This window comes from Lampris incognitus, chromosome 1 (genome assembly GCF_029633865.1).
Source record: "Lampris incognitus isolate fLamInc1 chromosome 1, fLamInc1.hap2, whole genome shotgun sequence".
Taxonomy (NCBI): Eukaryota; Metazoa; Chordata; class Actinopteri; order Lampriformes; family Lampridae; genus Lampris; species Lampris incognitus.
Genome location: NC_079211.1, coordinates 39,911,221 through 39,983,309, shown reverse-complemented (window position 1 = coordinate 39,983,309; position 72,089 = coordinate 39,911,221). Strand labels below are relative to the sequence as shown.

General features: G+C 43.5%; 2 protein-coding genes across 2 annotated transcripts; both read left to right on the top strand.

The window, feature by feature from the left end:
• Positions 1-24,213: 24,213 nt before the first annotated feature.
• On the top strand, positions 24,214-39,679 carry LOC130116801 (WD40 repeat-containing protein SMU1). The gene is made up of 12 exons (XM_056284863.1): positions 24,214-24,309; positions 25,208-25,418; positions 28,504-28,656; positions 29,128-29,238; positions 30,775-30,903; positions 32,100-32,219; positions 32,687-32,803; positions 33,415-33,542; positions 34,088-34,214; positions 34,915-35,082; positions 36,746-36,898; positions 38,160-39,679. Exons 1-12 carry the CDS (start codon positions 24,284-24,286, stop codon positions 38,256-38,258), a joined length of 1,542 nt encoding a protein of 513 aa, XP_056140838.1. The 5' UTR covers positions 24,214-24,283; the 3' UTR covers positions 38,259-39,679.
• A 499-nt stretch (positions 39,680-40,178) lies between these two features.
• Positions 40,179-71,653, top strand: LOC130110517 (probable carboxypeptidase X1). Its single transcript, XM_056277643.1, has 15 exons — positions 40,179-40,341; positions 40,615-40,722; positions 47,587-47,696; positions 47,954-48,093; positions 49,198-49,282; positions 53,708-53,867; positions 54,987-55,078; positions 58,203-58,326; positions 65,574-65,770; positions 66,409-66,588; positions 67,367-67,564; positions 69,396-69,492; positions 69,638-69,777; positions 70,125-70,227; positions 71,358-71,653. The coding sequence occupies exons 1-15, from the start codon at positions 40,179-40,181 to the stop codon at positions 71,651-71,653; spliced, it is 2,193 nt and encodes a 730-aa protein (XP_056133618.1).
• The last annotated feature ends 436 nt before the right edge of the window (positions 71,654-72,089 follow it).

Genomic DNA, 72,089 nt, shown 5'->3' with positions numbered 1-72,089 from the left:
TTGCACGGTGCGGGATTCGATACGGGGTGTATTGCACCACAAGGCGACATCACTAACCGCTCGGCTAAAGGGTCAGACTTGTTGGCTAGGGACTACCGTGTCTTATTGGTAGTTTACAGTCGTCACCCTCCCCGGAAGTGCGCCCTCGCGCTTTGTTCTTCCCGCGCTCCGAAGAGACTTCTGAGGATCTGCGCACTTCCGGATCCCACCGCTGCCACCAATGTAACCGGTTATTCTCTTGCCCGGTGCGGGATTCGATACGACGTGTACTGCACCACAAGGCGACGTCACTAACCGCTCGGCTAAAGGGTCAGACTCGTTAGCTAGGGGCTAACGTGTCTTATTAGTAGCTTACAATATCTATGTGCAATCAATCAACCAACCAACCAATCAATCAATGGCCCATGTTCTCCAGGATTGTTCTGAGAACATAGGGATGTTGCTGAATACAAATGCCATATTCGGAATAATCCGTGCTCTCCAAATGTTTTCTCCTCGGGAATTTGGTCAATATTATTTTTATTTCTTTTTACCTGAGTCACTCAGAAGTCCTGCACAACCATGCTAGAATGACTGCTTCAGCTTCCAATTATCACTGATCTATGGCAGCAGCAGCGGCAGCAGCAGCAGGTTACTGGTATTAGCAGTGGTTTCATTTCCGCTGTGCAGACGTGCAGAAAGAGAGCTCGGTCACGCGTTTTACTCATGTTCACTCGGCTTGTTCACTTTTGCTGCACGGGCAGTGTTCTGATTAAAAATCTAGCACCGGCAAGTCTCTGCTAACAAACTGTTAATGGTTAACTGGCCCGTCCACCAACCAGGGTTTCCTCCATGCAGCTGTGCAGTACGGCTCCAGACTGCCCCCAGCTCATGTGCAGGAGCTTCACAAAACTTTGGGACGTTTGAGTCAGAACATAATAGCTGAACATAAAAAAGTGTGTGTGTGTGTGCGTGTGTGTGCGTGTGTTTGTTTGTTTTGGTGGGGTTTAAATAAACTTAGCACAAAAAGTAAGGAAATGTGTGTTTGGTAGATTATTTATTTGTTGTAGCAATGCTTCTTGGCAATAAATCTGATATCAGGCACCTGATTGTCAGCCCCTGGGGTACCAGAAGCTCAAAACAAGAGTCAACAGCAACAGCAAAATAAGCTGTTTGGCATTGGCAGAGAAGATTTGGCAAATTTTTCATGGGCACAACCCACATACTCAGCTCTGCTGCTCATCCCACAAATGCATGTTCCTTACAAATGTGGCGCCATTTAAAAGGGAAATAAACAGGCTTTCCAACGGTATAAGATTTATTGCCAAGATGCATTGTTACAACAAAGAAATAATCTACCAAACACACATTTCCTTACTTTGTGTGCTAAGTACAGTTCATAGCATGCATTCAGAGTGAGGATGACGGATGTTCTGATTCATAAAAACGTTTTTCCACTTTAGAAACGCACTAAAAATTAAACTGAAATTGAATAAAAAATGATTTTGCCCAGAGTAGTATTGCTTTTTTATATATACTTTGTTTATAACCTTGTTTGCTTATGTCTGTGTTATAAAAGCCTGGCATGGCTATATATAACATAGTATATTGCTGTTTGCAATCTCAAAAAAGGAACAAAAAAGCTTTAAAAAAACAACTTACTAGGAATGCACGATATTGGACTCTTGCCGAAATCCTATATTCCAATATTTTGGCCGATTGCTGATGCTGATATATGTACATATATTTTTCCCCCACCTAACTGTAGAGAACATCAAGTCTCCTGTGCTAATGGACTGAACTGGAGCTGCTACACTGACCACGGAAGCCGTGTGCACCCGCGCTGCTGAGCGCTACTTTTATGCGGCTGGTCAATTTAACTTATTTATGTGGGTCTACGCACGGCTACACGGCCCTCCAACAGGGTTTAAATGACATAGAACTGTGTAAAACATCCCAGCAAACAAATAAAGTCCCCAGCATGTCCCCTAAAGGTCCTCTCCGAACGTCCACTAAATGTCGTTGTGTAGGGTTTTCATTACGTCACAGGGACGTTAATGCGAGACGTTCAAACAACGTCATGCAATAACGTCCCCGAGACGTCCCGGGGACGTCTAGAGACTTTTCCCCTAACGTATTTGTAATGTCCTCGGGACGTTACAGGGACGTCCCCCCGACGTCACAGGGACGTCAACAGGACTTTCCCCTAACGTTACAGGGACGCCTCACGATAACGTCCCTGTGACGTAATGAAGACCCTACACAGTGACATTTATCGGACGTTCGGAGAGGACCTTTAGGGGACATGCTGGGGACGTTTTTTGTTTGCTGGGATGACGGCAACCTGTTTCAAAATGATTAGAATAAACATCTCATTGTGCCAGAGGCAATGCAACACAGCAATGCAACTTTGTGGGTTTTTCTTCAATGCAAATTAAAATAAATCAGTCAAATCGATACATAACATAGTTACATTAAATTACATTACAGTCATATAGCCGACGCTTTTATGCAAAGCGACTTACAATAAGTGCATTTAACGTAGGAAATCAGGAGAACTACTAGTCATCAGAGGCCATAAGTGCATCTAAACAAGTATCTAAGAGCAAAACCAGTGCTAAAGTAAAAGCGCAAGAAAGAGATTTTTTTAAATTTTTTTTAGTTAAAACAATCTAGTAAATTAATTCAGTACCACTTAAAGCATTTTACACTTACCCATTTTCCAAAGTAGCCTGTTGAAATCTCATCAGAAAACACGGCTGGCACGCAACCACACGCAACACAGACGCAGTTGGTGTGGCAGGTAAAAAAAAAAACTGGGCCTGGGCAACATTTGGCGTCTTGTGTGCATAATTAAAGTGTCATTTTATCAGCCTGTTATATCGGCATTTCGAGCCGATATTTCATTTTAAAGCCTTTATCTGCCGATACCGATGACAGGCTGATATCGTCGTGCATCTCTCTACAAATTACCTGCAGATAAACTTCATTAGTATTGATGTCACTGTAAAACTATGACCCGTCAGCGAAGGGCTAGCAAGTCCAGTCATGCGCGGTAGTAACACTACCCCCCTCCTTCAGGAATGGACGTGCGTGCCCCAGGGCCCCTTGGTGCGTTAATCCGGCCATGTCTGTAGTAGACTGCAACAACGCCTGCACTTCTTCAGAGTTCATGGTGTTGGGCATCCAGGTGGCATGGCAGTCTATTCCATTGCCCACCAAGGGGTCCTCCCTATAGTCCCCGGGTCCTATAATCCCCGGGTCCTATGTTCCCCGCTTTGTATGAGACCGGGGAATATCGGACCTTTTTGTATACAGAGGCCCCTATATTCCCCACTTTTCCCCAAAAGGGTCCTATGTTCCCCGTTTTGTATGTGCAGGGGAACATAGGACCTTTCTTTATAAAAAGGGTCCTATGTTCCCCTAGGGCACCCGGGGAACATAGGACCCTTTTTATAAAGAAAGGTCCTATGTTCCCCGGTCAGCAGGTTTGACGCTGTTTGGCGCAAAAAGTGCATTTTCAATAATGCATTATTTAGGGCAGATTATTAAGAAGACAATGAATCATACGATTTCTATTTTTATATCACAAAAACGAATTCACAAAGTCCAGGTTGGCTAAAGTATGTGGAAACTTTCGACACTAAACCAATTTCAACTTATTAGGCTATAGCCTATATTTGGGCGCATAACCCACCCCGGTAGTTCTCTGATATTTATGCGTGAAATGTGTCACTTATCGAGGAAATTGCGCCTCGCCGAGTAGGTGAGCTGGCTCGTCTGTGTCTGAATGTAATATAGTAAGCCTATGTTCCTTGGGCGATTGTACCCGGGCGTAGCTCAGTCGGTAGAGCTCTCGCCTATGGATCGCAAGGTTGTGAGTTCGATCCCGGATGCCGCCAACTCAGCGTATGAGTAGCACATTGTGCGAGAAGTGCTGGGAGCTGAGGATAGGTGTTGTGTTCCGTCCTCAGCAGTCCATCTCCCAGAGGTCTAGTGCATTGTACCAGGGATAGACTCCTGCGATGGCTAGCTGATATCGACAAGAGGCCAATTCCGACCCACTTCTTCTATGTTCCCTAGAAAGCCGTCGTTCCCATCATAACCACACCAGCTTATTGGGAAAAGCATCTGACAGATATTAGATAGAAACCATCTGCTCAGTAAGGCCCTTTAAGCATCATAATTGTAATGATAATAATAATAATAATAATAATAATAACATGATAATAATGACAATAATAATAATAATAATAGCCTAATAATAATAATAATGATGATGATGATGATGATGATGATGATGATGATAATAATAATAACAATGTAGCCTTATATTAGAAATGCTAAAAATTGGATAATTGAAATATTTATAATTATAAAGTAGGCCAATATAGCATGGTAATAACAAAATAATAACAATATCTGCCTGGTCTCTTAAGATTCTAAGATGCTGTATGCTACAGAAATAACGGGACATAGGCCTAGGCTAATGAATACGCCTTTTTGACAAAATATGAATGAAAGGCTAATCAACAACGCTAAAGCTGAATCACAAAACACATGTTGCTCGAAAAATAATGTATAAATAGCCAAATGCACACATGATTTCGAGTTTGGAAATATTTAAAACTTGTCGTGGATGTGTGGTCATCTGCACGCAAGTTTCCTGGCGTTCTAAACCACATGATCAAAATTCACCAATGTCTAAACCGCCCGCCAACTTGCAACAGTTTGCAACAATCGGTTGTTATCGGTGATAACTCGTGGACTCACTGTCATGTGCTTACTAGCCTACAAGAAGACAAACTATGGCGATAGTTATGGATGGTGATCGAGGGGGCAAAGTGTTGGTACATGAGAACTTCAGATATCAGAAGCAACGCACCAATCAAGACACCATTAGATGGAGGTGCTGGAGGTGGAACTGTAGAGTGCCACTGATCACAAATAGATTTGAAGTGGAGGACGTGGATGCTAACATTATTGTGCACGATGTTGGGGAACACGTGCATCCCCCTGACGGAGAAATGGTGCACCGTGCAGAATTCCGACAGGGGGTGATTGCAGAAGTTGCGAGGGAGGCAACAGTCCCAATCAGAAGGATCTATAATGCGCAAAGGGTCCTGCAGCATCGGCAACGTCAAATCCAAGGTGGCGGCGACAGACCACCACCACAAGGATTCCAGTCTGTAAGGACTGTTATGGCTAGAGCACGCGCAGCAGTCACGCCCCCGATTCCAGCTACACTTGAGGATGTCGTCATCGAAGGTGCATGGGCTGAAACATGGGACAGGGAAAAGTTCCTCCTGCACCAAGACAACGAGTGGGCTATCGCTGTGTTTGCCACAGAGGGAAACATCAGCAAGCTGCGAGGCTGTGGAACCATATATATGGATGCAACGTTCAGAACGTGCCCCCGCCCCTTCAGCCAAGTTTTTACAGTACTTGGAAACATGCATGGCTTCGTTATCCCTCTTGTGCATGCGCTGATGGGCCAGCGCACAATTGGGCACTACCGGCAGGTGCTCGATTGCATCAAACGGGAAACCAGGAGGATTACGCAGCACCACTGGGCACCTCAAAAGGTCATATGCGACTTTGAACAGGCGCTTATCAATGCGCTGGAAACAGAACTTCCAAGGGCACAAGTGAGTGGATGCTACTTCCATTTCAGTCAAGCCCTGTGGAAGAGGGTGCAAAGACTTTGACTGACTACTGCATTCCGGGATGACCTTCAGTTGGCAGCAGTCATCCGCAAGGTGATGGCACTCGGCCACCTACCACTGGACACAGTTCAAGGCAACTTCGCCCTGCTCGTTCACCACCCAGACACGAGGCGCGTCCAGCGGGACCATCCAGAGCTGCATGACTTCCTGCAGTATGTCGGGAACACATACGTCCATGATGGAGCCCTCTTCCCACATCCAATGTGGAACGTCTATGCACGCAACATGGAGCAAAGGACCAACAACCACGTTGAGTGTAAGTGACTAAGACTTATTTTCTGATTTATTGAATAATCAGCGAACAGACTTTATTTTTGATGTGTGGCCCATAACACGCTTAACATTTTCATGCGACACCACAGAAGCGTGCAGGCTATGATAACGAAGGCCAATTGTATGATTATGGTTGTGTAAATTAGGCTATCCTGTTTTTAGTCGATTATTTGTATCATTATTTAAAAAAATAATATAGCATCGGTGTAGGACTCACAGTCAACCATTGCTTTGGATACTCTTAAAGCTTGATGAGTCTACATTGTTTCCATCAATTAGCTGTGGAATTCTCCATAGGCTGTGTTTAACTTTCATTTTAAAAATCAGTTTAACACAATCCAGCATAATTTTTGGAGGTCTACATCACACAAAGGCCTACACTCCTAAAGCTGTATTATGCATTCATGTTTATCAAGCCACTGTCAACATGTTCAGCATATTCACATTTCTTTAACAGTTTACATGATTAACCTCTTGTTTTTGTTTTTGTAGCTTATCATCGCACTCTAAATGATGCGGTCCAAGTGCGCCATCCATCCCTTTGGATGTTTCTGCGCCACATTAAGGACCAGCAAACCCTGGCAGAGGAAAGGCTGGAGATGGCGGAGCGAGGAGATGCTCTCCCAAGGCGGAAGCCCAAGTGGAGGAGGTTGGAGGCCCGTCTCCTGCGGCTCAAGGGTCAACTGGATGCTGGTCACAGAGATTTGGAATCACATTGGAGGGCTGTAAGCCATCACATTTTCAGATAGGCTGAGTAGAGGTTTTAGCCCCTCTTTGTTGAGTTGCCAAATGGGCTAGGACTACTCATTTTGCTTTTTTGAAGAAGAAAAAAGCCTTAACGTTAGGCTAGTTAGGCCTTGGAGATTTTTGTTTTAGACCATGCCTTTTCTGGGGGGCTTCTGCCATAGACCAACCCTTTTTCAGCCAAGCTTTTACTAGAAGCATTTTGTTATTAATAGCCTATTATCAGTGTTACTATTGATAGTATTATGCCTGTAATTGTTATTTGTTATTAGGCCTCTTTTATAATTAGGCTATTATTATTATTATTATTATTATTAAAGAAGAACATCAAAGGATGTAAGGTAGAACTCATCAAATGAAAAAAAAGACACAATTCTCTATTTTACCATTTCATTGTTTGGCATCAGTCAATAACTTGGCCGGGTGGTCTTCTTCAGAAACCTTAATGACTGATGCCAAACAATAAAATGGTGAAATAGAGGACTGCCTCTGTTATTTTTTTACCATTTGGTGAGTGTTACCTTACATCCTTTGATGTTCGTCTTTGATTCATGTTTTTGGTTCAGCACCTCCACAAGCCTTTAGTTTTTGAGAAGCACATATTATTATTATTAGGCAATTAGCCTATTGTGTAAGGTAGGCGGCCCCCGTTGATGGATACTTTGTGCTGGTCCTAAATTCCCAAGTCCTGGTCTTAGTTCTCTGCCTAAAAAGTTCATCATTAAAGTCTTTTTGAAAGAAAGTCTGCCAAGTGATTTAATATGGAAAACGAACTGCAAAGTAACAAGAAAGTGGCTGAAGTGTCCAGTGCTGTGCAAATTGAACTCTGAGCGAAGGTGGAAGTGGCTACTGGTTACACTGGTAGGCGGGCCTACTGCAAGACAAACTTGCGTTGATTGCCGACTGTCCATGCTGAGCCGGAGAGCCAACTAACTAGGCCTACTGCAGTAAATATTGGTAAGAAATAACAATAAAGCAAATTACAGCCTCCTCTATAGGCCGAATTTGGATACGCACTCAAGGTGGCCTGCGATATACAACAGCCAACAATGGTAATACGGCCTAATTTAATCAGCGGAGGAATAGATTGTCGTAGCCTACATCTCAGCCATGACCCCAGTTTTTATTATTTTGGACCCGTTAAGGAAATAATTTGCAAAAAGGGTTCTAAGTTCCCCGGTTTGTTCCTCGATTGGCAATAGCGGGGAATATAGGACCCTTTATTTGGAAAAAGGTCCTATGTTCCCCTGGAAACAGCGGGGAATATAGGACCCTTTTTCCAAAAGAGGGTTCTATGCAACGGGGATTATAGGACCTTTTTAGGGGAAAACGGGGAATATGGGACCCTTTTTTTTCGAAAGGGTCCTATGTTCCCCGATCGGGGAACGGCGGGAAGCCGGATGTGGGTATGTGTCCTGGTCGCTGCACGAGCGCCTCCTCTGGTCAGTTGGGGCTCCTGTTCTGGGGGAGGGGGAACTGCGGGGAATAGTGTGATCCTCCCACGCGCAACGTTGTACCACAGCTTGGTTTGGTAACCTCTCTGTGCAACTAAAGTCCAAACTAGTCCGACTCATGCAGACCGCATGGAAGATAATAGGCGTAGGACAGCATCCATCGCTGCAGTCTTCCTAGGAACAGGCTGTTCTAAGGCATGCCAACACGGTAATAACCGACCCACCCCATGTGTCACACACACAGTACCAGCTACCGCCATCAGGGACGAGGATTAGAGTACCACGCTGTTCAATGAATAGATTTAAAATAGATGATTGACTATTTCCAGTTGTAGCCCCTCTCTGTATTTTTTTCTGTACTATAGGTTTTTATCTGTTCAAAGTTGGTGTCTTTTTTTCTGTAGGTTTTATTATTATATTCTTGGATATGTTTCTTGTTCCCTGTGGCTGTCTTTTGTGTGTGTGGGATGGTTTGTTATGGATGCAGCATGGGTGGAAGCCCGAGCCAAATGTCCTACAATGTGGGACAATAAAGTGAATCTTGAACCAATTCCCTATTCTATAGCGTAAAGCGTAGAGTTTTCTTTTGATGTTGTGGCTTATCTTAACACCTCTCTCGGCAAACGTCTTTCTCGCTGGATGATGTTATGTAAAGATTGATAATGCACATAAATCATAGATAAATGCATGTATATATATAAAAACTCAATGCAGCAAGTACTTGACATTGAACTTTACACTCAGAAAAACATCCGGTTTGATCATTTCTACCGCTGCCATATTTAATGGCAATCGCTGCAGTTACTCTTAATGGTTAGGGTTGGGTAGGACTTGCTGGAAAAAAAAGATAAAAATAATACATCTTCAGCATAGCAGCCAAACGTGGGAGAATATGGCAACTTGTTTCAAAGTTTGAAAAAGAAGCTTAATTGTTATGGGTAACAAGCAGATATAGACCTTTACCAGCAGAAACTAAAACATCCATTGCTAAAACACGGGTTCAACCATGTTTTTTTGTCGGGGACGGGGCTCACACAACAGCAGTAGTAGCAACTATGTTCCACCTTCATCGTTGTGGGAAGCACCACTGTAATTATCCACCATAGCAGATGTCTAAGTTAAACAGAAACAACAGTCTCAGAACTGTAGCTTTAAAAGCCGGAGTCAAAAATTACCGTTCCCTCTCAGCTGTGGAGACAATTATTGAGTTTGCTGTAATGTGGAGGAGTGATGCGGGATCCCATTCAGCCGATCAATGATGGCATTCTCACAGCATCAGGAGGGCTGTGGAAGATAATGCAACATGATGCAGCCGCTGGTGCCTTCTCTTTCTCCTCACGTCCCACTGATCTGGCATGCGTTTGAAGCCCAGCGGTGATGTGAGGGGGTGGGGGTGGTAAGTGGGGGTTGAGATTGATGGATGCGTACGCTGCCTCTCCCTCTCCTCCTTTCTCCGTCGTGCTTCAGTCCGTCCGAGTATGGCTTTGGTCTCTGAGTGTGTGTGTGTGTGTGTGTGTGTGTGTAGACCAGCTTATGTGTTCATGCATCAATATTTGAGCGTTTGTTTTTCCTGGGATGTGTGTGTGTGTGTGTGTGTGTGTTCATATTGGATGCTTGTGTACCTGTCAGGGTCTGTGAGCAGTCACTAATGACAATATGGGCAAGGAAAAAGGCTCCATAATGTTATATGTTACCTGAACTAAATAGCATTTCTCCATTGATGTTTAATCTACAAATTAAGATACACAGCAATAGTGGCTTACACAGCTCATGAACTTTGGTTTCCTGATTCTTTTAAATTGATCAAGTCAAAATTTATTTGTAGAGCATATTTAAATATCTCCAGTTGACCAAAGTGCTAAACAGGCCTAAAATACCATCCATCTATCTATTATCCAAACTCTTTATAATGCTCTCAGGGTCACGGGGATGCTGGAGCCTAACCCAGCAGTCATTGGGTGGGGGAACACCCTGGACAGGCCGCCAGACCATCACAGGGCCGACACACACACACCTAGGGAAAATTTAGTACGACCGATTAACCTGACCTACATGTCTTTGGACTGTGGGAGGAAACCAGAGCTCCTGGAGGAAACCCATGCAGACACAGGGAGAACATGCAAACTCCACACAGGGGACGACCCGGGATGACCCCCCAAGGTTGAACTACCCCGGGGCTCGAATCCAGAACCTTCTTGCTATGAGGCAACCTCACTAACCACTGCGCCACCATGCCACCCCCTAAAATACCGTCCATCCATGCATTATCCAAACCGCTTATCCTGCTCTCAGGGTCGCGGGGCCCTAAAATACCAAATAATTGAAAATAATTGTCAATAAAAAATAAGAATGAAAGAAAACAATAAAGATCATAATAATAAAATAACATGCGGCACAATAGAAGGTGAAGTTAAGGTGTCAAGCTCAACTCGAGTTGAAAGCCAGTGAGAGGAGGTGGGTCTCCAGCAGCGACTTAACACTTTCTCGGGTTTGAGCAGTTCCCATGTGAACAGCCGAACTGTTCCACAGATCAGGGACAGCCACCACAACGGCTCTCTCACCTCTATTTTTATGTCTGGATCTCAGAACATCCAAGAATATCTGCTTGGTCGACCTCGGTGTTCTGACTGGAGTATAATGATGCAGGAGTTCAGCCAGATAATGCAGAGCCAGCCCATTGAAAACCTTAAAAACAAACAATGAAACCTTAAAATCCATCCTGATATGGAGAGGAAGCCAGTGGCGGGAGGCCAATACTGGCATTATATGATCACACGTTCTTTTTCCAGGTAGACGATGAGCGGCTGCATTAAATTATACCAACTGCAGACGGTGAAGAGACAACTGTTTTACAAAGAAATAGTCTAACAGAGGAAACAAAACCATGAAAAACTCTCTCGAAATCTCTGGGAGACAGACAGGGCTTTGCCTTGGTTTTAACAACTGAACTAATCTTGTTTATCAAATTTGAAGGAACTGTAAAAAATCATGAAAATCAAGAAAAAGCAAACAAAACATTGATCTTTCTCATCAAAGAAAGAACTTCACACTCACTCAGTTGCATCCATTCATAATAATAATAATAATAATAATAATAATAAATCAATCTTATGTAGCGCTTTTCTAATACTCAAAGTCGCTTTACAATAAACGGGGTGAAACAAGACGACAGATAAACATAACACAGACATACAGGGGTGGATGGGATGGGGGGCTATGAGAGGGAGACGTGGCAGCCACAGACTACGCCAGCAGTACTCTCCCCCTTGGACAGATACAAAAGGGGAAGAAAAACAAACATCATAAATCACAGATGAAGTCTGAAGAGGTGAGTCCCGACTAATGACCTGAATGTGGGCAGCCCGCAGCAGAGTCCAATGCGCTTGGGGAGGGAGTTTGGGAGGGAGTTGAGGGAGGGGGCAGGTCGAGCGCTCAGTCCCAGGCCTGCCCCAGACCAGGGGTGGATGAGCGGACAGGGGGGCACGAGAAGGCAATGGAGAAAAGGTGTGTCTTGAGATGGGTTTGGAAGAGAGGGAGGGATTCCGAGTCTCTAATGATTTGCAGAAGTGAGTTCCAGAGCCTGGGAGCTGCTCTGGAGAAGGCTCAGTCACCAAAGCCGCGGAGGTTGGACTTGGGGGTAGAGAGAAGGGAGGCTGAGGTGGATCTGAGGGACCAAGAGGGTTAGTAGGAGGAGAGGAGATCGATGAGGTATGGGGGAGCCAGTTTGTGAAGGGCTTTATAAGTAAGAACCAGGATTTTGTAATTGATCCGGTGGGAGATGGGTAGCCAGTGGAGGTCTTTTAGGACTGGGGTGATGTGGTGCCAGGATTTGGTGAAGTTAAAAGTCGGGCGGATGCGTTCTGGACCAATTCATACTCTCAGTCTCCTCACCGTAGCTGCGGTTAACTAATGGACAGGAGGAATTCAACCCCCACTTTGACTGTTTCACTTGCCAGCTTGGTTCTTGCACACTGGTAGATACCCCTTCATAGGTAATCAGCCATCATTCAGACCTCTAAACATGCTTGTTACAGCAAAAATTGGCCAATACTTGGCTGGTGATTGGTGCTAAATTGAAGAGCACACGTTGTAATACGGGGTTGTTCTTTCAGTGGAGAGGCTGTCTGTCTGGTTAATTCCCTGCTGACAAGCTCTTCTGCTACCCATCAGCGCAAGGCGGTGTGTGAATCAAGGTCTGTGTTGCTCCAAATATTTCCTTTTCCTATTGGGGTCAAAACTACTGCAAACAACTGTTGGTGCAAAAATTGGACAGTCCACCTTTTCATTCACTATTTATTTACAAGTTATGGCAGGGGCGTCCGAGTGGCATGGCGGTCTATTCCCTTGCCTATCAACACGGGGCTCGCCGGTTCGAATCCCCGTGTTACCTCAGGCGTCCCTACAGACACAATTGGCCATGTCTGCGGGTGGGAAGCCGAATGTGGGTATGTGTCCTGGTCGCTGCGCTAGCGCCTCCTCTGGTCGGTTAGGACGCCTGTTCGGGGAGGGGAACTGGGGGGAATAGTGTGATCCTCCCACACGCTATGTCCCCCTGGTGAAACTCCTCACTGTCAGGTGAAAAGAAGTGGCTGGCAACTGCACATGTATCGGAGGAGGCATGTGGTAGTCTGCAGCCCTTCCCAGATCAGCAGAGGCGGTGGGGCAGCGACCGGGGAGGCTCAGAAGAGTGGGGTAATTGGCCGGGTGCAACAGGGGGAAAAAAAGGGGAAAATAAACAACAACAACAACAAAAAAAGTGATGGCAATTGTTTATGACTATCCTAAATACTAATGCACAGTGTGAGAGTGATGTTTATATCAGCAGTCACCTTCCTTTGGACTGTACTGGACGTGATGTTTTCTCCTCGGTTCCTGTGTAGGTTAGTGGTTGGATTGTACTGCTAACATGTTAGGAGTCCATTCCTAATAGGGGCCACCCATCTTTGGCATGGATAAAGTCCTGGTCTTGGAATATGCTTTGGATAAAAGTACCAGACATATGGTGACAAAAAAGAAAAAAAAGTTATGTGAATGAAACTTTCCACATCAAAAGTAAAAGAAAGAGCCAGCATTGTTGTTTGACAGGATGTAATTATACTATTCAACCCTGAGATAATTCATGTAATTAATACTGACAGTGAAATTTGAAAGCAGAAATGAAAATATGTCATTCTGTGCTCTTTAGCAGGCTTTGTGTGACCTTTGCAAAAGCGCTTCTTCCCCGCGTTCGTTCAACTCTGACATTCAGGCCTATTCCTATGGTGACAATGCGTTTAGAAAAAGTATTATTGCACCATGCGGTGCAGTAGGACAGCATGAGAGAGGCAGTGACATTTCAGATTTTGGTTCCCTCTCTGCAATCACCCCGCCAGCATCTCCGGGTCGTTTATTGCCCATTCTGATGTTCGAAAAAGAAGCACCAGCCCGGTACATATTTTTTGCATGACATCTGCCAGAGAGACAGTCCATGGCCCATCATTTTACCAGAAAAATAGCTCTGTGCTGGGACATGGTACTGCAGAACATTGAACATAGCCTGAATCAGCTATAAATGAAATGGTGGTGACGTGCATTAGCAAACCTATGTGACTGTCTGCATGTATGCCATCACCTTGGTAAAAAGCTCAGCATGAATTTCAGGGAGAAAGCTCGGACTTGGAAATATCTATTGGGAGTATATTGGGCTTGCTTTTAAGAATATAGGTCTCTCTCTCTCTCTCTCTCTCTCTCTCTCTCTCTCTCTCTCTCTCTCTCTCTCTCTCTCTCTCTCTCTCTCTCTCTCTCTCTGCATAAACATGTTTGTGTTTATGACTCCCGTATCAATTCATCTCGATTTCTCTATTTTTTTCTCTGCATTCTAAATAGACGGGGAAAGAGACAGCTCCATCGCTCTATTTCTGTTACCATGGAGCAATATAGAGAGATCTTGCCTTTGGAAATTGGACAGTGCAGAAAGTGTCTATCTGTGTGGGTACATCTTTATTTCTTGAGACTTTACATCCCATCAACCGGATTTGTTCCACTCGAACAGGGTATATTAATTAAACCACTGTGGATGAATTTATCCTGTAATGGTTTCTCTCAGCGTGCAAGTGGTCCCAGATGTAGCCAGTCACAGTGAGTGAGTCCCTTCGCGCTTCGCTTGTTGGTTCAGCCCAGTCTGGTGGTGTTCTGGCGTATGGGGGTGTGTGTTCTTTACAAAAGACAAGAAAATGAGTTCAGAATGCATTTCGCTGCACCCATTAAGGACCGCATTCATTTCAGTGGAGGCCGACGGAAGATGGATTTACTTATTATCGTGACTCTGCATTGCAATGAGCGAGACATGGGGATCAATAGCTCCCCAGGATGGATGTGAGCTCCATACAAATGAGCGGTCGAGGGAGATTACAAATGAGGAGGCAATTGCTTTGGCAACAGTGTGCAAAGGCCTGACTACGGGTTTTTTTTTTCTTTTCTGTTGCACAAATATATATCATACATATTGGTCAGTTACCAAGCAAATTACCTCGCTAATTAACAGCAGATAGCCTTTTTGTCTGTTATTTTTCGCATAATTACTTCATTTCAACAGCAATGAGCTTCTGAGAGCAATCAAGTTTTATTTGTGAACCTCAGCATGACGACCCCGCCCTCGTTAATACCTCAGACACCCGGCCGTGTTTAATATTGAAATGTTTTTGGGTATCCAAATCCTTGGACAAAACTGATTAATTAACATTCTCCCTTACTCAGCCAGTACAGGTGGGGTACCCTTGAGCAAGGCACTTAGTCCCCAACTTCTCTGGTAGAATTGTCCAACAGCCAACAGTATGTTTGCTGTATTCGTCTGCATCCAGCTGTGAGTATGGATAACTCTATAAAGCACACTGCTGATACATACATGCTCAACAAAACCTTTCCTGAATGAGTGAAGGTTTAAAATGACTGTATATTCACCTGGTAAAATATCCTCTCGGCCTACTGTTCAGGCTATAAAATTGTATGCTAATATTGATAAATCTTTTTTATGACAACCAAACATTTGGCAAAAATAAGTCTGCGCTATATATTGTAGTGCCACGGTGGCCCAGTGGTGCCTCACAGCAAGAAGGTCCTGGGTTTGAACCCCAGGCCATCCCAGGTCCTTTCTCTGTGGAGTTTGCATGTTCTCCCTGTGTCTGTGTGGGTTTCCTCTGGGTGCTCCGGTTTCCTCCCACCATCAAAAAGACATGTATGATAGGGTTAATACTGCTGTCTGTGCCCCTGACCAAGGCAATGGAAAGAAGAACCCGAGTTGGTCCCCGGGCGCTGCAGCTGCCCACTGCTCCTATACAAAAAGATGGGTTACATGCAGAGGATACATTTTGTTGTATGTGTGTACAAATGACAAATAAAGTGTATTCTATAATGCTGGAAATGACATGCATTTTCACATAGGTGTTATGGAATAGTGTATCCGCTGAAAAAGTTGAGTTCTCAGAGGGAAAAGTTCAGTGAATCTAGTGATGGGATGGGTTTAGTTTTGTAGCATACAAAATAATGGACTGGAACAGAGTCCCAAAGCTTACATATTCTATACAAAGTCACATAGAGACTTTTTATCTCATTGCTGCTTCAGGAGTTTGTAGATATGCTGCGCTACACAAGTGCGGTGTGAACTGAACATCAGTCCGTATGAAGGTTTCAAAGCTCGGTGTGGCAAATACATCCCACTGCAAATGTACGCCTTGATCCTATCCTCAACCAAAAAGCTCCTGCCATACCCCTGTGATGTCCACACCACCAGCGAATCACCCAGAAAGCTTTAGGATGTCTTCATCAGAAGAAAGAGACCAATACTTGTAAAATATTTCAGATTTCCATAGAAGCAGGCATCGGGCAGAGTTGCACGTGAAAAGCGAGAGCTTATGCTAAGTGTAAAACCTCTGCTTGTGTCAGCACATTGTGGGTGTAAATACAGTGGCAGACAGCCGCGGGAGCTTTTCAAGTGCAGGGGAAGCGGTGGCGTTTGCCTTGTAAGCAGATAGCCTCTGTTTCCATTGTTACGAGAAGAGGCAAGCTCCCCCTCTCCTTCTATCCGTCTTGCCCTGGCTGCTGTGGGACAAACACACATATGTCTTTAGGTGCTCTGACTGGTATTCAGGCCCTACAGGCATCATGCATTTCTCGCTCAGCACTTTGTCACCCAGATAGTGCAAAATTCATTGCACACCAATGCAAGCTGTGATGGTGAGAATAGGGTAAATTCTTGTGCCTTTCGTGTGCTTTGTGTGTGCCTCTCTCCGGTAATCTGAGTGCAGCCCTGCTGCCCCATTTTCCTGCTCTTGTGACTAGGAGGCTACGAATATCAATAAAGGTTTATCAATTTATGCCCCCGCCATTCCAGTGAGTCTATGGAGAGTAATGGAGATGCCGATAGGAAAGGTCTTGAGATCGAGGGGCTAAGAGCCCACAGGGGCAGATCCATCATGATCTGTAGGCCGGTTGATGAAACCACCCCCACCTGCCGCTCTTCCTGACACACACCCTGCTTTTCATTTGTTATTTCATTTCCCCTCGTTAACCTCCCCCCAGCCCTTGGTAATAATACGTAACGGCATACGTCACATAGAGGCCCTAGGAATAATGGGCGGGGGAGGAGCGGAGGAGATAAATGGAAGGCACTTGCCCCCGTACACTTTCAGCCCAAACTATCATGGATCGACCGCCAGTTGTAGGCTCAGCGCTGTACCGCTTTTTACAAATCATCAGAAATACCTGCAGACTTGTGTCAATGGGGCGAAGGCGTCGTCTGTGGGTAATTGCGATACGTCAGCGTTTGGTGATTAGCCGCATCAGTTCTGATTTAGAAATTTCTGTTTGGGATCTCTATCATGGTTATCATAACTATTATTGCTATGAGTTTATGATAACTTGCAAAATTTTTCCATGCGTTAATAAAGAGTAAATATCAACTGGAGTTTGTTATATATTTTTCAGTAAAATATCAAGCTATCAATGAGGTTTTCTTAAGAAACTATGCTAACTAGGCGAGTGAACCTATACACATGTAAACCTACCTATACACACCCATAAGATATATTAGAAAAACTGAAAAGGGCTATCCGGGTAGAATAGCAATCTATTCCGTCACATACCAACACAGGGGTCACCGGTTCAAATCCCTGTGTTACCTCCGGCTTGGTCGGGTGTCCCTACAGACACAGTTGGCCGTGTCTGCGGGTGGGAAGCCGGATGTGGCTATGTGCCCTGGTCGCTGCACTAGCGCCTTCTCTGGGCGGTCTGAGAAAGTGTTTTCAACTGTAAAATTATGAACATCTTTCCACAGCACGTATGTAAAATTGCAAGAACAAAAAAAAAATGGGAGCAAGTTTCCGGATATAATTCACAGAAAGAGCAACTTAGGTCTGAGTCACTCACACTTTTGTAAGAAATATTTCACTGGATAAAATCTATGAGTCAATTTAAATGAAACTTTTTTTTTACCTTACTTGTCAGAAGAGACTTTTGTGGTAAAGACCGCATTTTTTTCCAGTCAATATTACAAACAAAATTGCTCCAAAAAAAATAAATATATATATATACGAATATATATATATATATATATATATATATATATATATATATATATATATATACACATGGAGCTTCTCTGTTGCTGAAATGTGCATCTTGCAAGAGAGACCGTGTGGCAAGTAAGGTTTTTAACAATGTGCTTCTTAGCAAATCAACTTCACCCCAAGTCACTCGAGAATCTCAAACTGCACACAACTTTTTTTCATATTCCTGTCTGTGTAAACCATAGGCCAACTGAATCTGTTGATAATGATAATGATTTCATTCTCCCTGCTGCTCAGAAATCCGGTCAATAATTTTTTTTATATCCAGATGGGTTAGGAAAATTACTGCGGTGGTAAACCTACCCCTTACTATACAATTTGATTACCGTAAACTATAACACACATAAGTCATCAATCACAGTGACACCGTTGATACAAATTTTACCTTATTGAATATACAATCTTTAAATAACAAATAACCTTTTATAAATGATGTGATTTCTGAGCATAGCATTGACTTCTTGTGTGTGACTGAAACTTGGCAGCTACCTATTGACTACTTAACAGTGAACCAAGCTACCCCAGCCCCCCGGGTTTGCATATATTGACAGGCCACGTACATGTGGGTGGGGTGGTGGTCTTGCAGTGCTCCATTGCTCAGCATATAAAGTCTTAACTGTGCCTGTACAACAAGCTATATCATTTGAATGTCTTGCTCTGAAATTTATTGGTTCACAGCCTCTGTTAGTTTTGCTTATTTACCGTCCTCCCAGAAATCCTGTTTTTATTAGTGAATTGTCTGAGCTTATCACATCTGCCTATTCAATGTATCCTTCTATTTTGTAAGTCGGTGATCTGAACATTAATGTGGACTCCAAACAATGTGCATTTGCAGCTGAGATCATAAACCTTCCCTATTCACTTGAATTTTCTCAGCATGTTAACTTCCCCACACATGCTAAAGTTCTTAAGCTTGACCTTGTCTGCTCCTCTGTTATTTCTCCCTCCAACCTACATGGTATGGATTTAACACTATCGGATCATAAGGCTGTCCTTTTCAATGCTAGAATCCCCGCCTCCTCACATCGAATTCGTGCCTCTTGCTCTATTACATAAAGGAACCTCAAGAACATTAGTATACAGTGTAACGTGCATGGATAAGTAGACACGTTGGTCCTTTACTAACGGGTCGGACCCTTTAGTCGACTGGTTAACATTGTCGCTTGCGGAGTGGGAGACAGGTTCGCGTCCCGGCTGTGGTGACGGTCTCCCAGACTGCCCCCCGAATTTGCTACAATATCTTCTCTAATGAACATGTAAGAGAATGAGCTCACTTATGATTCCATTAACTCATCAACTGATGATCTGGTCTTTATGTATAACGTGCTCCTCTCTGATACATTGAATCATATTGCCCCACTCAAATCATGAAGTGTGTCCTTCTATCATTCTGCTCCATCGTTTACACCAGTGCTACGCAAAATGAAGGCCGCTGGTTGCCAACTAGTGCATCTCAGCAGGAAAACTGGCTTAACTGTCTATGAATTAGCCTAAAAAGGATCATGTCAGCACCTATAAGGATGCTCTGAACAAGGCCAAGACTATCTACTACTCTACTATCATTGCAAAAGGACAAGGTAACCCCAGAGCCACTTTTCTCACTGTCAGTAAGTTACTTTAACCAGCTAAACAATTTCCTCGGACTGCCTCTATGAGTCTGTGCTGTGGTTTTATGGATTTTTTTTTCCCAGAGCAAAATTATTTCCATCTACCAGCAGCTACATCATATGTCCACTCAACTTAATGTTATCACCACCCCCCCACCGTTCCCTGTTAGTTATTTTTCAGCTTTCTCCCCTGTCAATGAGTTAGTTGTTTGTAACTGAACTTGCCATAAATTCAAGGACTACCATGTGCCTTCTTTACCCCATGTCCACTCCTCTGATTAAATCATATCTACCTGTCCACTGTCCCTTGCTGACAAAAATCATTAATGCATCTCCTCTGTTTGGCTCTGTTCCCTCCTTTTTGGAAATGGCTGCTATTACCCCAGTTCTAAAAAGAAAAAGAAAAAAAGTGGAACTGACCTGGAGGATTGTAAGAACCACAGACCAATTTCCAATCTCCCATTTTTTGCCAAACTCCTTGTGCAAACTATAGCCAGTCACCTCCAGGAGCATATGTCCAACAATAACTTATGGGAAGAGTTTTTGTCTGGGTTCAAGGCAAAACACAGTACTGAGACTGCCCTTACCAAGGTTAACAATGACCTGCTTGTAGCTTCTGACTCTGGTTACCTCAACATTCTTATCCTGTTAAAGCTCATTGCTGCTTATGATACAGACTGTCACAATCCTCTCCTGAACTGATTATAAACACTACTTGGTTCACTGGGACTCCATTATCATGGTTCAAGTCCTACTTCACAGCTAGACAACAGTTTGTGTCCATTAGCAGCTTTAGCACCCCCCCCCCCTTACTCATTGTATCCCCCAGGGCTCAGTTCTTGAACTATTACTGTTCATTATTTTCATTCTCCCTCTTGGACATATAATTCATCAATGTGGCCTCAATTTTTACTTCTGTGCTGATGACACACAACTCTACGTACACACCAAGCTCTCTGACACTCAAACACCATCCAACCTGACAGACTGCTTAAAAGATATTAATGCTTGGATGGCCTGACATTAGCTTAAACTTAATCAAGATAAATCTGAAGCTATCCTCATTGCCTCCCTAGCCACGCTTTGCAAAGTTGCCCATCTAAATTTGTCCATCCCTGTTTTCTTTTTTTACATCCTCTGTTGCTGAGGTCAAAAATCTTGGTGTAACTTTAGACTCCACCCTCTGTTTTGACCCATATGTCAATAAATATCACCCAAAACAGCCTTTTTCCATCTGAAGAACATTGACAGACTATGGCCCTCTCTTTCCCACTCTTGCAGAAACTCTCATTCACACCTTTGTTACATTTCTGCTAGATTACTGTAGTGCCCTTCCCCTTGGTGCACCCACTCGGAGGTTAAAAGGACTACAGTATGTGCAGAATTCAGCTGCAATAGCTCTCTGCTACATGCGGTCCTGGGAGTACATCACCCCTAGCCTTCAACAGCTGCATTGGCTCCCAGTTTAACACCGCATTTGTTTTAATGTATTTCTCATTTATAAATCTCTCCATGGCTTGGCACCTCCCTACCTATCTAGTCTTCTCCATCCCTACACACCTACTTGCTGACTTTGTTCCTCTGATGCCCATCTACTCACCACTCCCTCCTCCAGGCTCTGCACTATGGGTGACAGGGACTTCGGTGTGGCTGGCCCTAACTTCTGGATTGTTCTCCCTCGGGGTCTGTGCCAGTGAACATCTGTTGCTTCTTTTAAGTCATAACTGAAAATTCACCCGTTTAGATTAACCTTTTCTGGTGCTTTGTAATGTGTACATTTGAATGCATTCTTCTAGCTGTATATATAATTCATTGCTGTTGTTGTTCTTCTTCTTTGTTTAATATCATTATTTTTATCATTTTCTTTCCGCTCATATCATGTATTGACTGTCTTATCTGGATTTGTACAATGTCCTTGGGTGACTTGAAAGGTGCTTATAAATAAATTTATTATTATTAACCATCAGCAAGGAGATGTGAAGAGGCTCCCAAGGGTTCATTAATGCCTCCCTTGTTCACTGTGCTCATCACCAAGGTACACTCAAGTGCAGCCTCTCAGAAAGGCATAAACAGAGCCAAACAAAGGTCCTTCTGCTCTGATTTTTTTTTTCATTTTAATTCAGAGGAGCAGTTTAAGATATTTTGATGTTATTAGTCATTCAGAATTAAAAGGGGCTGGAGAAGGCCAAGTGATGAGCGAGGTGGGCTTTTGTATGGAGGGTCTGAAGTTTGAGTCGCTGTGCTGGTGGTGGATCCCTGGATGGGAGGAACAAGTGTTCAGTAACTGCCCGGGATCCCTTGAGCATGGTACTTCTGTTTTATGGTATGTCTGTTTTAGGATCCAGTTAAAGATTTTATTACTTGTTTTTAAGTCTTTAAATGGGCTGTCACCACCTTATTTATCTGAGCTAATACATCATTGTTCTATTACATTACCAGTGTCAGTTTAAATTCGATTAATCTTTCAGCCCTATGCAACACAGACACAGTCAGTGCCATGTTTGTTCAGGATAACACAAAGTTGAATTAATTTATTGTAAAGCACTTTGAGTGGCTGTTGCAGCTAGAAAAGTGCTATAAAAATTCAAATTGATTGATGGATTGAGTGATACGTCACCTTCAACTGTACCAATGAACCAGTGAAGCTACACAGTGGCCAAGAGTAGGAAAGCTTTTTTTTTCCTTGTTTGTGGAGATTGCAGTTTTTTGGTTGGGTGGAACTGAATTGAACAAATGCAGAACTGAACTGAATAGTAAAATGGTATTTCTTTACTTGCTAGATGATGTATTTCAGAATGTAAACATTAGAGCATGTCTCTCTCTAAAAGTAAACCCTCCATCCCATTTTTGGTAGAAATCTTTGCAGAGAGTTAGCACCCCTTTGTATTTGCCTGATATCTCAATTAAAGTATAAAACCATTTAATTCCAACTCTGAGGTAGTCATTTTTATACCTTCAAGCATTTCATCCTTTAGCAGCGAACATTCACTTCTATTTCCCATAGCCATTAAAAAAGATTTTCTTTCCTGCCCTCCTCATGCTACACATCTACATACCATAGGGACCATAGAGAATGAGGCTGAAATTATTGGAAATTTGCTGTGACAATACCTAAGGTGAATTTCTAGAGATTATGGATCTTTTTCTTCTTTTTTTTTTTGGCTCAGAATTGAAATAATGTTAAGATTAATGGAGCTTTGATCTGATGTCTTCTAATTGTGGTCGTGGCTCAAGCTGTCAAATACACTGAACATTCCGAAAGCCATAAAGGTAATACTATGCAACTCTCCTAATGAATCTTTTGTTGGATTTTTGTTGAATCATCATCAACAGTTACAAAGGATATGCCATCATAATGGTCAACTGACAACAAAATGAAAGATTTCATTATTATTACTGCCTCCTCTTCCTTGATAGAACAAAACATACAGAGAAACGTACAGGAGTTTGATAAGCGATAATAATGTTGCATGTTATTTTGTTCTTACTTTACCAACATAGCAACATGGACCTTGTAACTGTTGGTTACCACTTTCCAACTATTATGTTCTTTTTTTAATAAAAAAGGAGAAGTTCTGTTTTAGTCTTTTATTAACCCCCCCCCCCCCCCGAGTTATTCACAAAGTCTGCAGCATTATGATACCATACAAACAACTCTCATCCCCCTGCCTTATCGCCTCACAATCCATCTCTCCATCTGCAAAGGAAAATAAAACTAATCAAGTGAGGGCTGCTGGATTAGGTAGAGTGTGCCAAATGCATTTCCAATGTGGATGCGTTTTAGAGTGGGATTATGTCATGATGGCGTAGACAAATGAACACAGACAAGGGACCGCAGACAGATTCAGTACCGCACCGAGCGGCTTCATCATCGTAACCTTGAAAGACCTTCACCAGCTTGAGAGGCAGTCAGCCCCCCCGCGCCGTAGCTGTGCAAATAGCTCCCCCTATTGACTTTACTGTGGGCTCCCAGGCACCCAAATGCACGCACATTAGGCCCTATGTAAATAGGTTTGTTTTGTTTGGTTTTTTGATTGTTTGTTTGTTTGTTTTTTTGTGGTTTGAACGTTTTTTCATACTTGCATAAATCTCGATACTGTAAGTGTGGAAGTAATAATCCATATCTAAATCTAACAGAGTAGTCGTCATTATAAATAAAGTGATGTCATATTATAACAATAATTCAAATTCAAAATAGAATTGATGTGATTTGAAATGAGTTGAAGAGAGGATAATTGAGGTGAATTGCAAAGAACCAATCAGAATTGAACTGAACTGGATCAAATCTAACTGAACTTAAATGTATTTAGTGTAATTCAATTCAATACATCGCTGAGAGGTACATTACTTTTGCCACTAGCAAATTAAAAAAACAGCACGCGTAATCGCATTAAATTTATCAACAAGAACTCAGTCTGGATACAAAAAAATGATCTCTAAGCTGAATTATAGTGCTTTATTTCAAACAATTTGTCAGTTTTTGGTCAAGAATCTTTTGCAAGGAAGGACAAGTAGCCAACACTGCCCTGGGATTTGGTAATGGGGTTGATCTGTATCTGAGCCGTCATTTCGGTACATTTCCTCTTGTAAACCGTCTCTTAGCAAACAAAAAAAAGAAAAAAGGTTTAATTCATTACCCGGCAGGGGAAAAAAAAGATAATGTGGATATATCATGCAAAATTATAAACTAAATGTAATTCGTCGGTGTACAACGTTCTTTCGCCGCTTTCGAGTCCTTTACTGCGAAGGGGGGAGGGGGAATATAGTTTCACCGGAGACTTTTATTTTGAAACGTGTTGTGTGCACATGACTCTTTCCGCTCGCTACCTCTGCTCGTCGGTCTGTGTGTTGTCAGTACTGTTTGCAGAGGTTCTTCAACCGTCTTGAGATAGATAATCATGTCGCTGGAAGTAGAATCCGCAGAGTAAGTACTCCAGCTTTGGGTGGCTTGTTTGTAGCAACTTTAACCCAATGTGGTGGCTCATTACGCCGCGTTAAATTACATTTCTGCTTATCGGGGCCTACCACAGTCTGTCGCCACGGTTAAGATAACGTTAGCTTAAACTGCACTCGGGTTAGCGCTCAAAGAAGCGTTTTCTCCACGTCGCGGTCTGAGTGAATATGCCTCACTTCGATTTTGTTATGTTGCATGAAATGACAGAAATACTGATCTACGTTAAAACGCTGGCTAGTTTATAACTGGCTAGTTCGGGAGCCTTAGCTATGTTGTGACGTGCTACTGCCGCATCAGGCATTCACATAAGCTGTATGTATGTATGTATGTATATGTACACATACGTACATGTATGTCTATATCGCGAGCCCGGGGGAAATTGTTTTCTGTTTTAGTGGGACAATACAGAGTAAATGGATACTTAATAAGATAATAGTAAAAGCATGCAACACTTTTGTAAGTATGAAAAAAAAACCTAACATGCCAAACCATGCTGATCTATTGAGCGTGCATAAAGACAGTCTGCAGTGACTGTTATTTTCTTGGTGGAATAAAATAGTAAGGACAGTTATGCAAGAGCCATCAAGTAACATTAATACATGTAAGTTAACATTACAACTGGGAGAAATGTGCGTGGGTAAAAACAAGTGAAAGTGAGGGCAAAAGTGTTAACTAAACGTTTTGATTGTATAGAAAAGTGTAAATGTAATTATTATTAATATTATTAACTCATTTAAAAGTGAAGGGCACTTGCTTGGTAAAGACAGAATAGTAAAGTTCACTATTTCACTCAATATACTTGGAAGTCGTGGCCCCTTATGATACCTCCCCAAGTTCAATGCTAACCCATCACATTTTTTCTCCACAGCGTGATCCGTCTGATAATGCAGTACCTGAAGGAAAACAATCTTCACCGGACACTGGCTACCTTGCAGGAGGAAACCACAGTGTCTCTGAACACAGTGGACAGCATAGAAAGTTTTGTAGCAGATATCAATAGTGGTCACTGGGATACTGTGCTACAAGCCATTCAGTCTCTCAAGTTGCCAGACAAGACTCTGATAGATCTCTATGAACAGGTGAGTTAAGTTGTTATGTAGGATTACTAAAGACTAGGGGTGGGGCGATACTGGATTGAATTCTGAATCATTCGATACAGTCTTCATGGTTCGAGAGGCTCCCCATTTCGCGAGATTGTGTTACTAGAATGAGTGGGATTTCACTCCTACCTAAAACGACCATGGGTTTTTAAACTCTATATTCTGTCAGTATAAATACTCAATTGAGATATTAATGCATTGCATATGTTAGTATTTCTGTTAGGAAATGACTAACACCAAAATTAACATTTTAATAACTTGACTACTGTAGCGAATTCAGGGGGCAGCCGGGACTCCACCGCAGCCGGGACGCGAACCTGGATCTCCCACACCACGGGCGACTACGTTAACCCGTCGACTAAAGGGTCCAACCCGTTAGTCAATGGGCTAGCAAGTCTACACATCAGTGATCGTTACAATACTGTTTTTCAAACAATTTAAAATTGCCGCTGTCCAATGCCTGTAAATACTGCAACGCCTTAGTGGTAGTCATGGTGCATCTTAAACGGCGGCTGTACCCAGACATGTTGGAAATAATACCTGAAAAACAAAACAGAAAACACATATTGCTACTCTAACAAACGTAACAAGGCCTAGAAAACATGAAATGTAAAAAAAGAACTGAACGTTGCAAAGGAAATGATGCGAACAACACACGTCATAAATAGTGACATGATGCGCAAATTACACGTGGTCATTTTGACTGCTCATTGTCATTTTAGATAGATCTTATCTTTTTTTTGTGCAATTGATCTAAAACTCTGTAATGCAAATATATGCAATTTTAGGAGCATTCAGGGAGCGACAGTTCGGTATGTTTTTCTTTTTTTTTTCACAAAGTCACAAATCCAAAACGGTCTAAATGACCGCCTTGGTTGTTCTAGTAGTTTTTACAATTTTAAAGTAAAGCAATTGTGTTACACAACAAGAAAAGATGGCACTTTTGCACTTGCATTGAGTTTGAATATGTGCCTTGATAATGCCAAAATGTTGGGCCTTATTCTTAAAATAAATGAAAAAAGAACTGCAATGGTGTTTTGTTTCTTGTTTACCAAGGCATCCACTGTATCGTATTGAGTCGAAATTGTGAGCCCTGAATTGTGAGACGTATCGAACCGTGAGATTTGTGAATTGTCCCAGCCTTACTAAAGACAGTTGCTTCATCACTGATTATATCGTGTCATTGCTGGCCGGTGCTAATTAATTTACTTCATACATGAAATTATGACCTAATTGTACTCTCAATTAGGGATGGGTACCGAAACCCGGTATTAAACGGGCACCAGTGCTAAATAATTAAAAACTGTAGTATTGACAAGCACCGACGTTAACGGTTCTGTTATCGGTACTGGAGAAATTAAGAAAATACATTTCCTATTTATTTAGGCAACTCCGTTTCTAATTTCCAATAACATTAAGACATTTGTCTATGATGCTTTGTCGCTATTCAAAATCCAGAAGAGATCTCTCTCTCTCAGAGCCTGTCGTATGTGCAAGCCAAGGGGTGGGGCCAGCTCTCTCATGCTTCTCTCTCAGATGTACACATACGCAGACCCACAGAGCCTGCTGTAAGTGACAATGGCGGAGTGAGTCTGTTTATACTTCATGTTGGTGCTGACAATGCTCGTTGCTACAGGTGCAATAAGTCTTTTGCACGTAAGGGCGGAAAGCAATCTTTTGAAACGTAGCGAAAATGAATCAAATACAGGCAGATAAATGCACAATTTTCAACTGCCTAGCTTGTAGTTCATCTCTCGTTGCCTCATCCACCACAGGTATGTTATGTACACCAGCAGCCTAGAGCTCACACAAGAGTTAACTAAATTATACAAACGTGGGTTAATGGTTAAAAGTAACGCTCTGTCCAGACAAGAGAAAATAAAATGAAGTTAATAATAAAGTTAATTCTGTTCATAAATTGTTTTGTTTTTTTCTCTTAAAAAAATAACAAAAAGAACTGATAAGCGTACCGTTAAAGTACCGGCTCAATAAGCAGTATCTGTAAGAGTAGTAGTACCGTTAAAATCTTAATGATACCCATCCCTACTCTCAATAGGCCCATGCGTTAACCATTGGTCAGAATGAAAGGAACTTGTTGGCTGTTGCTGTAAAGTGTTGGCTTCTGAACAACTGTTACAGTGGAGCCATGACCTAAATTTTGCTGTTGTCAGGATGGAAAATTTTTGCCAGCCTAAAGTTTGATCTGTGGTTAGTAAGTTTAACTGTTGCACCACTATTAAGTTAAGTCATCATTTAAAGTCGGTTTCTTCTCAATCTTTTTTTTTTCTGGCAGTAAAGATAGTGGCAGTGGCTGGTGGACTGTGAAATTCACCAGCTACTGGAAAAGAGTTTACTTCATGCCTGTCATGCTAGTGCATGTGGAGCACTGTGTAAGGTTGGGTGTAATGTGGTGTGAATCAGCTACATGGCATAAGGAGCTGGATCCATTAATAGAATACTGAATTTCTGGTATTTAAAGTTGGAACAATTTCAACTTGCGACCTGGTTGAGATCAGTGAGTGCATAAGTTGCTACTTCATTCCAAAGTGTCCCATATTTGTCTAATGCTGAGCATATTCAACTTGGTCACCTGCTGTTGTAAAACATAGGGTTTCTGGTTTTGAATCAGGCACAAGGAGAGGACTCTTTGCAGTGCATCCATGTGCCAGTGACGATGAAGATAAACTTGTATAGCACCCATCTAAAAGTGTAAAGTTTTCTTTACAAAGCTGTGTTAAAGTAAGAACAGTGAAATTTCAAAGAGGAGGTAAATATTAGGGACCATATCCTAAGGACAGAAAGGTTTTGAAAAATGTAAAGAAAACAACTTTTGAAATTGAGCAAAATCTGAATGTTGTTAGATTACCTAAACAACTTCACCAAGATGCTTTTTAAGGAAAGATTCAAAGATAATGTAGCTGACCAGCTTATATTTTTTGGCAGGGCATTTCCACAGTCTTGTCCCCAGTGGTGAAGCCACAAGCACATGAAGTCTTTTTGGTTCATTATGCACATGTTGCTTATGTGATAATGTAGCCCATTCTTAATTGTGATTGATTTCCAGGTGGTGTTGGAACTGATAGAGCTGAGAGAGCTGGGTGCAGCTCGTTCGCTCCTCAGACAGACGGACCCCATGATCATGCTAAAACAGACTCAGCCCGAGAGGTATATCCACCTGGAGAACCTGCTGGCACGCTCCTACTTTGACCCTAGGGAGGTGAGTTCCTAAAAAGATTGTGTTTGGCAAAAGCTCTTAGTTGAGCCTTTAATGTTCAGTCTTGTTCCATAAGCTTTATCCATCCCAGTTTTTTTCCCACATTTTTTTATTTAGGTGGGGGAAGACCGAAAAACATTGTTAAAGCATATACGATAGATGTGTGATACAATTAGAACATATGACTTCCCTAAGTAAATTGACATTAAGTACTTAAGATTAACTACAAGGTCTGGAAAAGCTCTTGAAACTATTTTTCACATCCGTTGCCACGGTCCTTTTTTAGTATTCCTGCTTTGTTGAACATATTTTGTGTATATGCTTGTGAGTGTTGGTGGGTACATTCCCATACAAGAGAGACGTTGGATGTGTTAGTGGTTATGCCTATTTTTGAGGACAGGAAAATGGAATCTTCACAAGTCTGCCCACAGGATGATTTGATTGACAGCATGGTGTTGTGTTGTGTGTCTCCAGGCCTATCCAGATGGTAGCAGTAAGGAGAAGCGACGGGCAGCCATTGCCCAGGCCCTAGCTGGGGAGGTCAGCGTGGTACCTCCCTCCCGTCTCATGGCACTGCTTGGACAGGTGGGTTGGCTAAATTCTTACTGATGTGACAGTATTAGTGGATGAACTTTAATTCCGAATGAAAGCTCTACAGTTTTGGAGGGAAAAATAAATAAAACCTTAGAAGCGCTACACCACATGTCTACCACTTTGCTTATCCCCCACATCAAAATAAATAAATCTTATCTCTGGTCTTTGAGGTCTTCATGTCCCACAGATGGTCGGAAATTACACCTTTGATTCGTTGTGAATCTCCTTTGACTACTGCTGTCCATTGAAGCCTCAAGTTTCTTGTTCTCCCTAACACATGCATTGGGACTGCTGTGCAGTTCAGCCTATGTGTTGTCACCTGTTGTCACAACTGCTTCATTTTACTCTAGCACTAGCTGTTTTGCAGCACTTAAATCCCGGGGAACAATGTTGACGCTTACGGCATCTGAAACTTGTGCCCCTTTTCCACTGCATAGTACCAGCTCAACTCGACTCTACTCGCTTTACTTTACTGAATTTCGTTTTCCACTGCAGATAGTACCCCTCATGGTGAAGCCCTGCCGGTTGCTTGTGGGCATGTTGACTAGTTTTTCCTCCCTTCTCTACCAGCGCCCCACATGAGTATTTTATTTTCATAAAGATCAACAAGACCAACTCAAAATAGCTGCTTCACATTATTAGTGTAACTAAGAGATTTGGTGATTTTTTTTTTTTTTTGCGTGAATAGATTATCAACTACAATACAAATTTCATGAGTCTCACTTTGGTATTTCCTAGTTGTAAACAGAGCTGTTCGATTTCTCTCTGACCAATCGCTGGTCTGCATGTTCTCACATCACCTTTCAGTATCAGCCCAGCTCACTTGGAACCTTGACGGTGGTGGTACCAAAAAAAGTACCAGTTACTATCCCTCAACTTTTGCCCAGTGGAAAACATAAAAACACGAGTCATTTCAAGCCAGTACCATGCAGTGGAAAAGGGGCATTGGAGCATATTCCAGAAGTTTCCATCCCTATTCTCTAGCGTAGACACAATTGGTCATGTCTGCGGGTGGGAAGCCAGATGTGGGTATGTGTCTTGGTTGTTGCACTAGCGCCTCCTCTGGTCAGTCGGGGCACCTGTTCAGGGGGGAATAGGAACTGGGGGGAATAGTGTGATCCTCCTACGCACTACATCCCCCTGGTGAAACTCCTCACTGTCAGGTGAAAAGAAGCGGCTGGCAACCCCACATGTATCAGAGAAGGCGTGTGGTAGTCTGCAGCCCTCCCCGGATCAGCAGAGTGGGTGGAGCAGCGAGCGGGATTGCTCGGAAGAGTAGGGTAATTGGCCGGATACAAATGGGGAACCCTCCCCCCCCAAAAAAAGTGTCTATACCTTCAGACCTGCCTGTTTTATGTGTTGTACTGAGTGTTAAAGCCTGTTTAGTTGGTGAAGATTGTGAATCATTTGTATCTACCATGTCTCAGTGTAACTAAATGTAACTTCAACTAAGTAACTTTTTTGGTCTTAAGTGATGATGATTCATCTTGTCTATAACCCCACAATCCACCCCCACTTCCATCCCAGTCTCTGAAGTGGCAGCAACATCAGGGTCTCCTCCCTCCTGGAATGACCATCGATTTGTTCAGGGGCAAGGCTGCCGTCAAAGATGTGGAGGAGGAGCGCTTCCCCACCCAGCTCAGCAGACACATCAAGGTATCTACACCATCCTACAGCATGGCCACTCAAAAATGCCATTTCAGCACTAATTGCCAATTAATTGCTCTCAAGCAGCACAGTCTATTCCAGAATTGATTGGAGGAAGAGTAATCAGACATTGGTGGGCTAAACAAATTGGAAATGGAGCAGAAATGTCTCTCTTTCTCTTTGAAAGAAGTTGTGCTTGTTCTCACCATAACTAGTTGAAGGTTACCCTTTTCTTTTGTATGACTTTAATCACACACACACACGTGTTTGACCATTATAGCTATGTCTTTTTTTTAGCAGCACTTGCATTGTTTCTTACACCATATCAAGGCATTGTTCATTTATGTGCCAGACAGCATTATTGTTTACTTGACGTTACAATCCTGAAGATTTAAGAAAATGGCTGATCCATAAATATCCAAATCAGGAACACTTTTGTAGTTGCTTGTTTTCATGGTTACTGTTCGGTCAGGCTTTCTTGCAACAATGATCCAGTCCATAATGTCAAAAATGTTCACTGCAACAGACAAATGTTGAAGAGTAATGGAAGGAGTGAAGAGTTTGAAGAAGTTTTTTGTGGCTAACAGGTAAATATTGCAGACCAAGCTTTAAGAAGACCTTTACCAGCATCAGTAGCTTAAGCCAAGGCTCAAACATGTTCAGTGGTGGGGAAGGTACTGACATAACAACACTGGTGTTTGTCATTTATTTTGAATGGACCTCAGTGATTTTGTGTGGTCAAAATCCTTGAGTGCTGAGGTCCAGTGCAATTGCCAGTATCCCTATAAGTATTACTAAGTTACTCGAAACCGCAATCTTCAGGATTGCAGCTTTAATGTATTCATCAGTAGTTAACACACAGGTTATGAACACTAAAATAGGCCATTATAAACTGTAACTTAAAAATGATTAATTTGCCATTATAATATTTACTGTTCTACTCTACTAGTAAAGGTAGTTGGTGGGATGCCACTTTTCTTGCGTAAATTCCAAAAACAGTATTCTCTCCTTGCTAAATTATTATATTATTCTGTTTATTTTTGAGTGTTTTACTGCAGTCTCAGTCTATTGGATGCATGTGCTCTGCTTCATCCCTCTCCTAAAGTTAAAGCATTCTCTGTAGGCCTTTGTTTAAATGTACGAGTTTAACTGGTTGTGAAGTGTCTGTGACTGGGCCCACTGCCCTCCTCCTCCTCCCTCCACAGTTTGGACAGAAGTCCCATGTGGAGTGTTCCCGGTTCTCTCCTGATGGTCAATACCTGGTCACAGGATCCGTAGATGGCTTCATCGAGGTCTGGAACTTCACAACTGGGAAAATAAGAAAGGTACATCGTCACACAAGCTCACAAATCAAAAGATGCAGGGGGCAGAATGGTGATTTACAGTAGGAATACGATTAAGAATTTGTATGAAAAAGGAGCACAACTCAGTTAAAAATTGTTGATATTTCTTGCTAACATAGTTAACCACCGAAGCTTAGAAGGGGTGTGTTGATATTGTAGTACTAAGTCAACGTTTTAATAATGTGTTACCTTATGTCACTGCTCCTGGCCAGTAGTGAGATTGCTGTGTTCAACCATGTTTTTGTCTTAATGAAAGTAAGGGTTAAGATAGGGCTGTGTCTTGCTGCAGTGGCCTGCCTTGGCTACAACATATTGTGGGGGAATCCTGCTTTCCTTTATATCTGAGGCTTTGCTCTTCAATTCCCCCACGATATGTTGTCAGTTTCTAAGAAGCGCATATTCTGACATGATAGAAATTATGTGTTTTTGTGTGTCTGTGTTTCTGACAGGATTTGAAATACCAGGCTCAGGATAGTTTCATGATGATGGACGATGCTGTACTGTGTATGTGCTTCAGCAGGGATACAGAGATGTTGGCTACTGGCGCTCAGGACGGCAAGATCAAGGTATGGAGTGTAAAAAATGAAAAAAAATCTGCTCTGCCTCTGTTCATAGATCCCATTTCTCCTTTTTCCCTTCCCACTAATACTGTAATGTAATAATGTCATTCTGTCCACACCGGGGGGAACAATGGTGGTGAAGAGCCAGGAAATTAAGCTTTAGCAAATGTTTTCTCTCAATTCACTCTGCAGTAGAGCGACTACAGCAAGTACAAAACATAAAAAAATCATGTTGAGTTTTCTGTAGAAGCAGTGGTCTCTTATTTTTTTCCAACCCAGAGGAGCTTCACAGTGAGTTGCTGATTTCTACTTATCTGATCAGCAGTGGATGTAAAGTCTGTGTGTCATGGACAAGGCCCCTTCATGCAGTGTACACTAAAACACATTTATTTAAATGATAGGCATTTTAATGTTTTCCATCAGAATTGTATGTTATTGTTGCCAGAAGATTCCTTCAACCTGAACGTGTGGGTTATTACATTTGTCTAAGTAGTTGCTGATGTTGCAGAACCCAAATTACCTCCAGTCCTGACATCTGCAGATAACTCAGAAACAGAACAAAACACTGCAGTAATAATGGTAATTACGTATATGTATGTGTATTTGTGTGTGTTAAGGTGTGGAAGATTCAGAGCGGGCAGTGCCTAAGGAGGTTTGAGCGTGCCCACAGTAAGGGAGTGACCTGTGTCAGCTTCTGTAAGGACAGCAGCCAGCTCCTCAGTGCCTCCTTCGACCAGACAATAAGGTAGCCTTTGACCTGGCCAAACAGCTTCCCCTCCTCTAATTCATTTTACCAGGGAAAGATGATCAGCAACTCCACATGAACAGTTTTTTTCCATATTCTTTTTAACCAAGTAAGTTTTCACATGGGATGAATTTGACTTTGTAGGATGATCGACATAACTCACACAAAGGCTATTAACACAACATTCTGACAGGAAAACGAAAAGCTTAGAATGTGTTAACACTGTAAGAGAATCAACCTTTTAAAGAATATACAAGTTCGCAAGTAAGTAAAGGGATTAAGGAATAATGGGTTTCTTTCTGGGCAGTTCAAAAAGTTCAAACTAATTGTTTCTCAAAATTTCTCAATGTGGCAACTGCTTTGCTTAGGGGGCACCCAAGGTTGGAAGTTAAGCAAGGTGATAGCATCCCTCGTTTTCTCAAGTCAGCCACAGTTTACCCAGCTGACTAAAAACCCAGCAGTCAACTACTATGGTCACTTGACACATGAAGTTTTTCTTTTTCTTATATCCTCTTTGAAAATCCTTTCACTTATTTCCCCCTCAGGATCCACGGGTTGAAGTCAGGCAAATCTCTGAAGGAGTTCCGCGGCCACTCCTCTTTCGTCAATGAAGCCACCTTCACACCGGACGGCCATCACATCATCAGCGCCTCATCTGATGGCACAGTCAAGGTACTTGGAAAACGGGCACATGGCTGTGGTTTAAGTTAATTATCTGGATATGTACAGCCATTTTGACTGTTTCATGTCTGGATGACTTAGCTGGAGAAGAATGTTGATCTTAAATAATTCTGAGATTTTCTATCCTTCAGGAAACTTAAAATTAAGCACCACAGCAACTCCCTAAGCTCAAACTTACAAACAATTGTTTAGTTGTAGGCAGCTATTTGTGTTATCCAGCAGTGGCCAAGGACACTTGGAAACTGGGCTAATCTTTACTTAGTGGTTTATTCAGCGATGTCTTGACATCGTACACATACTGATTGATAATGAATGTGTCTCCATAAGACTATCTGAAACGTAATGACTTACGGGGATTATCTCTTTAAAATCCTTTTCTCAGTTTCAATTTCTTACTTTTTGCCCCCCCCCCCCCCCCCCCAACTTGAATAGTCAGGAAGTTTACAGTTTTGTCAAATGAGCTTTATGACCCATTCAAAGTAAAAGAAAAAAAATATTTCAAAAGCACTCAATGTCCAAAGATAACATTGGTTCTAAAAATGTACACAACCCAACAATGAAATATTGCCGTATTCTCTCTGTAGAAAAAAAAACAAAACAACTTTAGTACATTTTTTTCCCGCAATAATGATATGCTAATATAACTTATGCTGTTTTTCTTCTCCCCATCTGCTCCACTCCACCACGTCAGATCTGGAACATGAAAACCACAGAATGCACAAACACCTTCAAGTCCCTGGGCACATCAGCTGGCACAGACATCACGGTCAACAACGTCATCCTACTGCCCAAGAATCCCGAGCACTTTGTAGTGTGTAACCGCTCCAACACCGTGGTCATCATGAACATGCAGGGACAGGTCTGTACCACAGCTTCCCATGGGCAAGAACAAATTACTGACCCACCGCAGTTGTGCAGTGATCATCCTGCAGTTGCATTAGATTGTTCATTCATTCATTCATCTTTAGCCACTTCTCCGGGGTCGGGTTGCGGTGGCAGCAAGCTAAGTAGGGCACTCCAGACATCCCTCTCCCCAGCAACGCCCCCCAGCTCCTCCTGGGGGATCCCAAGGCATTCCCAGGCAAGATTGGACATGTAGTCCCTCCAGTGAGTTCTGGGTCTACCCCGGGGTCTCCTCCCAGTTGGCCGTGCCCGGTAACCCTCCAAAGGAAGGCGCCCAGGAGGCATCCTAATCGGATGCCCGAACCACCTCAATTGGCTCCTTTTGATGCGAAGGAGCAGCAGCTCTACTCCGAGCTCCCTGCGGATGTCCGAGCTCCTCACCCTATCTCTAAGGCTGTGCCCAGACATCCTACGGAGGAAACTAATTTCATCCATTTGCATCTGTGATCTCACCCTTTCGGTCACTACCCAAAGCTCATGACCCGGTGGGGGGGGGGGGGGGGGGGGCGGTTTGGAGCGAAGACTGGCTGGTAAATTGAGAACTTTGCTTTCCGGCCCAGCTCCCTCTTCACCACAATGGTCCGGTACAACGTCTGCATTACTGCTGATGCTGCACCAATCTGCCTGTCAATCTCCCGCTCCATCCTACCCTCACTCATGAACAAGACCCCGAGATACTTGAACTCCTTCACTTGAGGCAACAACTCATCCCCAATCCGGAGGGAGCAATCCACCATATTCCGGTAGAGAACCATTGTCTCAGACTTGAAGTGGCTGACTCTCATCCCGGCCATTTCACACTCGGCTGCAAACCGCCCCATTGCGCGCTGGAGGTCACATTTTGATGAAGCCAACAAAACAACATCATCTGCAAAGAGCAGAGATGCAATTCTGAGGTTCTAAAGATGGACACGCTCCTCACCTTGGCTGTACCTTGAGATCCTGTCCATGAATATCACAAACAGAATCAGATTAGATTGTGTTGTTAGCAAAAATAGTAATAATAGCATTGGAGTACGTATATGTGGGTCAACGTGACAGTTGCCAGGTGGTCAAGGGAGAAAATTGCAACAATGAAACATATTGATAAATATGCCATAACATAAAACACAGCACATAAATAAACATCCTGAGCACTTTCTCTCAAGTCAAGTATATTTTATTTGTATAGCCCATTATCACAAACTACAAATTTGCCTCTGTGGGCTTTACAGCAATACAACATCCTGTCCGTAGGCCCTCGCATTGGATAAGGAATGACTCGCTCTCTCCAACTCTGCCTTACTCAGTGCTTCACTTAACAAAATAGTATTATTTTAAAGAACTTAATGAACTGTGGGAATCTTCCCTTTTTTAACTGTTGAGCAACAATTGTCTTTTTTTCCAAAACACATCTAGAACATTTGCATGCAAAATTTTTCCATTGAAAAAAACAATTTGCCTTTGATCAAGATTTTCCATCCCCATTTGAAATCATTGAATATTGCACTTGACTCTTACTGCCTGTGTGTTTGTGCTCCTGCTTGCACATGTAAGCTTGTGAGTTTGTGTTTGTTTTTGTTTTTTTGCACATGTGCATGCACACCTGACTGTTTCTGTTATGTTTCTGTAACGGACAGATCGTGAGGAGTTTCAGCTCCGGTAAGAGGGAGGGTGGTGACTTTGTGTGTTGTACGCTGTCCCCCCGTGGTGAATGGATTTACTGCGTGGGAGAAGACTTTGTGCTCTACTGCTTCAGCACAGTCACCGGCAAACTGGAGAGGACACTGACGGTATGTTGCTGCAATCAGGAGCAGAGATTAAAGCAATGTGAAATGCATTCATTCGTCACCAACAGGAATTTATGGTCTTTTATTCGAAATGTTTTTTACTGCTGTTTTTTTTTTTTTTTAACTGTTGGTAAAAAGTTAAAGATTATTTGCTGCACTTCACGACAGCCTTGTCCCTGTGAATTACTCTTGGTCATTAATAAGTTGAAAAGTTAAACATACATCTGTATCCCTTCATGATACTTAAAGATCCACTCCAGTGACTTTAATTCAGCAGACAAGCTTTATGATCGAATAATGATGTTAAATTTGTCCTTTTTTCAGCTTCAGAAGTATCTTCGATTTGTTATAACTGTTTTAGCGCCTACTGTCTGAGCATGGCCAATCCTAAGGAGGCCGAGTCCACCAGACTCTTGGATAACTCGCAACCTGCATGGTGTTGCAAGACAACTGTTTGAAAACAGACCAAACTGCAGACTGATGACAGTTCAATGACTGTTCAATCAAATCAGGCTATTAAATGATGTAATTTATCACCAGAAGCTGATCAGTTTACTCAAACAGTTTAATCTTTATCAAGCAGCTTAAGTGATACTTTGACAACAGCAGTTGTTGTAACATTTTAGGTAACTTTACAATTTAAAAAAAAAATCTGTTAGTAAATACAAGACGAAAATATAATTTAGGGTTAGTGCTAATGTAATAACCATTTTATAAAAGCAATAACCCACTTTAGGCCATACTATATGAGAATTATAACAGCTAAGAAATTGTGTGTCAGAAAGACAATGCACTTTAGCTGTGATGTAATTTCCATGTACCCCAGCGTGCTGTGGGTTATTGTTTAAAATTATTATAGATAAAAGCAACCACAAACTAGTATATTGTTACTTTTCGTGTATTTTGAGATAATTTATATTCCAAAATCATGTGGCGAATTCGGGGGGGCAGCCAGGAACCGCCGCAGCCAGGACGTGAACCCGGGTCTCCCGCACCACAGGCGACTACGTTAACCAGTCGACTAAAAGATCTGACCCGTTAGCCAAGGGCTAGTGAGTCTACACATCCGTGGTCATTACACTACCCCCCTACTTGGGGAAGTGCGTGGCCTCACCATCCCACTTGTGACGCCACAGCCGGGACGCTAACCCGGGTCTCCCGCACCACGGGTGACTGCGCTAACATTTTGAGATAACGTCATAATTTTACCCTCGTAACTTAAAGCACAGAGTCCTGATCATGTCCTTCGCTTCTCTTTCCCCAGGTCCATGAGAAGGATGTGATTGGCATCGCCCACCACCCCCACCAGAACCTCATAGGCACGTACAGCGAGGATGGTCTCCTCAAGCTCTGGAAGCCCTGAGTGTCTCCACCAGACCAGAGCAGACCTTTCCCTAAACCAGCCTGTCTACACACTCTGAACACCGCTCGGCTCTTATTTTTTTGTGTAGTTTATTTCAAATTTAGGTTTTGATATACCTCAGCATGGTGTAGTGTCATCATAATTTGATAACCTTTGCAACACAGTTTGGTTTCTGACACTCCGTTGTATGCATCCACTTGTAAATGGGAATGGTTTATTGTGAAGAGCTATGAAACCAATAAGGATTATTTGCTCACTGTGTACAGAGAGCGGCATGTGGATGGATATTGGTCAGTGATGTCTTGGTGTTTAGAGTTGTGTCGGCGGTACAATGGAGAGACTTATTCAGCAGAACTCTGCAAGAGTGAGGAGTTATATTTGGTCAGAAGAGCTTTAAGATACTGGCGAAGATTGAAGAGTTTGTTTCTGAAACCATCTGAGGGGGAAAAGATGATATACTCAAGTTTGTCTTTCAGTGTATTCAAAATGTCAAAGAAACTGTGTGAAAAAAACATTGTTTTTTCCCCCTCAGATTAGGGTTTATCAAGTAAATGTGTATTGCTTTTGTGTTGTCAGTCACTTTTGTCGGTTTTCAAATGTTGGAGAATTTATTTTGGAATCGGACTCTTCATAACATTGCTTTGCATACACGTGCATTCCATAAACACCTATTTACCGCTGACATATTGTCTGTTCTAACTCTTATCGGCTGTTCATATAAACAAGACTCACTGTGCAACATGTTCAACATCTGAGGTTTGGAAACTCAAACTGTGGAATCTACTTTTTAACACCAGGTTGAGAGTATGCGTCTGGGACAGTTTTGGTTTTTTTTGGGGGGGGGGGCATCAATTTCAGACAGCTACAGAAGATTTTAATGGGTTTGGAGTGGGGCATGTTATTGTATCCAGTTCTTTTTAATGTCCTATCTTTTGTAAATGATTTTTTTTAGCTTTTTTTTTTCTCAAAAATATCTGGTTGGATAGTTTGTTTCTCTGTGATTACTTCACTTGGTTTCGTGACACTTGAGATATTTCATTCCAAATTGTTCCATATCCACATTCATGTTTTCGGAGGAAAAAAATTCCATCCTAAACTGTATTGGCTTGCAACGGTCTTGAGATGAATACACACAAGTAGTACCCCATATTCTTGTTACTATTATTACTAACTAATAAGTATTCAGTCGGCAGAGATCTCATTTGGAATGAAACATCAAATATCAGATTGCTGTTTGTCTTCTTGGATGTGTTTGATTTTGTATTAAGATAGTAATCCTAACTGACCCTGTGTGATACTTTCCCCAGTCAAATACTTAAATTATCTTTGATGGCAGTAAATCAGGGTTTCTACTGTCAGCTGAAGGTACATGTTTCTGATGTTTGTTTTTTTTACCAATAAAACTATTTAACCAGATGCTTTAAGATAATGGAGTGGCCAGCAGGTCAAGAGGTGGGCCAAATTCATGGGATCTGCGCACACTACTTTTTATGATACTAACGTATTAGTGCGACTTTAAAATCTGTGAAATGCCCTGTTTTTGTGATGAAGTGAAAGTGTACAGTGTACACTACCAAAACCTCATTCAAGTAAAATATCCTGACGACTTAGGCCAGGCTACCACTCCCATGTATACCTCTCACTTAACAATCATACTGGTCTTGAGATAGCAGTTAATGGCGAGCTGTCCTTTAAAGTTAATAACAGGAGCGTATCTGTCCTCCTGATGCCTCAACAGGCACCGTGCATCTTATGGTTGTGCTTTAATGGGAGTATCCAAACCTTTTTCATACCAGCGATGCCCAAATAGATGTGCATTGGTGGCATTTGATGATTGTTAGCCCCCAAGGAGCCTTTCAACTGGTAATATTTTCATTGTTGGATATGGCAACTCTGAGCACGTTATTTGACACGTCCCAAATGTTGATGGAGCAGCGGTCCCGTCCAACCACTGCTCCTGACGACGACCGTGGAGGTGGCGCAGCGCTTCCTTCCTGTGTATGTGCTTCTCATGACAACCAGGGTCGCAATTTCCACGGGTCTCACATTTTGCCGCAACACCTGGCGATCGGGTCAGAGCGCGGTAAAAGGCGCGTCGGGTGGGCGCAGCTCCGCGGAGAGGCGGGTCGAGGGGTCCGCAGGGTTTTACTCACTCTGACTCACTCTCCAACAGGGCTTATCTGACCAGACTGAAACACCATGGCAAGGGTTTTGCACCTCAGTGTGGTAGTGCATTTCCTATACGGAACGTTGCTGTTAATTTCAGCCCAACCGACAAGTGATACTACCACGACGCGTGCAACAACTACCGTAACTCCGAGTGCCTCTGCAGGGAAAACACGTGCGTCCCCTACAGCCACCGACACCGTTCGGTTCAACGACGAGGATCTGAGTGAAGAGATTGACAAGAATGTGTACCGAAGATTTTGGAGGACGGATCCAGACGGAGACATCTCGAAATTAGGTAAACTGCTTGTATATTGAAAGTAAATGAGCAATATGCACCACTTGTTTTGAAGTCAATGCTAAGTTTGAACGTTGGGTTCCATCAAAAGGAGACCCTATCACAATATAATTGTAAATGTATTACAACTGGGGCTGGGAAGAAATCCCGTTATATTGTTATGCGCAATATTTGTTGTCTAATGATGACGAAACTGTTAAAACTACAATTTCTCACAGAAGTTGTGGGAAATGTTTGGGGGAGCGTTATTTGAAAAGTGGTTTTGGTTTGATCAACCTCATTTGGATTCTTAAATATGGTATTTTTGCATATGTAAGTGTATGGTGATATGCATTGATATCCTTATGACCACTGTGATAATTGTACTTGTAATAACATTGGCGTGCTACATATCTCAGTAAGGACATATACATTTGATGGCCCGCACAAAGAAGTCAGTCAAAACTGCTATAGCAAGACAAGAGAATGAACGAGTAATGGTTCTGTATAATGAAAGGGTGCTTCGGGTCACTTTTAAGACCCAAAGGGAACCGAACGCATTTTTTCACCAGAGACTTCACCTCCTTAAAGTAGCTGCCTAGATATCCTCCTAGTTTCCTGGAGATAATGTTGTGTTTTATGATCTATTTATAAAGGGGTTCTTCTGGGAACGTTCTGGGGATTCCTTGGGATTGCAATTGCAATTGCAAAAAAAAAAGATTAAAAGTGCACTAAAACCACTTTAATCTGCAGTGTGGAAAGTGATTATTTGGTCTATGCATGTCTGTGCTGTCGGCAAATTCTACGTTCTGTTTTGTGAGGGAAAACCCCACTTACGTCCCGAGTTATTGTCTGACGCAAACCAGCTAGCTATTGAGTTGCCTTGGTCCTAAAGAAGGAAGAAATTGTTTGCATGTAATGCAAGTGATCTAGCCATATTTACAACTCATAATTTGCTCTAAAGTTTTGTCAACTAAACAAAAGAAAAATAGATTGTAAAATGGATCAGTGTTTTAAATTGGTTATCCCTGCTCACTACTGCCCCTTGGTGGTATCTTGTGGAGGATGACAGGGGAACAGGCAAGTCGGTTTTAAACTTTAATTTTCTTTCCTTTTTAATGGAAATAAGTGGTCATTGGTAGATCAGGTGTATGGAAAAATTAGAAGTTAACCATAACACTTTCTGAAAAAACGTTAAGGTTAAGTCTCCGCATGTCTGCCGTTGAGCATAAAATGACTGGCGTTTTTGTAGCGGGGAGGTCCAGCAGGAGCATCAAGGTCATGAAGAAAGCCAAAATGATTCTGAAGAAGCCCAAAGTCTTTCCCAAGAAGCCCAAGGTTGAGTCTGTTGACAAACCCAAGCCCCGAGTCAAAGAAAGTGTGAGCCAGGCTCAAGACAAGGAGACAGTGCCACGTATGTATAGGCATTAGCTGTGATATATACAGTATGGGTCAGACCCGGGTCAAATAGGCATTGCAAATAACTATCAGTCTTTGTTTTCATCTATGAGGTGAGCCATAATGTGTCAGCTCATTTCTGACGTATGTCAAGTTCTTCCTCCATCCATCTAAAAGCACAGTCTAAATGGACTTGAAATACTTCATACTAGTATGATTCTGCTGGCACTCAAAGAATGGTCAAAGGCAGGAAGCACCACTGGCACCCAGAAAAGTTAAAACAAAGCCTACAAAAAATACTAATTACAAACCCAGGTCTAACAATAGGCAGGTGATTCACACAGAAGTGTGGTTTCCTACTTTGGTGGGCATACTGTATATTGATCTGAAATAGCGTGCTGTTAAAAAAAACCCCCAAAAAAACAACTTAAGAAATGTAAAAACTGTATTTTGGTGGTTTACCCCTTCTCATTGCTATGCATAGTATAACAACTGACAAGATTTTCCTTTTACTGATCCAGTTAAAAAGTAAAAACCAACAAAAATGACATATAACCCACAATTCCATCTGTTCCCGTGCATTACATCAGTTCCTGCAGAATAAACCAAACCCTGAGGCACACATGCTGTCTCTCAAATCTAGGCACACACCCACACAAACACACACGCACAATATGTGTTGGAATTTTAAGATTTTCATTTTGCAATTGTCTCTTTGCATAATGGCTGATTGATCAGACAGTGTTTACCATATAAGGCTGTCATATTCATTTAGCCAACAGTCAATTTAAATCACAGCTAAAACTTGTGCCTGTAGTCTATACAAGATGTGCAGAACTCCCTACTACTGTTTCTATGCACGCTCTCGCCCTTTCCACTTCTCTTTTACTGTCTGCCTCCCCCCTTCTCTCTCTCTCTCTCTGACCTTCTGCCCTCTTTCCACTACACTATTTTCCCTCTTTTTCCTGTTCCTTTTCTTCACACACACACACACACACACACACACACACACACACACACACACACACACACACACACACACACACACACACACACACACACATTCTCTCTCTCTCTCTCTCTCTCTCTCTCTCTCTCTCTCTCTCTCTCTCTCTCTCTCTCTCTCTCTCTCTCTCTCTCTCTCAGCATGTGGTTGAGGTATGGCATGTCCGTTTCCCCAGTGTAGGTTGAGTTTCCTCTGACGTTCAAGGACTTATCAGCCCTCCGCTCCCCAAGTCCCTCACCCTGCCCCTGCGGAACTAGGGCCCCTTCCCTCCACGCAATCTCTCAAATATTGTGGAAACAAAGCTGGAGCTGGGGAACCAAAGCGTGTGTGTTGTGTGGACATATGTATGTGTGAGTGTGTGTGTTTCAGTGTGTGATTGCAGATGTTAACGCCTATGTAATCATGCATGTGTGTTGTCTTATGATTGTGTCTGGATGGTGGTATATCTAGCTAGGTGTGTGCCTGCACCAGCGTGTGTATGATTATGTGTGTCGATGAACAGTTGTTTGAGTATGTGTTCTAGCCTGTGTGTGTGCATATGTGTGTGTGTGTGTGGGGGGGGGGGTATCATCTATATGTGTGCATGCATTCGTGCCTGAGTTTGTGTGTGTTTAGAGGAGTTGGAGCTCAGCCAAAGGAGGAGGTGTTTGTATCTGTATATATAAGAAGGTCAGAGCGGAGCTGAGTTGGTGGAGGTCGGCTGTGTGGCGGGGTATCCGAGGCCGCCTCGCCTCAACACACACATTCTCCCTCTCTAAACCAGAGAAAAGGCTGACTCAGCAAGCTCTGCAGGACCTCTATAACCTCCCTCTCAAATCGCCACAAAAAAAAATAAAACGCCTTCACATGATCCGAGGCCTGTCACGGAACGCTTGGGGAGATTTCCAAAGTTTTCTGTGGTCACGAGTTCATCTCTTTGGAAGAGTGGCACCAAAAAGAAATGATGTAAAGCTAACACCTCCTCTTCCATGATCAAATAAAAAGAGAGAAAGGCTAATTTCTCTTTGGTGTCAACTGTTGGAATTAAGACTTTATAGGAGAGTAAGCATAGCAGTACATGAAAATTAGGCATATAGTACCAAAGTTTGTTAGAGTTCGAGAGGCTTTCAATCTTATGTTGAGCTGTCAGTCAACATTAGTATAAATGTTTCCCTTACATTCATTGGCAACCACTGCCCAAACGCTTCCATGAGAGTCCTCAACTGAATGAAATACACAGATGAGCCAAAACATTATGACCACCTGCCTAATATGCTGTTGATCCTCCATGTGCCGCCAAAACAGCACCAACCCATTGATGCATGGACTCTACAAAACCCCTGAAGGTTTCCTGTGGCATTTGGCACGAAAACATTTGCAGCAGATCCTTTAAATCCTGTAAGTTGCGGGGTAGAGCCACTGTGGATGGTCTTGTTGGTCCAGCACATCCCACAGATGCTCAATCAGACTGAGATCTGGAGAATTTGGAGGCCAGGGCAACATCTTGAATACCTCATTATGTTCCTCAAACCATTCTCGGACAATGTGTCCAGTGTAGCATGGCACATTGTCCTGCAAAAACAGGCCAACCCTGTAGGGTTGTACCTGGTCTGCAACGATGTTTAGGTAGGTGGCACATATCAAATTGACGTCCACATGAATAGCTGGACCCAGGGTTTCCCAGCAGAACATTGCCCAGAGCAACACATTGCCTCCACTGGCTTGTCATTTTTCCACAGGGCATCCTGGTGCCATCATTTCCCCAGGTAAACGGCACACACATACACGGCCATCCACGTGATCTAAAAGACAATGGGACTCATCGGACCAGGCGACCTTCTTCCACTGATCCAAACTCCAGTTCTGACACTCATGTGCCCATTGTAGGCACTTTTGATGGTGGAAAGGGGTTATCAGGGCACTCTCACTGGTCTGTGGCTATGCAGCAGGATGCGGTGCACGGTGTGTTGTGACACATTCTTCCCGTAACCATCAAGATTTTCTGTCACTTGTGCCACAGTAGACCTTCTGTCGGTCCAGATAGGATAGCCTTTGTTTCCCTTGCTCATCGATGAGCCTTGGGCGCCCAACAAACACTCTGTTTCTGATTTGTGGTTTGTCCCTCCTCGGACCACTGTTGGTAATTACTCATCATTGCTGACTGGGAGCACCCCACAAGCCTTGCTGTTTCAGAGATGCTCTGGCCCAGTCATCTGGCCATAGCAGTTTGGCGCCTCTCAAAGTAGCTCACGTCTTTACTCTTGCCCATTTCTTTTGCTTCCAACACATTGATTGTGGTATCTGGCACAACACCTTCAGGGGTCTTGTAAAGTCCATGCCTCGGCAGGTTGGCACTGTTTTGGCAGCACATGGAGAACCAACAGCATATTAGGTAGGTGGTCATAATGTTTGGCTCATCGGTGTCCCACTGATATTTTGATATATGACATTTGGATTTGGATTTGTAAGAAACTTACTAGACATTTTCTACCTACCGAAGACAGTGTCATCTTTTTGTAACCAGAAAATGGTAAAGATGAAACACCCTTACTATGTAGATCACTGGGGTTGAGAGACCCTACCACTGCCAAGGGTATAGGGGTGCATTTCACTGGGACCATAAAAATGTGTTTTCAGTGAAAATGTTTCCACTCTTGGTAGTCTAAGACAACTTAGATAGGATTCAACCACATGCTTATAAAGGCTTTACAAAGACAGACAGGTTACTGTTGTGTTGTTGTTGTCCTCTTTGGTTTGCTATGGTGTTAAGTGAACTAAAACCAAGGTCCTCAATGAAAGGTAGCAAGAGAATAGGTATATAAACAAAGTTGGAATATGCCTGGCAGGAAACCACAGATCAATTACAACAAGTCTTTGAAAAATCATTAGTTGGGGCTGAGAAGTACACATAGTCACAACCATACCAGCAGAGATCCAGCAGGACAACGAGGGAAAGTGGTTTTAGGGCTTTAAAGATAAGTGCCACTCGTTTTTAGGCTTCGTCTATGTTATGACTGAGCCTCAGCTTAGGGTTTGAGAGTCATTAGAGATTAATAAAATGTCCTGGCAAGACATTTTTGGAGAAGTGTCCGGCCAGTGAACCAAGTTGAACTTGGATGGACAACGGGAGTCTGTTTAGGTCTCACATACCTACAGCCGTAGCAGAAACTGGACAAGTTCAAGGAAACTTGAAATCTCTGTACTACTTAATGTTCCTCTGTCTGTCTCACTATATATTTACCTCTCTCTCTTCGTGCTTTATCTATCTATCTATCTATCTATCTATCTATCTATCTATCTATCTATCTATCTATCTATCTATCTATCTATCTATCTATCTATCTATCTATCTATCTATCTATCTATCTATCTATCTATCTATCTATCTATCTATCTATCTATCTATCTATCTATCTATCTATCTATCTATCTATCTATCTATCTATCTATCTATCTATCTATCTATCTATCTATCTATCTATCTATCTATCTATCTATCTATCTATCTATCTATCTTCTCCTCCTCCTCTCTCTTTCCTCTTATATTTCCTGACAGTCCCACCTCATCAGGCCTCCTCCCTTTCTTAGTTCACTCACATGCTTTAAGAGAGTTCCTAAATCAGCTCTGCTATTCACGCATCACGCATAATGGTTGAGTGTACATGTTCGTCTGTGTGTGTGTGTGTCTATGTGTGTGTGTGTGTCTAACCATCAGAGTGAGGACATTTTGGCCGGTCCTCACTTCTTTAAGGGTCTATTTTAGGGTTAGAATTAGGTTAAGGTTAGGGTAAGGGTTAAGGTTAGACATAATTCTGATGGTTAGGGTTAGGGTTAACAGCTAGGGAATGAATGTAGTCAGTGAGAGTCTTCCCAAAGAGTGACGCGGTGGCCCAGTGGTAAACACTGTTGCCTCACAGCAAGAAGGTCCTGGGTTCGAACCCCAGGCCATCCCAGGTCCTTTCTTTGTGGAGTTTGCATGTTCTCCCCGTGGATGCTCTGGTTTCCTCCCACCATCAAAAAGACATGCATGTTAGGGTTAGTACACCTGTCTGTGCCCCTGACCAAGGCAATGGAAAGAAGAACCGGAGTTGGTCCCCGGGCACTGCGCTGGCCACTGCTGATATACAATAGGATGTGTTAAATGCAGAGAACACATTCATTGTGAGAATACAATGGCTTTCATAGAAGTACAAGAATGTGTGTGTGTGTGTGTGTGTGTGTGTGTGTGTGTGTGTGTGTGTGTGTGTGTGTGTGTGTGTGTGTGTGTGTGTGTGTGTGTGTGTGTGTGTGTGTGTTTGGGGCTTCCAGCTGCTGTTGTGTGTACATATGTGCTAGAGTTCACATGTACCTGCATTGTCATATCTGATTTGTGTTAGTGCCAACAGCGTGACAAGAATGTGTGTGTGGATGTGCGTGCCGGACCACATGTGTTGGCTTTATTAATCACCACTATCCTTTTAAGACTATCCCAAATGGCATTTAGTCCCTGTTTTCTCTGCCAGAATGTCCTCCTTTAGGTCTGGAGTCTCTGAAGGTCAAGGACACGCAGCTGAGCGCATCGTCCTACAAGCGCAAAGGCCTGGGCCCCCACCGCGGGCGCCTCAACATCCAGGTGAACCAGCTGTGCTCAAACAACAGACGCACAAAATAGTCACTAATAACAGACACTTATTTAGAAAAACAAGTCTGGCTAGGTATGCACCTGTATTTGAATGTGCGTGTGAGAAAATCTGTCTGTTTCTGCTTCTGTTGCTGTGTGTGTGTGTGTGTGTGTGTGTGTGTGTGTGTGTGTGTGTTTATCGGTGCACGTGTGTCTGAATTTACGTGTGTGTGTGTTTTTGTATGTTTGTGATCTGTTTTGTATTGCAGTCTGGCATCCATGACGGTGACATCTATGACGGGGCGTGGTGCGCCCAGTACAGAGACAGGAACCAGTGGCTGCAGGTGGATGCTCTAAGGCCCACCCGCTTCACCGGAGTCATCCTCCAGGGACGCAGCTCCATTTGGAGGTCAGTGAGGGTTGAAAGTTAATGTTTTACCTTTTGGGGATTCTCATCTTACAGAGACTGAACATGCGGTATCAGGGCGTCCGAGTAGCATAGTGGTCTATTCTGTTGCCTACCAACACTGGGATCGCTGGTTCGAATCCTCGTGTTACCTCCGGCTTGGTCAGGCATCCCTACAGACACAATTGGCCATGTCTGCACTAGTGCAGCGATCGCTGCACTAGCGCCTCTTCCGGTTGGCCGGGGCACCTGTTTGGGGGGGAGGGGGAACTGGGAGGAATAGCATGATCCTCCCACACACTACACCCCCCTGGCAAAACTCCTCACTGTCGGGTGAAAAGAAGCGGCTGGCAACTCCACATGTATCGGAGGAGGCATGTGGTAGTCTGCAGCCCTCCCCGGATCGGCAGCGGGGTGGAGCAGAGACTGGGACGGCTCGGAGGAGTGGGATAATCGGCCAAGTAAAACTGGGGAGAAAAGGCGGGGGGGGGGGAATCCAAACAAACAAGAAAGTGTGGTATCTAAATTGTTGATTTTAGGTAGGCACAAAGCCATTCTTCTCTGTGTCTTTATTTTCCATTTCTTTCTCACTCCTTTCTCACTCTCCGTTTCCCGCTTTGTCCACCTTTCTTTCTCTTTTCTTGTTTCTCCCTTGTTCCTTTCCCTTCCTTCCCTTGACATCCTGCAGGGATTTTCAGGATGTCAGCAGAGACCACTTTGATAGTTCAAAGGTCACGTCTTACCTTGGGGAAATGTAGGTTTTCATAACCCTGCCCCTGAATCTTAGGGAGTGGTAGGAACTTAAGGCGGCTCCACAATAAGGGCATCACATCTAAATACCCCCATGATTATTCATCAACACAATAGTCACACATTTATTGGTCTTAGGGTTCTCAACTCAGTTATTTACGTATATTAACCTTGGCAAAGATAAAGATTTACAAGTCTTAAACAAACTTGGGCAGCAGCGAGCCAGTCTCATGCTACCTACTCTTTATTTGGGATTATAAGTGGATGTAAACTTTGTGCTACTTTCTAAAGCCACCAGTTTGTTATTCCACAAGTAACACCACGTTTAAGGACCAAATCCTCTCTGTTTGCCTCCAGCTGGGACATTGTGTACACCTACAAGGTGCAGTTCAGCAACGACACCCTGGTCTGGACCCCTTGTATGAACGGCACAGAGGAGGCGGTGAGTTCTCGCCATACATTCTCTTGGTTAATTTTCAGTCAGCTTAAAAAAATGCTGTTTTTGTTTTTAGTCTTGTCAAGCAGGCGCACGGGAAGATGTTTTCAGTAGGGGGGCTGCCAACTAAAGCGAAAAGTATTGTGGCGAGCCGGCATGGAAGAATGAGTCGAGAGGCAGAGATCTCTTTTTAATCGCAACTCCCGTGCCCCCATACACCGCACGGCCCCTGGAATGCGGTGTATGGCCAGAACGGACCAGAACCGACAACAACGTAACGAATGCCCCCCTCCCCATGTCCCAAGTGGTGACATCAGTCCCAGTCACGGTCCTACAGTCAGTCAGTAAACGGTCTCCTACTTAGTCTGAGACAAACCCCCAAAGCAACACAAGAATCAGCACAACATGAACACCACATCATTAAAACACATTTTTCAATCTAACATTAACAGTCCCATCAGCCATTGCGCTCCCCCAGCGCAGAACCACTGACAGTCAGAGCGACCGCCTGCCCTGGTCGCTACAGTATGACGTCATCGTTTTGTTTGTAAGGCGCTTGTGTAGCAGATTTGGAATGGAGTGTTTACTCACTTTATTATTAATAATGTACGTTCCACGCAGCCCTAGCCCACTTTTTAAAATAAAGGTATGTTTTATTTTTTGCATTTGTACGTTAGGAAAAGTTAGGCATACTGTTGGTTCTAAGATGTTACACAGCAACCTGCCACTACTACGGGGGCGGGGGAGCTGCAGCCCCCCCCCTTCCCGCGTCAAGGTTGGTTGGGTATTTATCCCGGGATGGTCGACTGAGGCCACGTGATCTTTTTCTTTTCCAGCTTTGCTGTCCCACACAGCCACAGCTTTATACATATTCATAAGTGGGGGTGCTGCAGCCCCCCTTGCCCCCCCCCAGGTGTTATCAGGAGAAAATATAGAACAATAGGAAGTTGTGTGTCTCACTGAAAGCCGCCTTGCTGATTGGTAGTTGTTAAAGGAAAGAGACGAATTTTTATATCCCGTTCTTCCCTGCCCATATTTTCCCAGCTGGTCCAAGATTTGATCTAGTCCCCCCCTTCACAGACCTGTTTCTCTAACTAGAGAAATGTCTATCAGTAATGGCTGGAACGACAACTTTTTGCTACTGGCTGATAAGAGTAATAATGTCAGCGACTATTTGGACTGACGTTATTCTGTCTGATGGTGCTGTGAAATGCGGCTGTGTTTTCATCCCACTCCTCCTACGCCCTGCATTCAGTAATTGAAGTCTCCATTAGGTGAATGACTGCCTGATGGCTCAGCACTAGAGAACACATTTCTCCCTCACATTTCATTATTTCACATTTTTGATAAGGACTACCAGTAGCTATTTGTAAAAGCAGTTCTGCTGAAAAATCACGAGAGGGTAATTTGCCTACTTCTCCACTACTAATTTCATTTACCACCTGAAAGCATGATACCACAACCAGCATGCTGAGTAGTCTAACATAACACACAAATACTGAGACGTTTTTGGAATAATGTCCTGTGGAAAGGACTGACTAGTATGTCATGTTAAAAGCATTAGTCAAGTCAAGTCAAAATGTATTATAGCCAAATATCACAAGGTATGTCTCAAAGGGCTGTACATATAATAAAACAATAATGACCAACACTTGTAAAAATATATAAAAATGTATAAAAGTAAGATGAACTACATGTAAAACATTATGAACAAAATATTTGAGATATTTGAAAAATATATTAAAAAGTGAAGTACAGGCATCAGGGTAGCATGGTGGCCTATTCCGTTGCCTAGCAACATGGGGATGGTTCGAATCCCTGTGTTACGTCCGGCTTGGTCGGGAGTCCCTACAACACAATTGGCCATGTCTGCGGATGGGGAGCCGGATGTGGGTATGTGTCCTGGTCGCTGTACTAGCGCCTCCTTTGGTTGGTTGAGGCGCCTATTCTGGGGGAGGGGGAACTGGGGGGAATAGCGGGATCCTCCCACGTGCTATGTCCCCCTGGTGAAACTCCTCACTGTCAGGTGAAAAGAAGCGACTGGTGACTCCCCTCCCCGGATCAGCAGAGGGGATGGAGCAGCGACCGGGATGGCTTGGAAGAATGGGGCAATTGGTCAAGTACAATTGGTTGAAAATGAGGGGAAAATCGAAAAAAAATGTAAATAAGGCCCTGGTGGTCGATATAAAATGGCTATATAAAATGATTACAACTTAGAGTGCATAAGAAGTACCATACAGGATGTAAAAACAATGGTGTTAATTGGACTTGGCATTAATGACCTCGAGTCCAATATAGCAGTTATGCCCCCACCTCTTGATTCATGTGACCCTTGTAAGCTAGTATAATATGGAAGTGTTGCCTGATTTAAGCTTACAGGGTTATTTGGCTTTAGCCAAGTTTCACATAAGACCATAAAATCAAGACTGTGGTCATTTATCATGTCATGGATAAGCAGTGATTTAGTACAAAGAGACCTAATGTTAATAAAGCCAATATTTAAGATAACATTTTGCAAAGTGGCAGGGGATGGATAAAAGGAGGGCTTAATGTGGATGATGTTATTCTGATTTCGAAAGTTGTAGCTCTTATATTTAACATCCCGGTTATCGCTGATTATGACAGGGATATGACTATAGTTGAGGGGGAAATGGTTATCAATACTGTGGGGATTTTCTGGGACTTGGCAGCTATCATTAGGAGTTTTATCATTTGAATGAGTAAAAACTGGCTATGAGCCGGCAGGACCCTCTCTATCAAGAGCGGGTGTGTTTCGAATCAAAATGAGCTGATAAAACGTAACACCAGTTGCCTGGTCCCTTTCCAGTTTGGAAGTAAGCCATCAGTTTTATACAAATCACGCTCAGTCCAAAACGAATAAAAATGGCTGATAAAGCCATAACCTGTTGCTGTATAGAAGTTTTCCAACCACCGATGGAGGCTAAAAAGACAACTGAATGTTCAGATCTGGTTGACATAGTGGGGACAGGACCAGATAAGATACAGTGTTTGCCCAGGCTCTGAATCGTCATCCTCAGCGGTGACTTGGGGTCGAGTATGACTGTCCTCCTTCTAGGTCCTTGTGGGTATCCTTGCGAGTGGACGCCTGTGTGTGACAGCTTTTTATGTGGAGTGGCTGATGGACCTGCAGCCACCACGCGGTCCTTGGCGGGAGGTGGCCAAAGTCCAATGGCATGGAGAACCAAGACGAGTGGGGACCACCCTCTGTTGCAGCCTTCATCCACCTTCACTGCAGTTGTGACCTGGAGACATCTTCCACCAGTTCCACCGTTGAGGTCTTTGTTGGATCGCGCTTTGTCTGGAACCTCCCCCTTAGCCAATCCGCTTTGGGTGACCCTATCAGGAGCCAAGCTCCAGATGGCATAGCTCTTGGGATTATTGGCACACGCAAGCTTCTCCACCACGGCAAGGTGGCAATAGTTAATGCCAATGATTCCATGTCATGCTGGAGCTTAATTGATTGTCTGGACACAACATCATTTGTTCCTGCATACAAAAGCTTTACAAGAAATTATTTTCTTTCACCTTTTTAGCATAATCTTTCACACTTTACTGTTGCGTAGAACGTATCTTTGGTTTTTTTTTTAGGAAGAAAGGAATGTGTAGTCTGTCCTCCTCCCAAGTCTCCATGGGGATGGTGATCACCACCTGGACACTGCTTGGCATCCTGCTCATCATAGTCTCCATATATTTTATAATCCCATATAATTCTGTTATTCTCTTTCAATGTTGTATTCTGTAAATTGTGTAAACACAACATCCATTGCACATCTGTCCCTCTCGGGGAGAGATCCCTCCTCTGTTGCACTCCCTGGGGTTTCTTCCCATTTTTTCTCCCTTTTAAAGGTTTCTTTTAGGGAGTTGTTCCTTATCCAATACGATGGTCTAAGGACAAGATGTTGTGTTGCTGTAAAGCCCCCTGAGGCAAATTTGTCATTTGTGATATTGGGCTATACAAACGAAATTGACTTGACTTGCGTTGGAGGATTTGTGTATGAGAGAGATTGTGGGAGAGAGAGGGGGAGAGGTTGTGTTTGTTCAGCGAGATAAGAGAGGTGATATTGTCTGTCACTGAGGATGACAAGGTGTGTTTGTTTCAGGAGGGCTCAAACATTGTTGAATCGCGATGTGCTCCGTACATTAACAATATTCCCCCGCAGGACACTTTATACATAAAACGAAACGTCTCAATACCTCTGATAAGTCGATTTCACAACTATTTCATAACTTAGCCAGAAAATTTGCATGAATAAATATAATCCATCATGAGGCCCAAATGTGAGGTGCTGTCAGATGCTAAAGCTGAAGCAGATAAATAGAGTTGTAAAAGTTAATGGTCTGATGTTTATTTTGAATGTGATAGTGCTGCCGTTATTGTGTTGAGATTCGCCGTGTGTTGACCTGTTGCAGGTGTTTGAAGGGAACAAGGACGCAGAGACGCCCGTCCTCGCCCTTTTCAACAGGTCGACGGTGGCGCGCTTCATCCGCATCAATCCCCAGACGTGGTACCAAAACGGTTCTGACGGAGAGGTCTGCCTGAGAGCCGAGGTGCTGGGCTGCGCCCTTCCAGGTACAGGACACCCCCCCCCCCCCCATCGCCATTAAGGAACATAACCATAGAAATTAAGAGTTTCTTTCTGAACTATGTTTCTTTTTTATTTCTTTTTAATTGTTTTTTGATCCCCCCTTTTTTTCTCCCCAATTGTTAATTGTTCCCGTCCAATTACCCCACTCTTCTGAGCCGTCCCGGTCGCTGCTCCACCCCCTCTGCCAGGGCTGCAGACTACCACATGCCTCCTCCGATACATGTGGAGTCGCCAGCCGCTTCTTTTCACCTGACAGGAATTTCGCCAGGGGGATGTAGCACGTGGGAGGATCACACTATTCCCCCCAGTCCCCCCTCCCCCTCAAACTGGCGCCCTGAACAACCAGAGGAGGTGCTAGTGCAGCGACAAGGACATATACCCACATCGACCTGCAGGCAAGGCCAATTGTGTCTGTCAGGATGCCCGACCAAGCCCAAGGTGACACGGGGATTCGAACCTGTATCCCCGTGTTGGTTGAGATATGTTTCTAAATGAATATTCACAAAAACATGAGGACATTATGGTTCAATGTCTTCTTGAGCACGTGCTGTTTTTTCCATCAGTTCCTGATTTTGGTTGACTGACTGATTGCATGTTTTGTGGATATTTTTTGGCAGGTTACTTTGATTTTAACTTCGGTTTCACATTCATTTTTTTTGCTATTCTTTTCTGCCCTCTTCTATGCTTCTTGCTTTTGCTCCTTTCTACTATATGACTCACATTTTGAACTTACCCTTTTTTTAACTCTTAACTTGTTTTGAGGTAATCTTTGCAACGCGCAGTTCATTCAACATTGATTCACAAGGTTGGATACTGATACCCTACCCTGTCCATTACTCAGAGGCAAATGACAGTATCTTGCCCACATTATATTTCATATATAATTTACATCGTATGTAACTTAAAAGATACAATTATTGTAATTGTTGTTGTTGTTGTTGTTTTTGTAACAAAGTCTGGCTGTCGTGCCAAAATGTGCCCCAGACTGTATTCTTGTACTGTTTTATGTCAAGTTGCTCCTGCGTCATTCAATTATTCCTTGGAAATTTCTTGTAAGTGAATTATTCTTACTTTATCCTTTGTCCTCTCTTGCCTCCTCGTAGACCCTAACAATATCTATGCATGGCAGACAGAGCCGATACAGTCCAAAGACAAACTGGACTTCAGACACCACAGCTACAAGGAGATGAGGAAGGTAAGACGGAGATGACTGTGATTATCACCACACGATGGCATTCGTTGCAGTGATGTTCAGCATGATAATGTTTTGATAATGGCTCTGAGATCAGCATGAGACACATTAACAACATGTAGTGTTTGACAGTTCATAATGGCGTACTCGGTACAAAGAAACAAGGTACAAAAAAACTGGGTCCCACTTTGTCTTCTGGACAAACAATAGACAATAAGGAAAATGATAGGCAGAGGACAGTATACGACAGAGGCTTGGAGGTAGAGCAGGTCATCTAGTAACTGCACGGTTGCCGGTTCGATCCTTGGCTCCTCTTTACAAAAATGTCGAGGTGTGGGGGGGTCCAGGTGGCGTAGGGGTCTATTCCATTGTCTACCAACACGGGGATTGCCGGTTCAAATCCCTGTGCTGCCCCCAGCTTGGTCGGGCATCCCTACAGACACAATTGGCCGTGTCTGCAGGTGGGAAGCCAGATGTGGGTATGTGTCCTGGTCACTGCACTAGCGCCTCCTCTGGTCAGTCAGGGCACCTGTTCGGGGGGGAGAGGGAACTGGGGGTAATAGCATGCTCCTCCCACGCGTTACATCCCCCTGGTGAAACTCCTCACTGTCGGGTGAAAAGAAGTGGCTGGCGACGCCACATGTATCGGAGGAGGCATGTGGTAGTTTGCAGCCCTCCCCGGCTCAGCACAGGGGGTTGAGCAGTGACCAGGATGGCTTGGAAGAGTGGGGTAATTGGTCGGATACAATTGGGGCGAAAAAAGGGGGGGGTAAAAAAAAATTTCGAGGTGTCCTTGAGCAAGACTGCTCCTGATGAGCTGGTTGTTACCTTGCATGGCTGACACCGCCATCTGTGTATGGGTGTGTGTGTATGGGTGAATGTGAGGCATTCATTGATTGTAAAGTGCTTTGAGTGACTGTTGCAGCTAGAAAAGCGCTATATAAATGTAATCCATTTACCATTTACACATCACTCTTAGAGTGCCCATTGTTCCTTAATTTACCCGGCGAACCTTATCCACAAACACAGAAGGCAGAAGGAGGGTTTCAGCTATCTGTTACTGTGATTTTACAGTGAGGCTAGAAATCCATAACCTTGTGGCTTCTGGTCTCCCACAGTCTGTGGTCTCAGTATCATCAAAGAGCAAATATTATGTGAGGTTTCACACTTTCCCCGTCCTTACTGTGTTGCCACCACCAGCGGGGCTGTTTGAAGAGACAGTGGTTAGGTTACTTTTCCAGTGTGGTAGAGTTTCTGCTAGACTGGAAGTGTGCCCTATTGTCTCTCTTTCTACCTCTCTCTATCTCTATGTCTCCGTCTCTATGAGGGGCAACATCTCTTCAAACTACAAGCTGAAATCTTGTAATGTGATTTTTGTTTCTGGGTAAACATACTGTATATAACAGTACAAAATGTTAGCCTATGTGTGTACTTGTAGAAGATTAAGACTTAAACCTTTGAAGATTAAGACTTAAATCTTTACTAAATTTACAAGGAGCTACTTCTTGGTGTCTGGGTAGCATTCTGTTGCCTACCAACACGGGGATCGCCAGTTCGAGTCCCTGTGTTACGTCCGGCTTGGTCGGGTACCCTACAGACACAGTTGGCCATGTCTGCGGGTGGGAAGCCGGATGTGGGTATGTGTCCTGGTCGCTGCACTAGTGCCTCCTCTGGTCGGTTGGGGCACCTGTTTGGGGGGGGGGGGGTAACTGGGAGGAATAGCGTGATCCTCCCATGTGCTACGTCCCCCTGATGAAACTCCTCACTGTCAGGTGAAAAGAAGCAGCTGGCGACTTACTTGCCAGCTTGGTTCTTGCACACTGGTAGATACCCCTTCATAGGTAATCAGCCATCATTCAGACCTCTAAACATGCTTGTTACAGCAAAAATTGGCCAATACTTGGCTGGTGATTGGTGCTAAATTGAAGAGCACACGTTGTAATACGGGGTTGTTCTTTTAGTGGAGAGGCTGTCTGTCTGGTTAATTCCCTGCTGACAAGCTCGTCTGCTACCCATCAGCGCAAGGCGGTGTGTGAATCAAGGTCTGTGTTGCTCCAAATATTTCCTTTTCCTATTGGGGTCAAAACTACTGCAAACAACTGTTGGTGCAAAAATTGGATAGTCCACTTTTTCATTCACTATTTATTTACAAGTTATGGCAGGGGCGTCCGAGTGGCATGGCGGTCTATTCCGTTGCCTATCAACACAGGGCTCGCCGGTTCGAATCCCTGTGTTACCTCAGGCGTCCCTACAGACACAATTGGCCATGTCTGCGGGTGGGAAGCCGAATGTGGGTATGTGTCCTGGTCGCTGCGCTAGCGCCTCCTCTGGTCGGTTAGGACGCCTGTTCGGGGGAGGGGAACTGGGGGGAATAGTGTGATCCTCCCACACGCTACGTCCCCCTGGTGAAACTCCTCACTGTCAGGCGAAAAGAAGTGGCTGGCAACTGCACATGTATCGGAGGAGGCATGTGGTAGTCTGCAGCCCTCCGCAGATCGGCAGAGGGGGTGGAGCAGAGATCGGGATGGCTCGGAAGAGAGGGATAATTGGACAGGTACAACTGGGGAGAAAAAGGGGGAAAAAAGAAGCCACTTCTCAACACATAGAATCCATCAGCATTCACTAAGGATTAAATGTCTAGTTTTGATGCTGGTTTGATGGTGATTCCCTCTTCTACCAAAAGGATGGTCAGCTGAGTGAGAACAATAAAATGATTATTGAGCATAACGTTCATGTTTGCCATGGATGTACCATCCTGAAGTATCAATTTAGTGTCAGAATCATTAAAAAAAAAAACAGAAATTTTTTTTTGTTTCAACCACAATTTATCCTGGACTAGTTAACTAAGCATACAGCAACCTGCTTCACATATAGGCATATACGCAGATTTCATCTGGTAGCTGCCGAGGACACACACACATAAACTTGTGTCGGTGGCCACTGTGCAGATCCATGGGAACTACTTGGAATAAAGTCACTTGCTTAAGGGGATCTTGGCAGCTATCACTGAGGAAAGCATTCATAGGTTCCCCAGCTGGTCTCTTGATTTAAACTAATAATGACCCACTGTGTACAACCTATGGGCTTCGACCTCTAGATCTGCCACCTATCTCCCTTGTGTTCTCAGCTCATGAAGTCGGTGCACGAGGCGTGCCCAGATATCACCCGCATCTACAGCATCGGGAAGAGCCACATGGGTCTCAAGCTCTACGTCATGGAGATTTCTGACAACCCGGGGAAACATGAACTGGGTAAGACAGTATGAGACACCAGGCAGGGTAAAAAAAAATCAGAAGTTAATCACATGATGTTTCTAAATTCTAGTTGCTGAAGTCTGTAAAAAAGTTCACGTAAGTGTCCACACACGTGAACACAAACTGTCCTGTGGCTGTCTGCTTGCTGAACTATGAGTGATGGTTCCCTTTACCTTCCTCTTCCTCTCTACCACCATCCCTGACATGTCACACTAAGGTACCAGCTCTTTCTTTTTTGTGTGTGTGTGTGTGCAAGTTTGGTTTTGTATGTACACTACCGTTCAAAAGTTTGGGATAACCCAAACAATTTTGTGTTTTCCATGAAAAGTCACACTTATTCACCACCATATGTTGTGAAATGAATAGAAAATAGAGTCAAGACATTGACAAGGTTAGAAATAATGATTTGTATTTGAAATAAGATTTTTTTTACATCAAACTTTGCTTTCGTCAAAGAATCCTCCATTTGCAGCAATTACAGCATTGCAGACCTTTGGCATTCTAGCTGTTAATTTGTTGAGGTAATCTGGAGAAATTGCACCCCATGCTTCCAGAAGCAGCTCCCACAAGTTGGATTGGTTGGATGGGCACTTCTTGCATACCATACGGTCAAGCTGCTCCCACAACAGCTCAATGGGGTTCAGATCTGGTGACGGCGCTGGCCACTCCATTACCGATAGAATACCAGCTGCCTGCTTCTGCTCTAAATAGTTCTTGCACAATTTGGAGGTGTGTTTAGGGTCATTGTCCTGTTGTAGGATGAAATTGGCTCCAATCAAGCGCTGTCCACTGGGTATGGCATGGCGTTGCAAAATGGAGTGATAGCCTTCCTTATTCAGAATCCCTTTTACCCTGTACAAATCTCCCACCTTACCAGCACCAAAGCAACCCCAGACCATCACATTACCTCCACCATGCTTAACAGATGGCGTCAGGCATTCTTCCAGCATCTTTTCATTTGTTCTGCGTCTCACAAACGTTCTTCTTTGTGATCCAAACACCTCAAACTTGGATTCATCCGTCCACAACACTTTTTTCCAGTCTTCCTCTGTCCAATGTCTGTGTTCTTTTGCCCATCTTAATCTTTTTCTTTTATTGGTCAGTCTCAGATATGGCTTTTTCTTTGCCACTCTGCCCTGAAGCCCAGAATCCCGCAGCCGCCTCTTCACTGTAGATGTTGACACTGGTGTTTTGCGGGTACTATTTAATGAAGATGCCAGTTGGGGACCTGTGAGGCGTCTGTTTCTCAAACTAGAGACTCTAATGTACTTATCTTCTTGCTCAGTTGTGCAACGCGGCCTCCCACTTCTTTTTCTACTCTGGTTAGAGCCTGTTTGTGCTGTCCTCTGAAGGGAGTAGTACACACCGGTGTAGGAAATCTTCAATTTCTTAGCAATTTCTCGCATGGAATAGCCTTCATTTCTAAGAACAAGAATAGACTGTCGAGTTTCAGATGAAAGTTCTCTTTTTCTGGCCATTTTGAGCGTTTAATTGACCCCACAAATGTGATGCTCCAGAAACTCAATCTGCTCAAAGGAAGGTCAGTTTTGTAGCTTCTGTAACAAGCTAAACTGTTTTCAGATGTGTGAACATGATTGCACAAGGGTTTTCTAATCATCAATTAGCCTTCTGAGCCAATGAGCAAACACATTGTACCATTAGAACACTGGAGTGATAGTTGCTTGAAATGGGCCTCTATACACCTATGTAGATATTGCACCAAAAACCAGACATTTGCAGCTAGAATAGTCATTTACCACATTAGCAATGTATAGAGTGTATTTCTTTAAAGTTAAGACTAGTTTAAAGTTATCTTCATTGATAAGTACAGTGCTTTTCCTTCAAAAATATGGACATTTCAATGTGATCCCCAACTTTTGAACGGTAGTGTATGTATGTGTGTATGTGTCAGATTGTGCAGCATTCAGTGATATAACATCTGTTCACACTGCACCTTTCTAATGCATTATAAAGTCAATACTATTCATTTCAGCCTGGACTACTTAAGTTTATTAGTCTTAGTACAGTCTGCTATTCACAATGCAGAAGTCACTTTTTGTAGGAGATCCACTTCTTAACATGCCCGCTGCACTGTCGTTGCACTCAGAGAAGAGTGCTTTGGAAACTGCTGCACCACGGGTGAAGGACAGACGCAGCATGAGAAAGGACAAAGGCTACCACTGTGTGCCGGCCTCCCAAAATTACACTGATAGTCTCTCTCTATGCAAAGCATCTACCCATACGGAGTGACACCCCTGCTCATTTGCACTGAGCTGCCGAAATGTTTTCTCTGGCATGGCCACACCACATGTGGCAGCCGCTCCGATGGGGTTTCCCGCCAAAACACACGGTAGCAGAAGTAGATACCCGGGAATGACAAGCAGACATTTTGCTGCTATATAACCGTCTGTATTAAAAGTGATCTTGAACCAAGAGGCAGTAACCTGATAACAGGATAGGTTACTTTGGTTGGTTCAAGATGATATCGGTTGACTCGAGAAATTTTTGAAACACGTTGTGTTGCACCAGAAAGAAGTGATATGTCAAGTCAATTTTATTTGTGTAGCCCAATACCACAAATTACAACTTTGCCTCAAGGGGCTTTACAGCACCACATCATCCTGTCCTTAGACCCTTGCATCGGATAAGGAACAACTCCCTAAAAAAAAAAACCTTTAACAGGGAGAATAAATAGGAAGAAACTTCAGGAGGAGCAAAAGAGAAGGGATCTTTCTGCCAAGACAGACAATGTTCAATGGACGTTGTGTTACACAATTTACGGAATACAAAATTGAAAGAGGATAACAGAATTATAATGGAATAACAAAATATATGAAGTGTATGGGAAAACCGAAAGAACAACTTCCTTGTCCTATCAGTAGATATTTTTCTTTTTATTATTAATAATTTTTCCCACAGTGTAGTGAAGCCTTTTACAGTTTTCAAGTTAAAATCTTATATATGCAAGATTTTTGCACACAGTGCACACATTTGCAAATGAGGAAAGAAAAAAAAATGACGAGTTTTGGATTCAGCACCATGGTGGTTTTGAAATGATACAAAAGCTTTAGTAAGACTTTCAAGGGTCAAATCGTCAATCTCTCAATTCGACAAACACAAATATCAACCAAAGTTGAAGTTAATGAGAAATTCACCTGCATTTGCATGATATCGTGAAGAGGATCTTCTAGTCACTCGTGGAAGGCAGCACTGGGAATACTGGCACCTTTCACTGCAGGATGAAACCCCCCCCCCCAACTTCCTTCAGTCAGCCTCAACCAATTTCCTTTCTCACTTCAAAGTCTGTTTTTTTTGGCCTTGTACACAAACTTAACAGCTCTTCCTGTCGTCACACCATCTGCCAGTGGGTACAGTGGATAGCCCACTGACCGGGTTCAACATAGTCACATGTCCCCCCTCTCTCCCCTCTCTTCAGGTATGTCACTTTGTGCAAGTTTTCTTCCTCTAAACAGCTTGTGGGTTTAATTTGTAGATTGGGATAGGTTGTTGGTTTCGATGATGCTGTCTTGGCCAAGACTCCCTTGACGGGGAAAGTTGTCAGTTGACTTTTGAATAGCTGCAGTAGTTGTATTAAAGGTGAATAAATATGGCGTTCCCTCCATTTAAGGAAATTTCTTTTTCTCTCAACTGAAGATTCTATGATAATCTCAGTGTTTTCCTGTTTGGGACTCTGGGAATTTGACCCTATAACTCGCTTTTATGGCCAGAAACGACTCTTCTGACCACAACAAGTGGGGGAAATGGTTAAAAGGTTTTTTTTGTTTTTGTTTTTTTTCCCGGACTCTTTCTGAAATCGACCACCCATCATACACTGACAGGCACCAGCTACAAAGTCTACCGAGCTTCAGTATTTTGACCAACCAAAGCCTCAGTTACACTATCCCTCAAACGTTAAAACCAAAGTGATTCAATCAATCAATCATCATTCAAGTTGCATTTTATATACCCTATTATTATTATTATAATTATAAAAAAAATGACACCAATGTTATCACTCCTGTCTTGATAACCCATTCATAAACTTTTTTTTTTTTTGACTGAGGGGAAATTTTTTTTTTGTGAAACCTAGTCAGTACACCTGGTTTTCATTAGATATGCTGTTAGATGGGCCACCAGAGACCTCGGGGGAGTGTGTGTGTGTGTGTGGGGGGGGGGGGGACACCATCCTAACCTGAGCCTATCAACACTTTCCCTGACCTCTGATGCAAATAACAGTGCACACTTGGAAAAACAGCAGCACATTTTGGTCATGTTGGCATGAACACATTAGGTCCATGCCAACCCTGATGCATGGTTTTCAGGTAAAAAATAAATAAACAAATAAATAAATAAATAGATAGATAAATAGATAAATAAATATATAAAGGCTCTATTTATTTGGGTTGTTTTGTTTTTTTCCCTTCCCATCTCTAAATAGGCCTTTCCTCATAATGTTTCTTTGCTGTGTCACAAATAAAAAAGGCATGAACGTCTAATGCAGGCTAACACAGGACTTGAATCAATATATATGAATGTGCTGTTTGACATAGCTGTTATGGAGCTCTGAACAGGTAACGTAAGGTGAAAACATTATGCAGTCTTTATAAGCTGTTGTGCAGCAAGCCAGCATGGAAGAAAGTTTAGCGGTTAGCACTGGTGGATAATTTTGTCTCTCAAGGGACCCTGGATTTGACCCTAGATTCGAAGCCACATAGGGCAGCACTGTGGCACAGTGGTTAGGGCGGTCGCCTCACAGAAAGAAGGCCTGGGTTTGAGCCCCGGGGTAGTCCAACCTTGGGGCTTGTCCCGGGTCACCCTGTGTGGAGTTTGCATGTTCTCCCCGTGTCTGCGTGGGTTTCTTCCGGGGGCTGGGGTTCCTCCCACAGTCCAAAGGCATGTAGGTCAGGTGAATCGGCCGTACTAAATTGTCCCTAGGTATGAATGTGTGTGTGTGTGTGTGTGTGCGTGTGCGTGTGCGTATGTCGGCCCTGTGTGATAGTCTGGCGGTCTGTCCAGGGTGTCTCCCCGCCTGCCGCCCAATGACTGCTGGGCTAGGCTCCAGCATCCCCGCGACCTTGAGAGCAGGATAACCAGTTCGGAAAATGGATGGATGGAAAGAAGCTACATAGCCATATCATGCTTTTTTCTTTCTTTCTTTTTTAATTTTCCCCCTTTTTCTCCCCAATTGTACCCATCCAATTACTCCACTCTTCAGAGCTATCCCGGTCGCTGCTCTACCTCCTCTGCCGATCCGGGGAGGGCTACAAACTACCACATGTCTCCTCCAATACATGTGGAGTCACCAGCCACTTCTTTTCACCTGACAGTGAGGAGTTTCACCAGGGGGACGTAGCATGTGGGAGGATCATGCTATTCCCCCCAGTCCCCCCCCCCCGAACAGGCGCCCCAACCAAACAGAGGAGGTGCTAGTAGAGCGAACACGACACATACCCACATTCGGCTTCCTACCCGCAGACACAGCCAATCATGTCTGTAGGGATGCCTGATCAAGCCGGAGGTAACATGGGGATTCAAACCGGTGATCTTTTTTGTTTTTTTGGACAATGCAGGAGCACAAATCATTAAGGATAGGGCATTAAAGAATTGATTCACAAACTCTTTTAATGTGCCAGTTTGACTTTTTTTTTTAAAGAGAAGCCTACTAAATACCTAGCAAAATTGCTTTTCCAACTAAGTTATGTATGTATAGACCTTGTTTTGTTTTTGTTTTTGTTTTTGTTTTTTTGCTTTCTGAAAACCTCCAGATGTACCATATGCAGCATTTTCAAGGGCAGATGTTTTTGGAAACGCTCCTCCTCCTCTGGATATAGAAGCCTCCTGAGTATTGGAACAGGCAGCTCCTGTGCTCCTCTTGGCCTCCGGGCCATCTCCAAGCTTATGAGTCCAGCTAATCTGCAGCGTAAATAAATATGAATTAATTACTGGGGCTGCACAGGCTCTCTGAGCCAAACAACCTATGAAGCTGTTTGATATGTTGCAGACATTTGGTGTGTGTCGGTGTTTGTGTATGCATGAATGTTTAGCTGTGTGCACATCCACGTGTTTGTGTTTGTGTATTGGGTGTGAGTATGTGACAGGATTCATAAATACACAAATAAATTGACCGTCAAATCTGCAGTAAGGAAAGCTTGCGACTCTGGTTTCAGATGTTTGTGTGTCCTTGGCAAGGTGCTGGGGGGGTAACTGCTTCTTTAAAACGGTCCTAGGGAGGATGTGCTAGATTTCAGACCTATCTGCCAAACGCTGTGTGTGTGGATGAATGCATTGGGCTGAATGATGAATAACTTGTCATCCCTTTGGACACTGAACTGGCAAGATGTGAAGCTTTTGGCTCGAGACAGCAACAGCACTGAAAAGTGATCTTCTACTTTGACAGGATCAGAATGATAAAAATTGTAATTAGGGTTTTGAATGATATTTACACAAAACCTTGGTGTAGATACACAAAATCTTGATAGGTACAAAAAAAATCTTCTCGAAAAGACATTCAGTCGGAGTCTTCATCTTTTTGGCTTTGACCACATATTTAAAATATAGGTACATAAACAGATAGATACGTTATTGTCCTATGAGAGGATATTTGTTTTCACCTTTTGTATAGAGCCTCACAGACAGTACACATGTACACATACTTTACTTATATACCACAGGACATACATGGAGACATACATTATCAACACATTAACACACGAGTTTAGAGGCTCACTTATGGATCATCTTCTTGGACCTTCACTAAACAGCTTGAATCCAGACTTGATGGGGCTTTCACCAGAATGCTGCATGCTGCACTAAACGTATCCCTGGAAGAAGCATCCTACAAAGAAGTGTTTGTATGGCAATATCCCCGCCATCTCAAACACTATCTGAGAACGAAGGGTTCGATTTGCTAGTCATTGCTGGAGGAGCAAGGAAGAACTTGCAAGCGACACTCTACTTTGGTCACCCAAACATGGAAAGACATTTGTGGGAAGGCCTGCAAGAAATTACATCGGTCAACTTGTCGATGACACAGGATGTCCATCTGAGGGTCTTCCAGCTGCTATGTAGGATAGAGACGGGTGGCGAGAGAGGGTCAGAGCCATCCGAGGACACTCAACCTGATGATGGTGATCAGAGGTTCAGTGAGTTTAGAACTTCAATGGCAGAATGAACAAAATATACAGATAGCTATGCACTAACCTTTCTTTCTTTCTTTTTTCCTTTCGGCCTGCTGCTCCCTGCAGGAGAGCCGGAGTTCCGCTACGTGGCTGGGATGCATGGGAACGAAGCGCTTGGCAGGGAACTGCTACTGAACCTGATGGAGTACATGTGTCAGGAGTACAAACGTGGAGACCAGCGTGTGGTTCGCCTGGTCAAAGAAACCCGCATCCATCTGCTGCCTGCCATGAACCCCGACGGTTATGAGATGGCCCTCAAAAAGGTGCCTTCAAACTGTTCTTATAACCGCATGCTCATTAATGGAGCCCTGCTGTACGTTTTGCCTAGTGTCCTCTCGTTTCAGTGCTAATTAAAATTATGATTTTGATATGATTACAAAACCCATCCCAATCAGAATTGTAATTGACAGTTGAACAGGGCTTTGTCTTGGTAACAGTAGTGCAGACGCACTCATAATAAACAGCATGGCAGCAGAGTGAGCCAGGGGTTTGAGGAGATGCAGGGTCAAACTTACATGATGGCAAGCACTGACACTGCTGAAGTGTCTCTGAGCAAGACATTCTGAGACTTGACAGTGTATCGCATTATTATTATTATTATTATTATTATTATTATTGTTGTTGTTGCTGTTGATATTTCTATGCTGACATTGGGAAAAGGGAAAACAGGACCTCAATTAGAGTGCGATAGAGCAAGCAGAGCTAGGTAGATTAAATTAAATTCGATTAAATTAGTTTAGCTTTTCGAATGCAATTTGCTTTGATTTGATTTGAATATAATTTGATAGATCATAGGGGGAGATTGTTTCAAATTGTATATAATTAAATGCATTCTCTCCTCCCATCTTCTCTTTCAGTCCATTGCTCAAAGTGTATACCTCTTCCTTTTGTTAATGGACAGGGTTCAGAGCTAGGAGGGTGGGCGCTGGGTCGGTATAGCTACGAGGGCATCGACATGAACCACAACTTCGCTGACCTCAACTCGGTGATGTGGAACGCCATCGAGCTGGAGACGGACAAATCCAAACTCATCAACCACTACTTCCCGGTCCCTGCACAGTACAACTCCAAGGACGCCTTCGTAAGCTTTATGTGTCTCTTACAGGGTAACGGCGCCTAGTGAGTAAAGGGATTCACACCGTCAACCAAGAGATGCAGGTTCAAACCTCCCTTGTCGGCAAGCATCCAGCCTGCTTAAAGTTTGGGTTAATTTTAATTTTGATGCATAATCAAATGAGACCATCAGTGAGATTAGATTTTGGCTAGATTTTAGATTTTAGATCTTGGCGCCACCGTGCCGCCAAGATTTTGTTATATAACGTTTCCAAATGCTTTTCTCCAGGGCGGATTCCCCACAGAATCTAACAAAATCCATCCGCACTGATGGGCTATATCACCACAATTAATGATACATTACCGCATCACTATATATCTTGCAAACAGCTGTTTTTTCCAAAACATCTCTCACTCTTCTCTTCCAAACAAATGCACAAGCTACCAGAGGGTGAATGTAAGTCTTTGCTACAAGAAGCAACACTTTTTTGAAATGAAGCCATTCTGTGAAACATGACCGCTTTTATCCACAAGGGTTTGCAAAACCAGGAAAAACCCAAGACTCCTGTTGGCAGCTTTAAATATACTTGAATGAGACATTGAATCTTACTACCTCAAGACAAGAGGTACTGTTCTGTAGTTTATCCCTAATCTTACTTCCCTGTGGAGAGAAGGGGGAGACAGTGAAAATAAATATTTCCTATCTGCGGAAAAAAAACAAAACCTCCTTCTATTCTAAGTGCTCCATGTACCCTTGAGTGTATTCTCCGATTCATCTCTAACTGTTTCTCCGATCCCTCCCCCAGGTGGCGTTGGAGACCCGGGCCGTTATCAAGTGGATGCAGACTATCCCCTTTGTTCTCAGTGCCAACCTCCACGGTGGGGAGCTGGTGGTCACTTACCCTTTCGACATGACCCGTGACTGGGCACCCCGTGACCACACTCCCACTGCTGACGAGAGCTTCTTCCGCTGGCTGGCCACAGTGTACGCCAGCACCAATCAGGTTTGTCCTCTGCCTGTGATTTCTTCTTCTTTTTTTCGTGAAAATTTTCCACTGGTGAAATATTGAGTCAAAGGGTTAGGGTTAAAGGTCTGTATGGTGCAGCTTTACTATTGCTGGCAGTTATTCTTGCTGCAGGATCTGGCCAAGAGCCCTGTCAAATCAGATGATGCACAGGGAGATTTGTTCATTTTGCATGTAAGGTTGACTATCATTTTCTTAGAATATATCCATTCATCATCAGCAGCTTCTCCGGGGTTGGGTCGCAGTGGCAGCAAGCTTAGTAGGGCACTCCAGACATCCCTCTCTCCCCAGCAACGCCCTCCATCTCCTCCTGGGGGATCCCAACGCATTCCCAAGCCAGATTGGACATGTAGTCCCTCCAGAGAGTTCTGGGTCTACTCCGGGGTCTCCTTCCAGTTGGACGTGCCCGGAAAACCTCCAAAGGAAGGCGCCCAGGAGGCATCCTAATTAGATGCCCGAACCACCTCAACTGGCTCCTTTCGATGCAAAGGAGCAGCGGCTCTACTCCAAGTTCCCTCCGGATGTCTGAGCTGCTCACCCTATCTCTAAGGCTGAGCCCAGGCACCCTACCGAGGAAACTCATTTGTATCCGCGATCTCACCCTTTCAGTCACTACCCAAAGCTCTGCGGGTTGGAACGAAGATTGACTGGTAAATTGAGAGCTTTGCCTTCCGGATCAGCTCCTTCTTCACCACAACGGTCCTGTACAAAGTCCGCATTACTGCTGGTGCTGCACTAATCCGCCTGTCAATCTCCTGCTCCATCCTACCTTCACTCGTGAACAAGACCCCGAGATACTTGAACTCCTTCACTTGAGGCAACAACTCATCCCCAATCCGGAGGGATTAATCCACCATTTTCCGGTAGAGAACCATGGCCTCAGACTTGAAGGTGCTGACTCTCATCCCAGCCATTTCACACTCAGCTGCAAACCACCCAAGTGCATGCTGGAGGTCGCGTTCTGATGAAGCCAACAAAACCACATCATCTGCGAAGAGCAGAGATGCAATTCTGAGGTTCCCAAAACGGACACACTCCTCACCTTGGCTGCGCCTTGAGATCCTGTCCATGAATATCACAAACAGAATCGGAGACAAGGGAAAACCTTGGCGGAGTCTGACACCCACCAAAAACGTGTTTGACTTTGTGCCGAGATGCAGACACCGCTCTCAATTTGGTTATACAAGGACCAGATGGCTTGTATCAACTGCCCCGGTACCCCATACTCCCACAGTACCCCCCACAGAGTGCCCTGGTACACAGTCGTAAGCCTTCTCTAAGTCCATAAAACACATGTCGACTGGCTGGTCAAACTTCCATGCTAACCTCAGCACTTCTGCAAGGGTAAAGACTTGGTCCGTTGTTCCACGGCCAGGACAGACTCTGCATTGTTCCTCCTGGATCCGAGGTTCGACAGTCGGTCGTAGTCTCCTGTCCAGCACCCTAGAGTAGACTTTCCCAGGGAGGCTGAGCAATATGGTGCCCCGATTATTGGAGCACACCTTCCAGTCCCTCTTTTTTATTTTTTTATTTTTTTATTTATTTTTGGAGGGGGGTGCTGCACCTCCCCTTTTGTTGGAATATTTAATTTAAAGGCTTTTTTTCTGTACAAGATGACCTCCATTTACTCTTAGACTTGTAACTGAGTGCACTTCAGACACTCGTGAACTGTGTCAGCCCCTCCACAATGTTTTGGATGCCCCTTTAACAGACTCCATTAGAAAAGTGAGTGAGTGAATGTAGCAGCTTGAGAGTAAGGTGCCCCATATTGGCTGATAAAATTTTGCTATCATTTGAAAAAATAAAACAGGTGATGTCGAACCCAGACCGGCGGCCCTGTCATAACAAGGACTTCATCAGATATAATAACATCATCAATGGAGCAGACTGGCACAACGTACCAGGAAGTAAGTGCAAGTGTGTGTGTGTGTGTGTGTGTGTGTGTGTGTGTGTGTGTGTGTGTGTGTGTGTGTGTGTGTGTGTGTGTGTGTGTGTGTGTGTGTGTGTGTGTGTGTGTGTACGCACACATGTTCATGTTCTCTTTCTTTCTAGGTATGAATGATTTTAGCTACCTGCACACCAACTGTTTTGAGGTGACGGTGGAGCTGTCCTGTGATAAGTTCCCCCATGTCAGCGAGCTCCCCGTGGAGTGGCAGAACAACAGAGAGTCTCTGCTGGTCTACATGGAGCAGGTCTGTGTCGTCTGATAACCTCCATAAGGGTCTTTCAAACGCCTCTTAATTATAGTTACTGTTCACCTTGTCGTCATCATCATCATCATCATCTTCTTCTTCATCTTCTTCCTTGAGATTATTCAAACATTTTAAAAATGCTCTGTCAGAGTAATGGCACTTGATGAAAACCGAGACCCCGACAGTTGAAACTGCAGTGCATTCAAGACTCCTGTATTTACTTAAAGACATTTTATTTTACATATCTGTGAGCAGTGGATGGACTTATGTGCGCTACAGTGCTAAGACCCAAAAGCTGTTTTGTTTGTTTCTTCTGGGGTTTTATTTATTCATTTTTCTTCTTTTAGGTCCACCGTGGGCTAAAGGGTGTAGTTCGTGACAAAGACACGGAGGCCGGTATAGCGGATGCCATCATAAAAGTTGATGACATAGACCATCACATCCGATCAGGTACTCTCTCATGTCATGTGATGATATTTGGTTATTCAAACATAACAAACCTTTTCTATTATACAAAGCAATGCAGAACCTTTTTGAATGTATTTTTAATATTAATTAATTATTTTTCTTTTTAATCATCCCCAAAATGGGTCACTGGCATATTTCTGAAGGATATCCATGCATAGTTTTAGTGGTCTAGATGTCAGGTCAGGCATAAATGAATTGAAATAGGAGTCAAGAGGGGAATCATTTTCCAAAGCCTTTAATGCATAACGCTAGTGTCAAAATGTTGCCATCATGCCAAGATAACACCAAAACATTTTTGATTTTCAACAAACACTCTCCGTGATTTAAAAGCGAATGATTTCGAGTTCATCTTTTTCCATGTATTATATTTACTAAACTGGCTCAGATAGATTCAGAGTTTGCCCTGCGCAATACATTTCTTCATTTTTCTTTACTTGTCAAGATTTCTGCATATTAATGTGACTGGTGATAAATAAGATGGTAAGATAAGGTAAGTATCATTTATCCCAGTGGGCAAAACTGTATAAATGACCGATTTACTAGCTACAGCCAAAATGTATCAGCCATCTCTCTTTAGACGTCACTGTAGTAACGATTCTTCTCCTGGATCGGACACCTTGCCGTGGTGGAGAGGCTTGCATGTACCAACGATCCCAAGAGCTATGCCGTCCGGGGCTTGGCTCCTGGTAGGGTCACCCAAAGCGGATTGGCCAAGGGGGAGGTTCCAGACGAAGCGCGATCCAACAAAGACCTCAACGGTGGAACTGGTGGAAGATGTCTCCAGGTCACAATGACAGTGAAGGTGGATGAAGGCTGCAACAGAGGGTGGTCCCCACTCGTCTTGGTTCTCCATGCCATTGGACTCTGGCTACCCCCAAGGACTGTGTGGTGGCAGGCACATCAGCCACTCCACGTAAAAAGCTGTCACGTGCAGGTGTCCTCCCATTATGCAGCTCCAGGATTGGCTTCTATGCCCACCTGAGGATCCAGAGGGATACTCAATATACTCGACCCCGAGTGACCAACCCATGAGTAGCAGTTGCAGTATTAGGTGTTCATTTTAAACCGTGCCTTTTCACTCGCCATCTCCTGCTGTTGTCCTTTTTTTCTAGTGGCGGATGGAGACTACTGGCGCCTCCTGAATCCTGGCGAGTACCAGGTGACAGCCAGCGCTAAGGGCTATTACCCCTCCACCCGCACCTGCTTCGTCATGTATGACCACTACCCCACCATCTGCGACTTCCGCCTCACGAAGACACCCAAGTGGAGGCTGAAGGAGATTCTGGCAAAGGGGGGCAAAATCCCCAAGGACTTGCAGCTGAGGCTACGCCAGCACCGTCTGCGGAAGCTGCGTGTCAGTACCAAAACCATCAAACAGAGGCGTGCAAGAGCACCCAGGAGGACATGAGGATGAGTGTTTAACTGAGGAAGGAGGACTATGTGAATGAGTGGGGGTATGTGTCTTTTTTCACTGTGCAATACAATTTGACACATATTTCGAAAGGGTTTTTGAAGCCACCTCCTCTTTACTGAGGACGGGCATGTTATCATGGTACCTGGTGAAAAGTTCATCTCTTTTTCTTGGGGTTTCCTGGCAGAGATAACAGTGAAAATGTGTTTCATTGTTATTTGGGGTGTTTAGCACCTAACTTGAACATCTCTTTTTTTGCAAGTGGTGGCTAAAAGTGAAAAATAGAAAAAAAAAGTCTTAAATAATATTTTATCAAAATATGTATGTATGGTTATTGGGGACATTTTTTCATTATGTTGGAAACGGATAGTGTTCATGAAAAACCATTTGTTGCCAGTTCATGAAGGATGGGATAATGAGGATGATGATAAAT

Excerpts from the sequence above, each read along its gene's own strand:
- LOC130116801 (XM_056284863.1), top strand. The coding sequence starts at position 24,284 with ATGTCGCTGGAAGTAGAATCCGCAGA. Across the intron at positions 29,239-30,774 it reads TCATGGCACTGCTTGGACAG|TCTCTGAAGTGGCAGCAACA; the intron begins GTGGGTTGGCTA and ends CTTCCATCCCAG. Across the intron at positions 34,215-34,914 it reads CATCTGATGGCACAGTCAAG|ATCTGGAACATGAAAACCAC; the intron begins GTACTTGGAAAA and ends CCACCACGTCAG.
- LOC130110517 (XM_056277643.1), top strand. The coding sequence starts at position 40,179 with ATGTTGATGGAGCAGCGGTCCCGTCCAACCACTGCTCCTGACGACGAC. Across the intron at positions 67,565-69,395 it reads TGTACGCCAGCACCAATCAG|GTGATGTCGAACCCAGACCG; the intron begins GTTTGTCCTCTG and ends AAAATAAAACAG. Across the intron at positions 69,778-70,124 it reads TGCTGGTCTACATGGAGCAG|GTCCACCGTGGGCTAAAGGG; the intron begins GTCTGTGTCGTC and ends TTCTTCTTTTAG.